The following is a 69,959-nucleotide window of genomic DNA, read 5'->3' on the forward strand; positions in this document are numbered from 1 at the left end:
GAACCGGCCCCTGTGAGCAGGGCTCACGGCTCCTCCGTGACCCCGGCTCCGGTGAGAGCCGAGGGGTGCCTGGGTCTGGTCACCTGGACGGAGGCTCCGTGCCGGGACCCACCTCTGAGGTCTGCGGGCGGGCTCAAGCCGGCACCACGCAGCAAGCGTTCAGAGGGTCTCCCGACACGGAGGGGGTGCCGTGGGATCCCCTGTCATTGTTGTCCCTGATTCGCGACGCTCTCCATCGGGGCCCGAACCCCCGCCATCCCCCTTCTCCCGGCCCGCCCCAACGCTGCCCTGCCCTGATTTATCGCCCAGGTGATGGGTGGGCTCTCCCTTCCTCGTGATCCGTGAAGCCTGATTCTCCCACGTAATTCAAGAGTTAGGAACAATTCTCCCGTGACCTTCCGGGACTGTTAGAATTGCACTTAGATTAGTTTGGGGACACTCTTCTTTCCATTGCCACGTTGCTGTCAGGGGAGGGCTCACGCCAGGGCTGGGGTGTCCCGGGCACCAGCACTTCTGTTCTCCTTGTGGAAACGTCCCTCTCGTGTCCTACCTCGTGGTAGGAGTTCTGCGACTTTTGTGACTTGAGCGACAAGAGCAGTTGTTCTGGGAGCTTTGAGCAGGAGTTCTGCGACCTGGCTCAGCTCTCTTATCCTGATTTTCTCAATACCCATTCTGGCTGCTTTTCTTCGGAGATGGACGTGTCCCGTGCCGATTGTCCGCTTTTCTTTGCCCACAGTCACGACGGACCACATCTTGGTCTCACACGTGAATGTAGAAGGACGTGTCTGAACTTTCTGCAGTGACCGTCAGGGGTGCTGTGGGGATTGGACAGACAGACTTGATCGAGTTTTTAAGGGAGATTCTTCTGTCTCTCCACCTCTGGGCAGAAAAGTCATAAGTTGCTCATGGACCCTTTTCTTCACACCTGCTGAGCTGATCGTGTGAATTCTTTTCTTAGAATTCCTTAGCCTTCTTAGAATAAGCCCTCCTTGACTATGACTGGCTGCTTTCAAGGACCGACCTGATCGTTCCTGTATTTGCTTTAGAAATTGTGCAGTTCCATTCACACTGAAGCGGATTGACGATTTTCCTCTGTCTTACTGTGCTTTGCCGGATTCTGAAATGACAGTGGTAAAAGCGGCATGAGAGGGCGTGCTCAGCTGCCTTCCAGCTCACCCCAGCATTTGCAGGGGGGCTGTGGGACCTCATCGGTAAAGTCATCTGCGTCTGGGGCTTTCCAGGGCTCAGGATTTCTGGTGAAAATTTCACTGACTTTCAGGGTGATTGGTCGGTTCAAGCTTTCAAGGTCTTTTCATGTGGATTTTACTATTTCATTTTATTTTGGAAAGGTGTCCGTTTTTTCTAGATTCCAAATTTCCAGCAGATTTTCTCCCCAGATTCCTTTCTTGTGAGATCTGCTACGTGTCCATGATTTAACTTTGCTCAGGTTGTGTCTTGCTCGTGTGCATCTTGCTTCCTCTCCTGTGGCCCAGTTCTCAGACGGTTGTCTCCTCTGTTTTTCCAAAGATGCAGCATCCCCTGTTGCTTCACCGTTATTTTTCCTCTGCTTCTTTCTTATTATTTTAGTTTCATCCTGTGCTTTTTCTCACACCTTTATTTGAATGCTTGCCTTGTTTCCATTCTTTTCTCTTAAGCTCTAAATTTTCCTGGGTGGTCCTGGCTCAGGATTTCTCCTGAGGTTCTCAGCAAGGCATCGGTGGTGGCTGCGTCATCCGAAGGCTTGAGTGGGGTTGGAAGAGCCATTTCCAAGATGGCGCCCCACGTGGCTATGGGCCTCGGTTCTTCACCACGCGGGCCTCTCTGTAGGCTGTGACATGGCATCTGGCCTCCCCTGGCAGGGGTAGTGAAAGGGACCACACTGCCTTTTATGACCTCTCCTCCGATTCACACACCGTCAGTTCATTCCAAGGGAATCACTACGTTGTTGGTATTCTCATCTAAAGCCCTGTCCTCGGTCTTCAGGTGACCTTTCCTTGGTCACATAAATCACTTAGCCGTTCACCACCTGACACCATATTGCCCTGTCACGTTTGCTTTCCTCTTACTTTGGGAGAGGTGAGAAAACCCACACAACCAATCCTTCAAGCTTCATGGGAAGCCCACAGGAACTATCTAGGTTCACTTAGAGCCTCCTGTTCTAGTGGGTTCCCAACCGGATCTACAGACCACAGGTGGACATCAGGTCCTATAGGAATTCTTACAAATTTTACACACAATTCTATGTTTATGTTCATATGTATCGACTTGTCTAAGGAGACCCTCATTTGAATTTTAAAGAGGAGTATATGAACCACAAGTACTTAAGAATGGGTCTACAAGTGTGGTCCCCAACATGGATCACAGAAAAGCATATTAAAACCTATTTGTGTTTCAGCTTCAAAAATATGAAAAAATTAGCTAACATGCAATATATGACTGGATAGATCATATGCATATTACAGAAATTCACCTATTTCAGGGATGCATGCTATTAAATAAAAGCTGTTTATTGGGGCATCTGGGTGGTTCAGTGGTTAAGCCTCTGCTTTTGCCTCAGGTAGTGATCCCAGGGTCCTGGGATCAAGACCCATGTCAGGCTACCTGCTCAGCAGGAAGCCTGCTTCTCCCTCTCCCACTCCCCCTGCTTGTGTTCCCTCTCTCAATCTCTCTCTCTCTGCCAAATAATTTTTTTAAAAAATTTTAAGTTGTTCATTGAGGAGTTTCCCATCACAAAGGGTAGGATCCACTGTTGTGTTGGTAGTTCAGTGGGACATTTTGGGAACCTCTCCTAATGCATGTGCCCAACTGGGTGCAGACACCCCGGGTCCTAGAAGTCCAGAAGGGGACCCCAGCTCATTATCTGGGTCCCATCCTGATCCTCAGTCCTATTCTGATTCTGGGTCTTGTTCTAATTGCTGAGTCTTAACCTGGTTTAACTTCTGTCCTGATCCTGACTCCTGTCCCCACGGGTCCTGAGTACTGTACTGACCCTGAGTACTGCTCTTTTTTTTTTTTTTTCAAAAAGATTTATTTATTTATCTATTTGAGAGAGAGAGAGAGAGGGAGAGAGAGAATGAGCTGAGGAGGAGCAGAACTAAGCAGGGATCCCAACGTGGGGCTTGATGTCAGGACCCTGAGATCATATCTGAGCTAAAACCAAGAGTTAGACCTTAACCAACTGGGCCACTCAGGCACTGCTGAGTAGTGTTCTGATTCTGAGTCTTATCTTGATTCTGGGTCCCATCCTGAACCTAAGTCCTTTTCTAATTCTCAACCCAATCCTGACCCTGGGTCCTTTCCTGATCCCGAGTTCTATCCTAGTCCTGGGTCCTGTCCTGACCTTCAGTCCTGTTCTTCCCAGAGGCGACAGGCAGGACAGGACTGACCGGTCCAGAGCATTTCCCTGGACTCCATCCCCTGTGCCTTCTGTGGACAGTCCCTGGGCTTTCACGGTCAGGGCGGCACCAGGGGCGACATCAGGAACGTCATGAGACGGTGCAGGGGATTGAACCGTGTCCTTCTGGAACTTCAGAATCCGCCCTCATTGGGACATCAGGTCTTTGCAGGCGGAGCCAAGCTGAGGTTGTCCCGGACAAGGTGACGACCTAACTGAAGGCCGGTGTCCTCGTGAGAGCAAAGAGGAGAGGTGAGGTGCAGACGCACGGGGAGAAAGGCCACGTGAAGAGGGGTCAGGCTCCAGCGCGACGCAGGGCGCGTCAAGGATGCCGGCAGCCCCAGGAGCCGGAAGAGGCAGCACCGATCCTCCCGCAGAGCCTCAGGGAGCCCACGACCCTGCTGACTCCACCGAGGACCTGCAGCCTCCAGGCTGCGGGAGCAGGAACGTCTGCTGTCAAGCCCTCCACCTGTGGCCGCCTGCTCTGGAGCCCCAGGGGACCAATATAGGTCGCTGAGATGAGCCCGGCCTCCAAGCCAAGAGCCCTGCTCCCATCACCTTCCGCGGACACACGGACGGCTTTCCCGTCTGTCAGGGAGCACATGAGGGGAAACGGTGGACTGAAGGAAAAGTGCAAAAACAGCACTGAGGTTATTTTCAGATGAAAAACAAACAAACAAATACGATTTCCCTGGGAGAGTGGCACAACAGGAACCAGGAAGTGACCGTGTGTCCAGCATCTCAGCTGACCCTGGGCAGGTGTATAAAGGGCCCCGGCCCAGGAGGCCCCACACCTGAACACTGTCCTCTGCACCTGCTCCTCTGACCTGCTCCACCCTCAACCCACCAGAACCATGGGCTGCTGTGGCTGTTCCGGGGACTGTGGCTCCAGCTGTGGGGGCTGTGGCTCCAGCTGTGGGAGCTGTGGCTCCGGCTGTGGGGGCTGCTGTGTGCCCGTCTGCTGCTGCAAGCCCGTGTGCTGCTGTGTGCCAGCCTGTTCCTGCTCTAGCTGTGGCTCCTGTGGGGGCTCCAAAGGGGGCTGTGGCTCCTGTGGGGGCTCCAAAGGGGGTTGTGGTTCATGTGGGGGCTGCAAGGGGGGCTGTGGCTCTTGTGGGGGTTGCAAGGGTGGCTGTGGCTCCTGTGGGGGCTCCAAGGGTGGCTGTGGCTCCTGTGGGGGCTGCAAGGGGGGCTGTGGCTCTTGTGGGGGTTGCAAGGGTGGCTGTGGCTCCTGTGGGGGCTCCAAGGGGGGCTGTGGCTCTTGTGGAGGTTGCAAGGGGGGCTGTGGCTCCTGTGGCTGCTGCCAGTCCAGCTGCTGCAAGCCCTGCTGCTCCCAGTCCAGCTGCTGTGTCCCCTGCTGCTGCCAGTCCAGCTGCTGCAAGCCCTGCTGCTCCCAGTGCAGCTGCTGTGTCCCCGTCTGCTGTCAGTGCAAAATCTGAGGTTCTGTTAAGGACCTCAGGTGACTCCTGCTGGTCCAGTTTTCCCAAGCTGTGACCTGTACTTTATTGCTAAGTTCCAAACACACCCCAGGGCCATCGCCCTCTAGAAAGAAGACAAATTTGGTTGACGGTTCCTTGGGAGAAGCCTGTTTAATGTTCATTTTCTGCTGACTTTCCCATCACCTTCCGGAAGCATCTCCGTCCTCCCCAGACCCCATCCTGGTTGGCCCACCGACAGGCCCATGCTCCAGGTGGTGTCCTGTCTCCACTTTAGGAGGCTGTTAGTGTTGGTGTTCCACTGGGAACAAGGTTGTGGTTAAAGAAACACTTGGAGCTGCTCTGCGTGTCAAACACTGCTTTGTCTTAAATCGTATGTTTCCAATCAATAAAAATATGTTCACGGATTGAAACCCATGGCTTGTGCCTTCCTGTCATTGGTCATGACGACCATGAAGGTCGCTGCTGTTCTCATTCTGTTCTATTCCACACTTGGGGGCTGATGGATTTGTTGGTGGCGGCATTAGTGCCCCCCCGGGGTACGGCCAGCAATCACCCTGGCCACCCCTCTCCTCTGCGGTCTCTCTTCTATCCTCAGGACCCTCTCCAGCCATTGATGTGATAGAAAGAGGACAGTCCCCAAGGCCAGGGCGATAGAGGCCTAACAGCTGTGGGACAGTCCCAGAGCTCCAGACTGTCCCCTCCCTTCTTCCAGGGCTCTGCCCCCTTCCTCCTCCTCCTGCAACCACAGGCATAGCTGAATCCCTCAGTCCTGGTCAAGTGGTTGGGGCCTGGGAACCAGATGTTGCCATTCTCACCCACATCGGAGGACTGTGGTAAGACCAGCCTCTTGCCACAGGAAGCTCACACACCGGCTGAAGGAAGGGACTTCAGCTTCTGCATCCGTGTCCCAGCCCTTAACCTATCTGTTCCAATCTGCATAAAACACAAGGGATTGTCAAGAAAAAGAAAAACAGTGGCTGTTTCCCAGACTGAGGACCTTGGGAAATCATACTGTGAGGCCTCCCTTGTTATTCTGAGGCCTCCAACCACATTCTTTCAAAATTCTTAAAAGGCAGTATTAATAGAGATGAGTTATTTCAAGTCATTTGAAAACACAGTAATCTCCCGGTGTGATATGCCCTCACCATAGAAAAACACAAGAACAGAAATCTTAAGCCGTTTCTGGTAAACATTTTGTTGGTGGGTAACACCGATATTCTTACCCTGAGACAGCTCTGACCGTCTCAGTGAAGAGCAAATGTATAATTAGGTCAGGACCAGAAATGTGAGTGTGGGTGTGGGACTAATGAAGTTGAGTAAAAACCCTGTAGTGCTAAATGTGAATTTAAAATGCCAGTGTTGCAGTTATTATGTATATTATCTTTAAAAAACTGGTTTCCTATTCCACTGAAAGACCTAGAAAAATGGCCAGCCTGGTAGCTGTGAGCACTCCTTGTGCCAAACCTGTTGTTGTCAAATACCACTCCTCGTATCTAAGTGGGACCCGGGTTCTCCGCAGAAATGGGACTGGAAATGAGTAAAGTGAATATAGAACACCTCAGTGCTCCAGAAAGCCAAGAGATGACAAAGACTCCTCAGGTCATGTTGGAAGAAGCAGGGCATCAAGTTCAAAGAGGTCTCCAGGAGGTAAGTTTGGGGTAATGTTTACACCAATGTTTAAATGGACTGAAACAGAGGCACCTGGTGACTTAGCCAGTTAGGTGTCCATCTCTCAGCTCAGCTCAGCTCATGATCTCAGCAACACGAGATGGAGTCCTGAGTTGGACCATGTGCTGAGCAAGGAGTCTGTTTGGGAGTCTCCACCCCCTGCCCCTGTGCGCGCGCTCTCTCTCTAAAATAAATAAATAAATAAATATATTTTTTTAATGGACTGATACACATCAAGTATGCTTAAATCTATAAGCACAGAGTGATGCACAGATAATAATACAAACAATATACAAAATGCATAGTATCACAGCTATAAGGCGTTTTATGTAAGCCTCATGGTAACCACACACAAAAAACATTATGGTGGATATACAAAAGACAGACAGGTTCAAAGTATATCATTACAGAATATTACCAAATCCCAAAGGAAGACCGCAAGAAAAAAACAAAGGAACTACAAAACAGTCTGGAAATAATTGACAAGATGACAATAACTATAGTAAGTTCTTATCTATCATAATTCCTTTAAATATAAATGGATTAAACTCTTCAAAAGGTGTAGAGTGGATGGGTTTAAAGGAAAAAAGAAGTCCCAATTCCATGCTGCCTACAAGGGAGTCACTTCAGCTTCAAGGTCACACCGAGGCTGACAGTAAGGGATGGAGAAAGATCTCCTGCAAATGGGAAATAAAAGACAGTGGGGGAGGCTGTACTGCCACCAGGGAAAACAGACTCAAGGCAAAATGGTAACAAGAGACAAGGAAGGGCATTATTAATGACAGAGAGGATGTAACAATTATGAGTATTTACCCACCCAGCATCAGAGCACCTAAACATAGCAAATACCAACAGATCCGAAAGTAGTAATAGACACAATAACAGTAGGGAACTTCAGTGCCCCCTTTCATCAACAAACAGATCGCTCATACAGAAAATCAGTGAGGAGACATTGGGTTTGAACTATATTTTAAAGTTTGGTGTACAGGGCACCAAACACACATTCTTCTCAAGCGACATGGGGCGGTCTTCAGAACAGATCATTTGTTAGGTCACAAAACAAACCCTGAACTTAGGAGGATTGAAGTTGTATCGAGTGTTCTCTCTGACAGTAACGTCAGGAAACCGGAGAACAGTAACAGGAAGAAAATGGAAACCTTCACACAGAAGTGGAAAGTAAGCAACATAGCCCTGAACCACCAATGAGTCCAGGAAGAAATCAAAAGGGGCATCCAAAAACATCTTGAAACAAAAGAAAATGGAAGCACGTCGTACCAAAACATACAGGTTGCAGCGAAGGAGGTAAGTTGCTACCATTTCAATGCTTGTGTCCTCTCAGAATTCATATCAAAACCTTACCTCCTTCTCCCAATGTCCTCCATGTTATTCCTTATGCTCCACAAGTACGTGAGACCCTATGATAATTAACTCTCTCTGCTTGACTTATTTCATTCAGCCTAATCTCCTCCAGTTGGGGGAAATCAGAGGGGAGACAAACCATGTGAGACTATGGACTCTGAGAGACAAACTGAGGGTTTTGGAGGGTGGGGGTGGGTGGGTTGGGTGAGCCTGGTGGTGGGTGTTGGGGGGCACGGATCGCATGACGCACTGGGTGTGGGGCATAAACAATTAATCTCAGAACACTGAAAAATAAAATAAAATTAAAAAAAAAAACTTAACCCCTGAAGATGATGGTGCTAAGAGGTGGGACTTTGGGGAGATGCTCAGGTTATCAGAGAGGAGCCTCCTGAGTGGGATTCGTGTTGTTATAAGAGACCCTGCGGAGCCCCCCAGCCCCTTGTACCCCATGAGGACACAGGGAAAGGCATCACCTATGAACCAAGAGGTGGGCCCTCGGCAGCAACCACATTGAGTCTGCCAGCACCATGACCTTGGGCTCCCCAGCCCCACCATATAAGAAATAAATTCTGTAGCTCATGAGTCTCCCAGTCTGTGATATTTTGCCGTAGGAGCCCAACGGACTAAGGCAGGAGGTTATGTGACAAACACCGAGACGAAGAAACAAGAAAGATGTCAACTAAACAACTGCTCTTACATCTTAGGGAACTGGGGCCAAAAAGACAAACTAAGCTCCAGGTTGGCAGAAGGGAGGAAATGGCGCAGCTCAGGCGAGGAAGGGTGGGAGACTGTAGAAGAGTAGCCGAAAACAGCGGTGCGGTGAAGGAGGTTTTTGAAAAGATAAAAAAGAGAGTTGATAAAACTTGGGCTAGAGTAACTTAGACTCAAAGAAAACCTGAAGCGAAGCAGAGGACATTACAACAGACCCCACAGAAACGCGACGGATGGTAAGAGATTACCGCGGACAATCATTCACCGACAGAACAGGTACTTCCGACGTGTGTTTTTTTAACACCACAAAATCCTTCCTTTCTCAGCGCTCACGGACTGGATGTCCCACAGTGAACGTGACTCTCTTCCGACACGACGCACCTGGCGTCGGCAGGTGAAGGGATCTCATGGGTGAAGGGCACAGTCCCGCAGGAACACCCCCGGCCCCACGACTGCTGGTGTCACCTGTGCTTCTGACTGACCAGTGAGATGTCCAAGATTCCAACAACCCCTCCTTGGGTTTGACAGATTTGCTGGAGCCACCACAGAACTCACAGAAGTGTGTCACCCACTAGACGAATGGTTGCTGATAGAAGCATAAGCTCAGGCGCAGGGGGTAGAAGAGATGCAGGGAGCAAGGTATGGGGAAAGGGCGTGGAGCTTCCGCGCCGGCGAGCACATCACCGTCCCCCAAATCTCCCCATGTTCGCCAGCATGGGACCTCATCAAGTCCTGGTGTTCAAGAGTCTCTATAGAACCTGACCTCTAAGGAACCCCCTCCCCTTCCCAGGGGTAGAGGGGTGAGGCTGAAAGCTCCAAGACCTAGGGCCCCCACCCTGAGTCCCCTCAGCAGCACATACTCAGGTGTGTTCTTTTGGAGACTCCTAAGAAGTGACAGAAGATGTTCTTATCACTTGGGAAATACTAAGGTTTTTAGGAGCTTCTTGCCAGAAACTGGAGACAAAAGATTGTATATATTTCTTACCCTACAACAATAACCTAGAAGAAAGGGATGAATTCCTAGAAGTGTACAACCGACCAAGACTGAATCACCAAGAAATAGGAAATCTGGGGGCTCCTTGGTGGCTCAGTCAGTTGAATGCCTGACTTTCAATTTCAGCTCAAGTCATGATCTCAAGGTTGTGAGATCAAGGCCCGCGTCATGGTCCACGTTGCGCTTAAGGTTTTCTCTCTCGTTCTGCTCTTCTCCCCATGCCTGCTCATGCCCACTCCCGTCTCTCAAGAAAAGTAAGGAAGAGAGAGAGGGAGGAAGGAGAAAATCCGAGCAGACCAAGAAGACTAAATGGAAAACTTCCCAGCAGAGAAACGTCCAGTCCAGATTGGTTTCACAGAAAACAGAAGCAACATGAATAAGCAGGACCACATCCCACTAAGACGTTTCTGCCCAGCAAAATACAGAAACAAAAACACCATCAAAAGAGTCCTCATGCAGCCTACAGGACGGGAGAAACACGTGTAAACCAAGTATCTGATAAGGGGTTAATATCCAAAACATTTAAGGAACTCGTACAACTCAATAGCAGAAAAACAAATAACTCTGTTAAAAAATGGGCAAAGGGCCCAAAGAGACATTTTTCCAAAGAAAACATATAAGAGCCAACAAGTACATGAAAAAGTGCTTCCATCCCTTATCACCAGGGAAACGCAAACCAAAACCACGAGGAAATCCCACCTCACCCATCACAATGGCCGGCATCAGACAGGCAAGAACCGGCAGGTGTCGGGGAGGCTGTGGGGTAAGGGGAGCCCTCCTGCTCTGGGGGCGGGAGTGCGAGCTGGGCAGCCACGCTGCAGAACAGGCCGGAGGGTCCTCAGGAGGTTAAAAACAGAGCTGCCCTAGGACGTGCTGATCCCACTTCTGGGTATTTGTCCAAAGGGAGTGAACTCGCTAGCTTGAAGAGAAGCCTCGGCCCCGGTGCGCCCGCGGCGCCATTCAGGGCGGGGAAGGTACGGAGTCCAAAGTGTCTGCCCGCGGACCGGGGGAAAGAAAGTGTAGCTCGTGCTTACGGTGGGCCACGACACGCTGCCTACAAAGAAGGGAATCCTGCCGTTTGTGACAACGTGGATGGGGCTGGAGGGCATCAGCTCCGTGGAAGGAGGCAGACCCAGAAGGACGACCCCTGCAGAATCCCGCGGCCGGGCTCTGACGACACGGAGCTCACAGCCGTCAGCCACACAGCGGCGGCCGTCCGGGGCCGGGGGAAGGGGTGGGGACGTCGGTCAAGGGGTACCCACTTCCCGCCGCCGGACCGCCCGTTCCCAGGATGGCACACGCGCCACGGGACTGTCGTCGGCAACACCGGGTTGTGCGCCCGAGAGCCCGAGAGAGCAGCCCTACGTGTCCTCGCTGCAGAAGCGGGGGCTGTGGGCGGCGGGCGATGGAGGCCACCGGGACCGCGTGTGCGAACCTCGAAACCGCAGGGGACGGGCTGGTCCCCACTTGCCAGCCACCCCTGCGTCAAGCTGGGAACAACATGCAGGGCCCTCGGCTGCCTGTGGGGGACGTTGGGAGTGTTTCCCTGCGCGAGAGGAGCTACGGGACAGAATCCTGTTTCCTCCCGCTGCTGCCACCCGCGCTCCTCCGGTCGTCGGGCAGATCCCGGGGGGCCAACGCCGCTCGGGATCAGAGCCCCCCCGTCGTGTAACCCAGGGCAGAAGAGGGGTGTGGGCGGCGGTGGTGAATCATTGCCGGGGAGACGGGGCCGGGGCCGGAGCCGGTCAGGCTGAGAAGGCTCGGGCTCTCATCACACCTCGGATAAGACAAGGCTTGAGATCATTAGCCAAAGGCCTGACGGGGCTGCCGCATGGAACACTGAATTCAGGCTATTTACGGGCCCCTTGTTCCTCCTTTCCTGGGGACAGGGTCAGATGGCAGGTGGCAAGCGGCCCCCAAGTCCCCCTCACCACCCCCCGGCCGCCGGACGTGGCCATGTGATTCGCACGAGCCCGTGAGCAGAAACTGTGGCGCCGGTTCCCACGGACGCCTTTCCTTCCTCCCGGCGGCCCCGCTCCCCGCGCCCAGGCCGTCCCAGCCGCGTCCCGGGGGAGGAAGGGCGGTGAGCCGGGAGCGGGGCCGAAGCAGGCACTGAACCGTGGGGGCAGCTCGCTCAGAGGCATAATTGGCTGACCCGTCCTGCTTGACCCAGAAAGGTAATAAAATGAAAGCAGAGCCGTGGCCTTGGTTCAGTGGCCAGGCCGGGAGTGGACAGGAAATGGTTTTCAGAGGCAGGAGCGATGCCGAGAGGGGGTTGGTATCGCCTCCCGGGTCCTGTGTCTCTGGGGGGCTCCGGACGCCCGCTGCTAGCCCCTGCGCCGGGTGGTCCCAGGGGCCACACTCTGTGAGCCCCGTGAGGAGGAGGCGAGCTGGAGGGACCGGCGGGCGCGGCAGCCGGAGGGGCCGGGATGGAGTCGGCCCAGACGCGCGAGGAACCGCAGAATCGTCCCCCGAGCGGCCGCCAGTAGCCCGCAGGAGGCGCTGAGCAGCGAAGGGCACTCAAAGGTCAAATGAACACGAGGCCGCCGGCCGGGAACCCACGGTTATCCCCAAATCACGAGCTGACACGCAGAGTCCCTGTCGGCGGGAGCCCGTTTCCAAAGAGCACGGCTGGGCGCCCGGCCCGCAGGAAGGGCCCCGCACGCCCCGAGCCGGCGGTGACTGTGGTACCAGTCGGATGCCACCCGGGCTTCCAAAGCAGAATGCACGGCCGCCACCCCAGTCCGTCCTGGTGTCGCCCCCTGGTCCCAGCACGGCTCCTCCGCCACTCGGGAACGCCCTCGGCGGCCAGCCCATGGCTCAGCGTCCAACCCACTGCCCAGCCAGACGCCAGGTCGGGGGGAGGCCGGCCTGCGCCCCCGACCTGCGTCCCCAGGAGCCCGCAAGGGCCACCATGCCTTGAAAATAGTCACAAACAAGGGTGCTGGGTGGCTCAGTGGGTGAAGCACCTGCCCTGGGTTCAGTCATGGTCCCAGGGTCCGGGGATCGAGCCCTGCGCCGAGCTCCCTGCTCGCCGGGGAGCCTGCTTCCCCCTCGGCCTCTGCTACGCCCTCCACTCGTGCTCTCTCTGACTCTCCCAGTCTCTCAAATAAACAAAATCTTAAAAAGAAAGAAAGGAAGAAAATAGTCACAGACACACTGACACATCTAACGTGGCCTCCCGTCAGCGCAGCTCGCCCGGCAGAGCATGTTAGTCCCTGCCTGCCACGGCCCGTCCCCAGGCGTCCCGTCCCTGCCGTGACCTGTCCCCACGCGTCTCGTCCCTGCGGGTCCTGTCCCCCGTGCGTTGTGCCCCTGCCACGACCCGTCCCCAAGCCTCCTGTCCCTGTACATCGCCCTCATCTGCCAATTAATCTGTGCTGACCATTCGGGGCGGTGTAATTACAGGCATCCTGTCCTCTCTACGTGGTGCTTTTATTTACAAAAATGAGCAGCAACTGACTTTTAAGGGGGGGTAAAAACACCAGCGCCCAGGCTCAGGGGCATAGAGGGCCCCCTGGGAAAGCCAAGGATAGTGACCCCCCAGCCTAGTGGCCAGACCTCGGGACTCAGCAGCCCAGCCCCTCAGGTCACGAGAGCCCGCAGTGGCCTGTCCCCTCTGCCACTCGAACCTCTCAGGGCCGCGAGTCCCGCCCCTTGGTGCCTCCAGTGAGCTCACTGGGAGCGTCCTGAGTGCGGCGCCTCCGACCAGGGCCCTTGCCGGCCCCCGCCTCACCCCTGCCTGCTCTCGGCCCCCACGACCCTCCTTCTCCAAACCGCTTAGGCTGCCGGAACCCGGATGACCGTTGAGCTCTGGCTAGAGGACACGGACGCATCCGTACCCGGGGGCCTCCCTGAGGGCAGGGGGTCTCGGAGCCCTCCCCTCCTGCCGGGTCATGGCTTAAGTGCCCTGCCGGTTGCCGGGACCCTCCCTTTCATGGATGTTCAGTTTGGATCTTCTAAATAAATAGAGTCTGTACCTCCCCAAAGTTTACTCTGGGATCCCTTATTTCAGCTTCTACAGGGTTAAATAAATGTGTAACTTCCACCTGACTCCGCCGCCACGCTTTTGGGACCAACACCGGCTGCCCCCACTGTGCTCCCAACGATGTGGGTTTGCAGAGCATCACAGGCCGTGGCTCAGAGGCTCCCTGTCCCCAGTCCTGGAGGCCAGAGCCTGAGGGCCAGGCACGGGCACAGCCGGGTCCCCTGGGGCCTCTCTCCTCGTGTGTGGACGGCCGTGCTCTCCCGGTGCCGTGGGTCTTCCCTCCTTACTTGGCCCGTCTCTGCGACGGGGGTCCCCACGCGGGCCGGCGTCCTCCTAGCTAGCTAGCTCTGTCTGCCCCAGCCCCGTTGCCCCAGAAGGCCCGTCTCTGAGGCCTGGGCTCCGGGCGCGGACGTGAGCACCGTCTCCCAGGAGCTCGCACACGCCGGGGGCTCGGGGAGCAAGGCAGGCAGACGCCGGAGGGCGGGCTGCGCGGCCGGAGCCCCCGCCCCAGGAACCCGGCCCCGCTCGGCCCCGCAGCCGCTCCGAGGGCCTCGTGACCCTCACGACAGACATGCAGGCCGCGGGGCCTCACGACCACGACGGGAGCTCATCCACTCAGCAATGTGGAAACGCCTCAACGCTCTCCCGAGTCCCAACCCCAGTCCTCCCGCCAGAAACTTGTAGAAGCACTGGGTCCCCAAATGTCATTTTGAAAGGTCACCGAGAGCCTCCAAAAGTGAAGATTCCTCAGAGCCAAGCACGGAAGAGGTGAACCAGGGCCACCGGCCTCCGCGCAGCCTGGGGACCGGCGACGGCGACGCCAGCAAGCTCGCGGGGACCTGCCTTGGTCAGGGAGGAAGCTGGAGAGCGCCTCCCCAGCACCGCCATCCTCAGCTACGGGATTCCGGGTCAGGGCAGCCCACGCTGGGATGTTCCAGCGCCGAAGACATGGAAGCCCTCAGCCCACAAGGAAAGTCACCCTTAAGCAAATGTCAGTGATCCCCACAGATGACGGTCCCGGGAGCCAAACTCACAAATCAACACACACACACACACACACACACACACACACGTGCGTGCGCGTGGGCCTCGCAGGGTGGGGGAGAGCCAGCAACAGCTACAGACAGAAGAACCCATCAGGCCAAGGCCCCGGGCCCTGGGACTGTCAGACATGGCACAAAACAGTGCTTTAGAAATAACTAAAGAGGGGTTCCTGGGGGCTCCGTGGTTAAAGCCTCTGCCTTCGGCTCAGGTCATGGTCCCAGGGTCCTGGGATCAAGCCCCGCATCAGGCTCTCTGATCAGCGGGGAGCCTGCTTCCCCCTGCCTCTCTGCCTGCCTGTGATCTCTGTCTGTCACATAAATAAATAAATTCTTTAAAAAAAAAAAAAAAAGGAAAAAGAACTAACTAAAGAAAGAAAACTCCTTTGGAAACGGGAGCAGGGGCGCAGAACAACAATGCTGTCGGGCACAGGGGAGCAGCCAACAAGAAATTCTAGGAAGAAAAAGCAAATTAATTGAATTTTAAATTCCAGCTGGGTCTGGCTGGGCCAGATGCAAGGCAGCCCAGGCGCGGAAACGCCGGTGCGCTCGCTCTCTGCCATTCCGCACGGGAACCCAGGCGCGGGGGGGGCGGTGAGGGAGGAAGCCCGACACACAGACCGCCAGGCCTCCGGAGGGGCTGACGTTCAAAGAGATAACGTGGGAGAATTTTCCAGAATTTACGAGAAATGCTAATACCGAGCTTTGTGGGTCGCAAACAGGATCTAGAGAAACACGCACTCAGCACAGTAAAGCCGCAGAGAATCCGCGCTTCCGAGCAGCCCTGACAGGACATCTGCTTTGTGCCTGGCGCTGTCGTGACGCAGGGGTGGATGAAAGCACCAAAAATTCGCGTCCTGGGGGGGCTGACATTCCGGGGGGCGGGGGGGACCGTCGAAAAGCAACGCGGATCATTCAGTTACAGACGTGTGTCCCGAGGGAGGAACCCGGGCAGGAGTGGGAAGAACTCCCCGCGGGAAGGTGGCCCACGGTAAAGGGTGGGTCCCCTTGGGCAGGGGTCCGGCAGCAAAGACTTGGCAAAGCCGCGAGCCACACGGTTACCCGGGGCAGGGGGTGCTTTCTGGGCCAGCCCGCGCAAAGGCCGTGAGGCAGAAGCCTGCCGAGAGCGAGCGTTTGGGGGAATCAGCAGATCCGTTCCCAAGGTGGGCGCCTTCAGCACGTCTCAGATACCGTAGGCTCCACCGCCAGGGAGGTCGGCGAGTTTGCAGAAAGTCCGAAGCGCCCAGTTAACAGGCTACAGACGCTGGGTGTGCACAGACCCCGCGTTCGGCTGTTGAAACGGGCATTTCTGAGCCGGGACAGGCACGATAAGGCTAATCTCAGCACAGCTGGAGGGAATGTTCTCCAACCCCTCACTGACTTTTGAAAATCAACATCAAAAAGATAACTGGAAAAGCCCCACATTTCTGGAAACTTAAAAACATACCTCCCCATAATGCATAGATTAAAGAAATAATTCCAGCAATTAGACAACATTTTGAAAAGATTTTGCATCAAAACCAGGGAGACAGGCCTGAAGCAGCACAGACCCGAAGAGAATTTATGGCCTGCCTGTTTACATGAGAACACAGGCAAGGGGCCTTCTCACAGGATGTAGAAAGTGCAAGAGGAGGTCACCCGGAAAGCAGCGGTGGGAACGAGCGTCCCCCCCCGGGTCCTGCGGAGACCCTGCCGCCACCCCACCCCGGCCGGTGGCGTCCCCTGACCCCCGCTCTCCTGCCCCCCCCTGCAGCCTGGCGGGGTCCTCCTGACCCCGGCACCCCCTCCCCGAGCCACCCACCCTCGGCGGCCGACTCGGAGGCCCGGGAGGTCACTGCGCTCGGGGACCTCCAGAGGGCAGAGGCCCAGCCTCTCCCACGGGCGCCTGAGCCCACGGCGCTCAGCCTGAGGCGGGGAGGGTCCCGGCCGGACTCCAGGGCCCTGTGAGAGAATGTGCTGTCCAGCCGCAGCCCCGTCCCTCACTCCGCAGCTGCAGAGAGGGGCGTCCTGCCCCCACGCCGTGGCCCTTGTCACCTGCCCCTCCTGTGTCCTGACGCGGACGCTTCCCACCCGGGGCTCCCCTGTGATGGGGAGGGGCCCGGCCCCGCAGCTGCTGCCCAGCAGCCCCGGCCCGTTCCTGGGACTCGGCAGAGGCCTTCTTGGGGATGTGGCCTAGAAGTCAGGGTCTTACCAAAACGCGGGACCCAGAGCCCTTCCCAGCTGCTGCTGATGCGGCTTTCTGGGAAGCAGGATGGAGGAAAACGCACCCCAAGAGGAGGGATGTTCAAAGTGCTGCTCCATCAGAACTGTGTCCCCCAAAGCCGTAAGTTGGAGTCCTACAGCCTGGACCTCCGAGTGGGATGGCAGCCCCAGATGAGGCCTTTACAGAGGGGCTCGAGGAAACACGGGGTCCCTGGGCCCTGATCCCGTGTGACTGGGATCCTTACGGGAAGAGGGGATCAGGACACGGACACACAGGAAGGGACAAACCTGTGGGGACCCAAGGGGAGCACAGCCGTCCACACACGAGGAGAGTGGCCTCGGGGGACACCCCCTGCCCACTCCTGCATCCCAGGCGTCAGCCTCCAGGACAGGGGACAGGGAGCGTCTGCTGTGTGAGCCCCATCTGTGGTGTTTGCTGTGGTCACCCCAGTGACTAATACAAGTGACACCGGGTGCCACAGGCAGAGAACCACGAAGGGCTCAGCTTCTCGCGAAGGTGACTGGGTCTCGGGGATGGCAAGTGGGCGTCCCCCGGAATCATCGCGAGAGAACGAATCTGCGTGGCCAAGTGGACGGCGCTGGGCAAGGGGGGACTGAGAGAGAGGACAGACAGAGCCAGAGCCCCAGGGACAGACACAGAGCCAGAGCCAGAGATAGAGAGACAAAGAGACACAGACAGACAGAGAGAGCCAGAGAGACAGAGACACAGAGGGACAAGACAGAGACCCAGAGAGCCAGAGACACAAAGAGACAGACAGAGAGCCAGAGCCAGAGAACCAGAGAGACAAAGACAGAGAGGGAGAAACAGAAAGGTAGCTCCTGCGTGGGGCCTGGGGGCCGCAGGGCCTGTAAGCCTCTGGCATGATTCGACCCTTTAAATACAAGAACTTTCTCCACTTTGTTGCGCTCACACCCGGGAGCTGGTACCTCGCGACCAGCTTCGCCGCGTCTCCCCGGCAGCCAGCAGGCGGCTCGCGGCGGCCGCGGCTTTGTCTCTGCTCTGAGGTTCCGCACGTGAACGCTGCGGTCTCCGGCCTGTGTCGCTCGGCCTAACAGCCCCAAGGGCCGTCCATACGGCTGCCAGCGGCAAGCATTCAGCGATAAAACGCTGGAGATGAACATCCACACGGGCGTCCAGGCCCCGGGGCGACACGGGGACCGTCAGCCTCCCCTCTACAGCGAGCAGCCCAGCCGTCTGGACGCAGCCCATGGTCCCAGCCGGCACCAGGCATGCAGGAGGGCAGGCCCGTGGCCCCCACAAGAAATCCAAGGCACCCAACTCTGCTTCTGGCTCCCGACGACCAAGGCCACGTCCGTAAGGGACAGCTGCCCTCAGTGAGGGCTGGTCCCAGGGGACACTCTGGCCAGGCAGCTGCCTCCAGCCCCTCTGGGCACAGCCGAGCCTGCCCCAACCCCCGGGGTCCCGGCAAGCTGCTGCCATGGGGCAGCCTGTCCAGACCTTTTTGTACAGGGCCGTGCTCACGCAGGTAACAGCCACGCCAAACCCCGGCCCACATCCCTGCCCATCCGAGGCCACTCAGTGAAGGGCTTCCCACTGAGCCCTGTCCTCACGGCGGCTCTGGCCCTGCGGCCCCTGCTGGATCCGGTTACACCGTCCACCCCCAGATGCCAGGACCACGTCCGACGCGCTCACACCTGCCAGAAAATTCATGTTCACCCTGGCCCCCACCTTCCCACACCCCTGCCCAGCCAACCGTCCTGTGAGGGTCCCACGACCTTGTCCAGCCCTGCAGGCCTGGACTGAAGCCCAAAGCCAAGAGGTTGGAGACCCCCTGCTTTTCCCACAACATGTGAGCTTCCTGGCTATCAGGGCAAAGAGGGAAACACTCTGGCTACAAATTGTTCATGGCCTCAGAGAGAGACCAGACCAGACCTACCACTGATGGCAAGAAAATCCTCCTGATCCTGGGGCTGTCACGGGGGCGGGTTTCATTCGTGCACTCACAACACCGTGGCCCCGTGGCTGGTCCCCCCACCCTGGAGGCCACGTGGATACGGGCGGTTACAGGATGGCCCGCAGACCAGACTCTCTGGCCCTGAAGTCCGGCTCCTCCGCTGGCCGGCTCTGGGTCATCTGGGAAGTGGGGTGCGCGCCGCCTCCACCTCCAGGGCTGTGGGGTTGAGCGCAGGTAGCAAGGGCCAGGGCTGGGTCTGCGCTACCCCCCCCCATGACTGCCCGCTGGGTGTCGGGTGGTCTCTGGAGGGCGGCTGCCCCCAGGCCCAGCACAAGCCCACAATGCCCGGGCCTGGCTGCCAGGAGGCCGCACGGACGGTGCAAGGGTGCCACCTCCCGGCCAGCCGGGTCTACAGCAGCGCTTCCGGACCGATCCGGGCGGAGGGCGGAAGGAAGCTCCGCCTCCCAAGTCTCCCGCAGAGGACGCCGATGGCTCCTCTGGGCCCAGAGTTGGTGCCTCCCGAGGGGGCGGGCGTGGGGGGCGGCGGGCAGGTTGGGGGAGGTTGCAGGGGACTGTGGGCTGCGTCCCTGGGTGATGGGAGCCTGTCCACGCTCCAGTGGATGCTTTGGAGCAATTAACTGCAAATTCTTGTCTGTGCCAACATGAACGTCAAAGGCCTGGGCAGGGGCGGTGGGGGTGGGTGGCAGAGCAGCAGAGGGGGAAGGAATGCTCGGGCTTCCGGACCCTGACCCTCCTGGCCCTGCAGCTCTAGCTACAAACCCTTGAGAAGCCCGTCTGCCTGGATCCCATGCCCTAGAGCCAAGGCGGGGAGCAGGTTGGGTGGGGCACACGTCCAGCGCCCGCTCAGCCCGTCTCAGCTGGGTTGTGGAAAGATGCTCCTGCTCTCTCCTCCTGTCCAGCTCTCCTGCTCCCCACGGCCCAAGTCACTCTGCTCAGGATCCCCCAACAGTCCCTGATGGCCTGCGGCCCGCTCAGGACTGTGACTGCGGGAACAGGCGTGGCGGGAGCCACATGGGCCTCCGGCGGAGTCTCCAGAGCCCTGGTCCACCTCCCCCACGACACGCACACCTGGACCAAGTCAGGGCAAGACGCGGTACTCGGGGTACTCGGGAGTAAACGTGCAGAACAACGCGGGGAAACCGTGGGCGTTTTTAGATCCTGGGAAGACAAACGAAATCTCCCTGGGAGAGGAGCACAAAAGGACCAGGACGTGACCGTGTGTCCAGCAGCTCCGCTGACCCTGGCCGGTCTGAAAAGGCCCCACACCTGAGCTCTGTCCTCCGCACCTGCTCCTCTGACCTGCTCCACCTCAACCCACCAGAACCATGGGCTGCTGTGGCTGTTCCGGGGGCTGCGGCTCCGGCTGTGGGGGCTGCGGCTGCTCCCAGTCCACCTGCTGTGCCCCCACCTGCCAGGGCAAGAGCCGATATAACGGCCACAGGCCTCAGGTGGTCCGCGAACGGGCGGCTCCCCAGGCAATGAGCTGCTCAGGCCTGGACCCATGGAGCCCCGCCCTTTGCCTCTGGAGTAGGACAGTCTGCACCTTTTGAACCGGAAACAGAGTCCCCCACTTGTACTCTTGTCCCCCCAGAAATCTGCTCCCCGTGCACCTCTGCTTTTGCCCTCCCCATGGGAACCTGAGGATGGCCTGTTCCCCCTCTGCCTGTCGCCACTGCCACACCACTAGCTGGGACGAGACCACCCTGGCCCTCTGTGCCCCACGGAGGAGGCCGCATCCCGCTTACAGGCCGGGGGGCAGTGGGCGCAGGTGCAGCCCAGACCTGAGCGCCTCTCTCCCGTGAGATCCCGCTTTGCCCAGCACTCAGGAGCCGCCCGCTCTGCTCATCAGCTTTGCTACTGCTGATCTGCTAGAGTCCAGCCGCACTCTGCGTCCCTCTACATCAGCGCCCCGCCCCCTCGGTCCCTCTTCTCTCCGTGGCTCTTCTCTCTTGCCCCTGGGGGGCACAGGGCAGCCTCCCAAGAGGTGCCTCAGCGCCTTCAGCCTCCTGCTGCCTTTACCATGGCCCAAACCCTTCTCCGGGCATCGGCGTGCCCCCAGTATGCGTGACGTCGAGGGACCTCTTACCAAAAGGATCTGGACCCACGTGGGTGTTTCTCTTGGTCTTAAAGGAGGCCTGGGGGGCCCTAAGCAGCAGCGACCCTTGTGAGACGCATCTGGTCTGCCCGGCCAAGGTCAGGGTCCACCTGCCCTATCCTCCTGACCCAACCACCTGAGAGAAAAGGGGGCAGAGGTACTGTGTGGACAAACGCTCAGTCTCAGCAAACCCTGTATCATCTCACGGTCCAGAGAGCCCTGCTGTAGGACAGCACAGCCACGTCACCGGGTGACCCGGCAGTGGGCCACGTGCCCGGGTTTGTTTGGTCAAGCAGGGTCTAGGGATTCTGTTGCGCGACTGGCACTCGAATCACTGGACTTTGAGTAAAACCTTCCATATGCGGGTGGGCCGCAGCCGATCAGGTGAAGGCTCTAAGAGTAAAGACCGAGGTTTCCTGCGAAGGAAGGAATCCCCTTAGGGTGGGACGTGGAGAGCCTGCCTGGGCTGCACGCCTGCTGCCTGCCCTACACACCGTGGACTCTCCAGTCCCCACAAGCACATGAGTTGTTTCCTTAACATAAACCTCTTTACACAGACACCACCCGACCGGTGGTGTTTCTCTGGGTACCGGTGCCGCCTCCACCGCAGAGGCAGACAGTGGCCCTGCTGGTGGCTCCCGGGTTATAAGTGCTGGTGGCCTGCCACCCTGTGGCGGGGGATGGTAAGAGCACCTGGAAGCTAGCCAAAACCCAAGTGACTCACCGGAGACCCTTCCTGTGGCCCCAGAAATTGTCACGGGGGCTGCCCAGCTGGTCGGGAGCTTCCGTTCGCAGAAGGGAAGGTCTCAAGATAGCAAACTTGTGTCTCATAATTTCTCCCAAGGCCAGCAGGACCTGAGCGCCGCGACCACAAGGGGTGAAGGGTGGTCCCCGGGGGGCCCCACGGCACCTCCCCCTTACCGTTCCCGAGGGTCCCGAAGCCTTTTGTTTATGCGGGTCCGTGTGTGACGGGATAGCGGGAGTTCGCGCTGGCCGAGGTTTGGAACACCTGTGGACCAGCTCATTCTCGGTAACGCTGATCCGGGGGTCGGGAGGTGCAGGTTTCCGGTGACGAGCAAAAGGGTCTTGGGCACGCGACGCACCACATGGCAGCCACCGTCGGCCGCGCCGTGTGGGGTGTCACCCCGCCGCTGAGCGCAGATCTGGACCGTTCTGGCCGCAGGGAAGACAGTGCAACCGCCCGTGGAGGCAGGTGGGGACCGAATGCGTCGCAGCCGCTGCTTCACGATGGATCCGGGTCATCTCGCCGGACACCGACACTTGCAGATGTTGTGACTCAGTCACAGCACAAGAGAACTTGGGAGAAATAGGATTAAATTTTACAAGGAGGGAGTTTATTTCCCTGATAATAAAAGGTTAACACTGAAAAAATTTAAAAATCAGTAAAATCACACGAGTAAGCCCTTTCCGTGTAGACACACGGGACCCGTTTCTTTGAAAAGCGGCTGCCTCCCCCTCCCACCGAGACAGTGGTGAGGGGCCGCTTTGTGGACAGGCGGGAGCTCACCGGCCTCTGTCATCACTGTTGCCACGACCACTGTTCGTGTAGCTTCCGGAAACTTCCTCCATTCACTCTCGAAAGACAGAAAGGGAAACCGATGTCGCGTAATAATTGTGAAGAGAGTGTTGACGTCCCGGACACCCTGATGGGGTGCTGGGGACCTCAGTTTGAGAAACATTGGGATAGCGGTGAGGACACTGGGTTCTGGAGCCAGAGGCCTGGAGTCAAGGGGCAGACCCCCCCCCACCAGGTCATTGTGTGACCATGGGAAATGGCATCATGGACTCTCCCCCACAGGGTTTTGAGGTCAAGGAGAAGCCGACCGGGGTCCCAAAGCCGTGACCAGTGCACTAGCTTGGACCCCCCGAACAAGCAGAAAAAGCTGCGGTGGCACCGGCTGAGTGAGGAAAAACCCCACAAGGCAGTGAGCCCCCGACCAGAAGCAGCTCTGAAACACCGCCCCCAGCATGTTTCAGAGGCCGCCGCGTCCGTAAAGAGGGGCCGGCCGGCAGCTATGGGGTTAGGGGTTGGCAAGTGCTGTGGGACACACGCACCCAGACCTGGGGCCTGGACGGGCCTCGGCCGGGAGAGCAGAGGGCCGTGTGCTGGGCAGAGGCCCGGGTTCCCACCAGGTCCCGCCGCTCACTTGCTCCCCGGACAGAGCGTCCCGGGGGCCGAGTCCTCCCCATCCTCCCCCTCATGTCCCTCTGAAGACAAGCCACCTGTCACCTCCCCCTGCGTGGCAGCTCCGCCTGGGCCCTCAGAAAGGGTCTTCTTCCTGTCCGCTGACTGATGTCGCCGTCCTCCGTCGCGACACGGAGAGTCACCGCACCGCGCAGCGAGCGGCCAAAGCCCGGGCATCTTCTGTGGGGCCTGTTGCCGCCACTGCCACGTCACGGGACCACAGGCAGCCATGGCGCAGAGGGCAGCCACGCGTTCAGGAAGAGACAACCGTGCCTTCCTGGGACTGCCGTCACCACCGGCTTGAGAGCCACGGGATCCCTCCCGTCTGGAGGCCAACGTCCGACATCTGGTGCGGGCCAAGCTCCGGAGGCTCTGGGGGAGGGACACTTCTCGCCTCCCCCCGCTCCTGGGGCTCCAGGCGTCCCTGCCTGGGCTTGTGGCCATGTGGCTCCTGTCTCTACTCTGTGGTCATGTGGCCCCCGTATGTCCGTCTCTCCTCTTCCTAAGAGGACACCGGTCCTGTTGGATCAGGGCGCACCCCGTGACCTTGTCTTCATTCACTTACATCCACAAAGACCCTGTTTCCAACTAAGGTCACGCTCCCAGACGTCAGGGGTCAGGACCCGAGCGAACACTCTGGGGGGCGCAGGTCAAGCCTCGCTACGTCCCGTCAGCGTCTCCCGGGCTCCGTTGTAACCACTGAGGACTCCGGCCGGCGCGGCGGCTCACTGTCCTTCCCCGCGGACACTGGAAGCCAGGCCGGGTGGAGGCCCAGAGAGCCGGGAGGTGGGGGTGGGGAAACCCGGGCCTGGGGGATGCACCTTCCTGGGGGCGAGGCGCTGCCTCCCGCCGCTCGGCTGCGCTAGCACAGCCCACGTGGGTACTACATCCCAGGACGGGAAACAAACAGCAGACCGGGTCACTAAGCTGGTCCCGTGTGAGAACCGGGAAAGCAGGTGGGGGCAGGGGCGGGAACCACGCGGAGCTGTTGCCCGAGCTCACGGCCCACGGCTGTGTCTGCCAACGTGCGCGCTCGTGCGTGTTCCCGGGCCCGACGGGGTGGGTCACAGGCGAGAGGCGCAGAGAAACAGCTGTGTGGGGGGCGCGAGCCTAGACCGGGAAGCGCCGGAGGACAAGGGGGACGAGGTCGGGGGCGACGTGGCACCGGCAGAACTCCGGCTGACACCCCCTTTGCACGAAGAGGACGCGCACACCCCGAACGAAGGAACGAAACACAAAGAGCAACGCGGGGTCCCCGCTGAGAGAGACAGCGTCACCAAGGGAGAGAGCGCGACAGGGCGCCGTGGAGCGCGTGCGGGAGGGAGCCGCGGGGGTCCCGGGGGAGGTGGGCTGCCGCAGCACCGCTGCTCCTGCTTCCCAGGAACGTTCTCCCGGACGCCCGGCTGAAGCTGCGTCGCCTGGGAGAGCCCCAAGGGTCGCCTCAGAGTAAGTGAACCAAGGTGCACTCACACGACAGGACGGCAGCGCTTTAAAGATAAAAAAATAAAAATAAAAATAACCGCGCACAACCAGAACCCCGACAGCCAGCTGCCCCTGGTCTGTCCGTGGGGACCCCCTTTGGGGTCTGGACCAGTGGTGCTTCCATGGCCTAGGAGGAGGGTAGGAGCAGCCGGACGTGCAGACGGACTGTCCTCTTCAAACCGCACGAGCCAAGCGGGGATCGCCCTGCGCTGAGGTGAAGACTTGCCCGATGTCCAGTGCCCCGGGCTTGTCCTCGTGCTGGCCACACGTCCGAGAGGCTCCCGCCGCACAGGGACCGCTTCACGTGACATCTCACTCCCCTCCAGGTGAGGTGACGGGAGCAGCCGGATTCAAGAACCCCGTCCACCCGGCGTGTCTACACGGCCTGAGTCGGGACATGCGGGACCCTTCTCTGTCACGCAAACGGGGTCTTGTTTCAGATTTCCTGCGGAAGGACCTCCCAGAGCAAGGCTATCTGGAACGAAATCAGCCCTGTTTTCTCCAAACAAATTTTTTATTTTGCTAAAAAAGATTTATTTATTTGAGGGAGAGCACAAGCTGGGCAGAAGGAGAAGGAGAAGCAGCCTGTCCGCTGAGATCCCAACGCGGGAGCCCATGGCCGGGACCCAGGTCAGGGCCCCTGCGGCCCCTGCGCCGGCACCATCACATCCCGCCTGCAGCGCAGGTCTCCTGCCCGCCCCGCGCCCGCCTTGCCCGCCAGCCCGTGTGGCTGATGACCACAGCCCGGGCATGAACAAGCTGGAAGGGCCCCGGGGGCTGGGGCGGCTTCACCAGGGAGGGGCTGTGTCTTCAGAGGCAGAGGAGGCCCCTTCTCATCGCCACCTCTGCACACTGGCTTCCCGGAACGCCAATCCAGCCCACCCAGAAGCTTCTGTATCTCCGTGGAAAGTGTGGGCACCTCCCACATGGCTCCTGGGCGTCTGGGCCTGTGGACAGAGAGGACCCCCCATTCTTGTCTAGAAGGGGTAAGGCAGCTCCAGGGCTCAAACAGCATGAGATGGAAGAGAAAAGCGGGGGCCACGGAACAGCTCAGTGTCAGAGAAGGAGGGGAGGGGCGACAGTCCCCACAGCAGGCCCCACAGAAGAGCCTTCTCTACAGCCCGGGAGCCCCCACCAGCCCGGCACTCTGTGCTCGTGCTTCTGGGCCCTCGAGGGGCCGCACCGCCGTTTGTGGTGTCGCCAGCATTCGATGACAACACCGAAAACGGTAAACATTAAAAATGCCTGTAAACAAATGCTTGTGTGGTTGGTTTCAACATGGAAAGAAAAAGGCAGAGTTTCCCTAAAGAAAGTATATTAATAGCAACAGGGAAGTGATGACCGTCTAACATCTGGGCAGATGTATAAAGGGCCCCAGCCCAGGAGGCCCCACACCTGAGCACTGTCCTCTGCACCTGCTCCTCTGACCTGCTCCACCCTCAACCCACCAGAACCATGGGCTGCTGTGGTTGTTCCGGGGGCTGTGGCTCCGGCTGTGGGGGCTGTGGCTCCAGCTGTGGGGGCTGTGGCTCCGGCTGTGGGGGCTGTGGCTCCAGCTGTGGGGGCTGCGGCTCCGGCTGTGGGGGCTGCTGTGTGCCCGTGTGCTGCTGCAAGCCCGTGTGCTGCTGTGTGCCAGCCTGTTCCTGCTCCAGCTGTGGCTCCTGTGGGGGCGGCAAGGGGGGCTGTGGCTCCTGTGGCTGCTCCCAGTCCAGCTGCTGCAAGCCCTGCTGCTCCCAGTCCAGCTGCTGTGTCCCCGTCTGCTGCCAGTGCAAGATCTGAGCTGCTGACCACAGACTCAGGTGATTCACTCCATTTCAGGTTTCTCAGGATGCGCCCTAGGCTGTGTGTTGTGGCCCTAAGGCTGGAACGCCATCCTATCCTCAGTCTCCACAGCTGGGCAGGCCGGCTGCAGGTGAAGACCGGTAGAGATGCCATCATCCTCCTGCCCATCGCGTCCTGATAGAAAGCCAGCATCCCCCAACTCCAGCACCACCCGCAGGGGGGTCCCATGTTCCTCCCTCCCTACCCTCACGGCTTCTTGGAGCTTGAGCCCAGAACCTCCCGGGATCCCTCAAACGAGGGGCCTCTCTGAGCACCTGCAAGTCCATGGTCACTTCTGCGGCTCTTCTTGCATTTTGTTTGGTCCCAGCAAGGCTTGGTGAAACCCTGAAGTAAACACACTCCCACCTTCTCATGGTGAAGTTCTCTCTGGGTCCCACTTGATGAGTGAAAGCCCGGTCTACGCCCCCACCGCGATCACTCCTCCCAAGTGTCTCGCTCTGGCCCTCTCACTCCTGCAGAGGAGGGAGCCCAGGAGCCGTGCAGGACACTGAGTGGGACCGAGGGTCTTCTCAGGTACAGAATTCAGTGAAGGGCACATGGGTGGCTCAGTTGATTAAGTGTCCAACTCTTGACTTTGGCTCAGGTCATGATCTCAGGGTCCTGCGATAGAGCCCGGTGTCGGGCTCCGCCGTCAGAGCAGTCTGCCTGTCCCTCACCCCTTCCCAGCTTGGGTCCTTTCTCTCTCTCTCAAATAAATAAATAAATCTTTTTTTTAAAAGGAATTCGGTGATGTCATGCAGGGCTCGGGGGAGCGTGTCTGAGGGCACAGACGAACACCCACGGCACGAGGGACTGTGGGAAGAGCACAGGCTGGGCAGTCAGCACCAGGTGCTGTGTGACCTTTGGTAAGTAACGGGTCCTCCTGGTGCCTCGGTTTCCTCATCTGTAAAACGAAGTCCGTGGGTACCTACCTCACAGCGTCGAGGTGAAGACTGAGTGTTCCATCCATGCCAAGTGCTCCGCCGCGCAGGGAGGGCCACCGACAGGATCGGGGAGAGAGCTGAACCCAACACAGGAGCCCGACCCTCTTGCTGGCCATTAGAGAGCCGGCGGGTGATGGCAGGCGGGCAGTGTCTGGGGTTTCCGGACGTTCGTTCCATGGGGGGGGGTCACTGAAAGCCCAAATGCACAGGCAGAGCGGTGGAGCACACGGGGCTGTGGAGGCCGCATGATCTGGTCCACGTGGGCATGAGGATGAGGCTGCAGCAGACCTGGTGGAGACCAAATGCTAAGAGAAGGTGTGTGTGTTTCCGGCTGCTGTGGGACGCGCTACCGCACACTCCGAGGCTTAACACAACACACACTTATTATCTCGGTTTCCTCGGGTCTGGGGTCCAGGCTCAGCAAGTCTGGGTCCTCTGCTCAGGTTGCCACGAGGCCAGTGTGGACATCAGCGGCACACGGTTCCCTTCTGGAACTCCCAAGCCTGCTCGGTGTTTTCCTTGTGATTATAGGATCGGGGCTCCCGTTTTCTTCGGAGCCGCGTGCCCATGGCCACTCTCAGCCACTAGAGACCACCCACGGCTCCTTCCCCCGGGACCCCAGAGACTTCACAACGTGGCTGTCTGGTTCCCAGACCAGCAGGAGTTGTCTATCGTATAGACAGCACCCGGGCTCCCTTTATAAGAGCTCACTGGCTAGGGCAAGCCCACCCAGCATAGTCTCCCGTTTGATGAACTTGGCTGCTCAGGAGCCTTGATCACGCCTGTGAACATTCCTTTTGCCGTATAGCAGAACAAAACCATGGAGGCCGTATCTCACCCTAACCACAGGTTCCACCCATGCTCGAGAAGAAATTATGTAAGAGCAAAGGTAACTGAGGGTCATTTTATACTCCTGCCTGTCACAGTGTCCACGGGACAGGTCGCATTCACAGTGTCCACAGGATACCAAAACGGAGGCTTCCCAAGTGTGGTCAGATAAAACAGGCCTGGAGTTCAGAGTCTTGCAGATCTAGAAGCGATCAGCACTGACAGTGGCAACAAAACCAGGAATGAACAAGGCTGGATAATTTCAGCCTTAAGGTCAATTATAGGGTGTAGAGAAGAGCAGTTGAGGACAGAGCCCTGGGGAGCATGAGCTCCGCGGATGACGGAAGAGAAGAAGCGTCAGGGGCTGTCATGGAAGTCACAGGGGTGACAGCAGCTCGGAGAAAGCCCAGTGACCTGGGAGTCTGCGGGGAGCTGAGCTGACTGTACTCACAGTAAGATGTGATTGCGCAGAAAATCCTCAGGAATCTACAGACAAAACAAACACAAACAAAACTCTTGGAGTCAATGAACGCTTTCTGCGTCTAGTAAAGTCATAGGATACAAGGGCAACACACAAAAATCACTCATGTCTATACGATAGCAATGAACAGTTGGAAACCAAATTTAAAGCTCATTTAGTTTCTCTAAAAAATAAAATGCATAACCATAAATGTAACAAAAAATATACTCAGTGTGCTGAAAACTAAAAAGTGCTAATGAAGGAAACCAAAAAAGATCTATATAAACAGAGAGATACACTATGTTCATGGATTGGAAAACTCACCATAGCTAAGACGTCAACTTTCCCACAATGATCTACAGTTAGAAATTTCTATCAAAATCCCAGCAGGGTCCTTTGTAGATATAGACAGGCTGGTTCTAAAACTTATATAGAAAGATAAAGAAACTAAAATAGTCACAGCAATTTTGAAAAAGAATATAGTTAAAGGAATAACTCTACTTGATTTTAAGTCTTTGTATATATCTACAAAAACCAAGACAGTGCGTGGCATCAGGAAAGGAAAGGCACGTAGATCAATGAAACAGTACAGAGAACAGAATGTAGCTAAGAGACAAGAGACAGTAACAGGATAGAGATTAGTATGTAAGAAATAGCGGGGCGCCAGGAGGGCTCAGTGGGTTAAGCCTCTGCCTTGGCTCAGATCATGATCCCAGGGTCCTGGGATGGAGTTCTGCATCCGGCTCTCTGCTTAACAAGGACCTTGCTTCCTCCTCTGCCTGCCTCTCCCCCTGCTTGGGGATGCACTCTATCTCTCTCTGTTAAGTGAAATCTTTTTAAAAAAAAAAATTTATTTTATTTTATTTATTTGAGAGACAGAGAGCATGAGAGGGGAGATACCAGAGGGAGAATCGAGTCCCCGCTGAGCAGGGAGCCCTATGTGCGACTTGATCCCGGGACTCCAGGACCATGACCTGAACCAAAGACAGACACTTAACCAACTGAGCCACCAGGTGCCCAAATACAATCTTTAAAAAAAAAAAAAAGAATGTAACAAACAGAATGCAACCGAATAGAGAATACAGAAAGAGGCCCACACAAGTAGGGCCATCTGGCTTTGACAAAGATACAAAAACAATTCAATGGTAGAGGTATAGACTTTTCAACAAATAGCACTGAAATAATTAGATACATGTAGGGGAAAGGAATCTTGATCTAAACCTCATATTTTTTAAAATATTAACTCAACATAGATCATAGTATGCAAACCACAGAGCTATAAAAAGTCTATAAGAAAACAGAAAAATCTTCATGACTTAGGCAGAGAAGGCGTTCTCAGATGTAGCACTAAAGACACGATCCGCCAGAGAACAACCTGCTGAATTGAATTTCATCAAAATTAAGACGGGTTACTCCGTGGAACTCCCATGAAAACAGTGGGAAAACAAGCTCAGATAGGGAGAAAATACTTGAAAAACGACAAATGTGACCGCTGGGCTACAAGACATCTAAGACTTCTCCAAACACAACAGTGAGAAAAACACCCTGATGGAAAAGTGGACAAAAGTCATAAAAAGGCTTTCCAAGGAAGAAGCCGTGTGACGGGCCGGGACTCACTCACCTGAGAAGATGTTCGGCATCGTGACCTTCCGGAAATTCAAATCAGGGACTCCGGGGTGGCTCAGCCGGTGAAGCCTCTGCCTTCGGCTCAGATCATGATCTGGGGGTCCTGGGAGTGGGGAGTCTGCCCCTCCCTCTGCCTGTGCTCACCTATCTCCGTCTTCCAAAAAAATACATAAAATCTTTAAAAGCAAAAAAAGAAAAACAAATTAAAGGCGCAGTGAGACACCCCCACACACTCGCTAGGGTGACTTAAAGTTACTAAAGATGCCAAGCGCCGGTGAGGATAGGGAACGACCGGGTGTGTGACGCACCCCGGGCGGGGACAGCCGCTCCGCTGGAGGACAGCTCGGCGTTGCCTGGGCCGTGAAACGAACACTACCGCATGGCCCGGTGGCCGCATTCTGCATATTCTCCCTGGAGGACATCAAACCCCAAAATCCACACACACAGGCAGGCAGCAACCCGAATGCCCCAGAAATGGAGGCGGCTCCACGCCCTGCAGTGAGTCCCCAGCCAAGGACGCTGTGAGGCTGTCACCCGTCTCTGGCGCGGGACGCGGGGCGCTGACACTTGTAGGCGCAGCCTCCCTCTTCCTCTTCTGCCCCGAACCGGGACAGGCTGGACGGGAAGCCTGGTGCCCCCACCACGGTGCAGGCCAGCATCCCAGGGCGCTCCCAGCCAGCCCGCCCTTTGCCCCCTGAACACCCCACACCATCTCCTCGCCCTGCTCGCTCTCCCGTGCTTGGGGGCCACGCTGCTCTCGCCAGAAAGCCTGATGTGAGCAGAACGTGCCGTGTCATGTCAGCACGCCCGTGCACCGCACCAGCCACACGCGGACCTCGGCACGTGTGGCTTCGTCGGTCTTGACATCTAGACAGAAGTCTGGGCGGAGGACCGTCCTGTCTCGGCGGGGCTGAGAGGCCAAACAAGCAACCCAACAAGCCCCGCCCTCGCGAAGGCGGCCGGCCGCAGGAAGCTCAGCCGTCCAAGGGCCGATCTCCTGATCCACGCTGCCACCTGGACCGACCTCGGTGCGGCGGTCGCCGGGAGCAAGACGTCACCCAGGCAGGGTCACACGCTGTGCGGCTACGCTTACCTCACGCTCCCCAGCAGAGTCACTCCCAGGGTGGCCAGGGCTCAGGACTGTGGGGACAGTGGAGTTATCCAGGGACGGATGAGGGCGTGTTTTTAGGGTGACGGGACACGGTCATGCTTCTCTGAAGGCTCAGAGCCTCACAGACGATGAATGACAAGGTAGAGACTGTGGGATCTGAGCAAGTCTGTGCCCGAGTTCACGGTGCTGCCCCGACGTCAACTTCTCGTGTTTGACAATGTCCTGGGGTTACGAGAAAGATGATAATTGAGCAGAGAGAGTGGGGGTGTCCGTGTCTCGCGGGGACAGAGTTTCTACCTGGGAAGATGGAAAGTTCTGGACACGGACAGTGCGGACGGACGTGGTGCCCTGAGCTGTGGACTTAGACACGCGAACACGGCACATTTTATGTTCTCTGTACTTTACCACAATAATAAAACACAAGTCCTACCACGGGAGGGAGCACGGTGCGGGGTGCCGAGGGAACCGGAGAGGCCTTCGTGTTTCTTGTGAGTCTGAACATTTCCATATGAAAGCAGGACTTTGTAGGCGCTCCCCTGCTTGTAGGATGAGTGATGGGATCACCCTCTCACCGGCAGACCCCGCAGAAGCTGCCCCCCTGGGTCTCAAGCCTTCGGGGACTGGCGACCTGCTGCCTCCTCTGCTTTCTTCCTCCCGCCGCGGGGATGCCCGCACCTGCGATGTCGCCTCGCCTAGGCACTGTGGTTTGGAAGCAGATAATTTATGCTCTAGTTTCCCTGCCCTCAGATGGAGGGGAAATTTGCCCCAGGACGGGTCATATCCGGAGTATCACCCGTCCTGGACTCAGATGGTTCCGTGATGGGATCTGGGACTCTCGACCTAATGGTGTTTGACACGACCTGAGTCTGTAACGGGCTGGGAATTTAGGGGCTCTCGGGATACGGTGTGTGCGTCCTGCACATGGGACAAAGGTGGACGTTTGGGGTCCACGAGGCAGACTGTCGTGGGCTGAATGGTGGTCCCCCAAAATTCACGTCCTGTCCTAATTCCTAGAACCTGTGAGCATTCCCTTATGTAAGAAAAAAGTAAATGTGAATCGTATTTTGAAAAAGGGTCTTCGCAGATGCAACAAGATAAGGATCTTGAGGAGGGGACATTGCCCAGATTATAGGCGGGGTATAGATGCCAACAGGTGTCCTTACCAGAGAGACGCAGAGACAGACAGACGGACAGAACAGGAGGCAGCGGTGTGGCCCAGGACTGTGTTCGGCATGAAATGGGCGTGAGCCCAAGATGCCACGGTAGCTGGAAGAGGACGAAGAACAGCCCCTCCCCGCAACCCCCGGGAGTGTGGTCCTCACACCTGGATTTAGGGTCTGGCCTCCAGAAGTGTGAGAGAAGAAACTCTCTTGCTTTAAGTCAGCCGGTGTGACGTAACTTTTACAGCAACCGCACCCGCCGACCAGTACTTGCTTCGAGAAATGCATCTGGACCCCAGCTCTCGGTTCCAGGTGACGCATCCAGTACGGGGCTTGGTCCTGTTCCTACCAGAGCTACCCCAGAGCTTTCTGCCTTTTTTTTTTTTTTTTTGGTTTTTATTTTATCATGTTACCTCAGTCACCAGACGGCACAGCATTAGTGTTTGACGTCGTGTTCCAGGTTCATTGTTTCCTAGCACACCCAGTGCGCCGTGCGGTCCGTGCCTCCTTAGTACACATCACCGGGCGGACCCTAAGCCCCGCTCCCTGCGCTCTAAAACCCTCAGTTTGTCTCCCGGAGCCCACAGTCTCCCAGGGTTCGTCCCCCATTTCAGTTCCCCCTTCCTTCTCCGAATGTCCTACCTGCTATTCCTTATTTTCCACGAATAAGTGAAACCATATGATAAGTGACTTTCTCTGCTTGACTTACTTCACTCAGCAGAACCCCCTCCAGTCCCGTCCACGTCGATGCAAATGCTGGGTGTGCATCCTTCCTGCTGGCTGCGGGATACTCCATCGTGGATATGGACCACATCTTTTTTATCCATCCGTCCGTTGAAGGGCATCTTGGCTCTTTCCACAGTTTGGTGATTGTGGCCATTGCTGCCATGAACACTGGGGTACAGATGGCCCTTCTGTTCACGACATCGGTATCTTCGGGGTAAATCCTCAGTAGTGCAATTGCTCTAAAGGCAAAGGAAACAAAAGTGAAAATGAACTTCTGGGACTTCGTCACGATCAACAGCTTCTGCACAGCCAAGGTAACAGTCAACAAAACAAAGAGGCAACCCACGGGATGGGAGAAGATGTTCACAAATGACACTAGAGATAAAGGGCTGGCATCCAGGATCTATAAAGAACTCCTCAGGGATGCCTGGGAGGCTCAGTTGGTTAAGCGGCTGCCTTCGGCTCAGGTCATGATCCCAGCGTCCTGGGATCGAGTCCCGCATTGGGCTCCTTGCTTGGCAGGGAGGCTGCTTCTCCCTCTGCCTCTGCCTGCCTCTCTGCCTGCTTGTGCTCGCTCCCGCTTCTCTCTCTATAACAAATAAATAAATAAAATCTTTAAAAAAAAAAAAAAGAACTCCTCAAACTCAACACACACAAAACAGATAATCATAGCAAAAAAATGGGCAGAAGACATGAACAGACACTTTTCCAATGAAGACATGTGAAAAAACGTTCATCGTCACTAGCCATCAGGGAGACTGAAATCAAAACCACGCAGAGATACCATCTTACACTGGTTAGAATGGCCCGAATTAATAGGACAGGAAGCAACACGTGCTGGAGGGAAGTGGAGAAAAGGGACCGCCCCGCACTGCCGGCGGGAAAGCAAGCTGGCGCGGCCACTCTGGAAAACAATGTGGAGGTTTTTTAAGAAGTTAAAAATAGAGCTTCCCTACGAGTGTTCTGCTTTTTGATGGACACGTGGGGTGTGAGCTGTCCTGTGAGCCCAGCACTGACCACAAGAGGCCACTGCGGGCTTGGAACAGGCGGGCGCCTGAGGACCTGAAGCATTTACTTCACTGGATGTTTTGCCACTTTGAATACAAACAGCACCCTGGTTGGCGGCAACCTTAGTGACAGCTCAGAGGGGCCCTCTGGTGCTGGCCCGTCCCCCTCCCCAGCTGTGGATCTCCTCTCCTGCACAGCTTGCTTCAGGGAACGCGGGGCGGAGGGCCCCACCTTCGGACTCTGTAGAAGCATCCGGGGCCACACAGGCTGCAGAGCCTCTGCTAGTCGGACACCAGAATGAAGGACCACAGCGAGAACAACATTGGGGGTGGGGGAGTGTTTATTTGGGGATTTCACGGTGCAGGTCCTGACTCAGTACACACACCAGAGGGATCGGGGAACAGGAGCCAGCCACGCAGAGATGCTCAGGAGTGGGGCCAACTCTTGGCGGCAAAGGGTCCCTCAGATTAGGGGAACCCACCATCTGCTGCTCCCCTGGGACTCGGCTCCCACTGGAGTCCGAGGTGAGACGGGCAGGAGGATGAGGATTGGGGGTAGAGTATCTTCAGGAGGAGGGATGGGCCCAGAGGCTATCATATCTGCAGGAGTCCTGGTCAAGCCCAAGACGGGGCTGGTGTCGGGACCCCGCAGGGGCCACAGAGTGACCTCGGCAAAAATGTATGGTTCCCCAAGAACAGGTAAGAGGGACCCGATTCTACCACATGAATGACGTCTGTCTTCTATCGCAGCAGAACAGGGTCCTCCTGGGTCTGTAGACCAAGTTCCCACACATGGAGAGATAAAGGCTCCAGAGTGAGCTCAGGATAGGACATGTGAAAGGAGCTGATTCAGGAAAATCACAATATAGGTTTCACCAAACACTGAGAAAGAAACCCAAGGTCTGGGTTCAGAGCTTTAGATGTTCACTGGCAGCAAATGGGGACACAGCAGCTGGACTGGGAGCAGCAGGGTTTGCAGCAGCTGGACTGGGAGCAGCAGGGCTTGCAGCAGCTGGACTGGGAGCAGCAGGGGACACAGCAGCTGGACTGGGAACAGCAGGGGACACAGCAGCTGGACTGGGAGCAGCAGGGCTTGCAACAGCTGGACTGGGAGCAGCAGGGGACACAGCAGCTGGACTGGGAGCAGCAGGGCTTGCAGCAGCTGGACTGGGAGCAGCAGGGCTTGCAGCAGCTGGACTGGGAGCAACAGGGGACACAGCAGCTGGACTGGGAGCAGCAGGGTTTGCAGCAGCTGGACTGGGAGCAGCAGGGGACACAGCAGCTGGACTGGGAGCAGCAGGGTTTGCAGCAGCTGGACTGGGAGCAGCAGGGCTTGCAGCAGCTGGACTGGGAGCAGCAGGGGACACAGCAGCTGGACTGGGAACAGCAGGGGACACAGCAGCTGGACTGGGAGCAGCAGGGCTTGCAACAGCTGGACTGGGAGCAGCAGGGGACACAGCAGCTGGACTGGGAGCAGCAGGGCTTGCAGCAGCTGGACTGGGAGCAGCAGGGCTTGCAGCAGCTGGACTGGGAGCAACAGGGGACACAGCAGCTGGACTGGGAGCAGCAGGGTTTGCAGCAGCTGGACTGGGAGCAGCAGGGGACACAGCAGCTGGACTGGGAGCAGCAGGGTTTGCAGCAGCTGGACTGGGAGCAGCAGGGGACACAGCAGCTGGACTGGGAACAGCAGGGGACACAGCAGCTGGACTGGGAGCAGCAGGGCTTGCAACAGCTGGACTGGGAGCAGCAGGGGACACAGCAGCTGGACTGGGAGCAGCAGGGCTTGCAACAGCTGGACTGGGAGGAACCACATGAGCCACAGCTGGAGCAGGAACAGGCTGGCACACAGCAGCACACGGGCTTGCAGCAGCACACGGGCACACAGCAGCCGGAGCCGCAGCCCCCACAGCTGGAGCCACAGCCCCCGGAACAGCCACAGCAGCCCATGGTTCTGGTGGGTTGAGGGTGGAGCAGGTCAGAGGAGCAGGTGCAGAGGACAGTGCTCAGGTGTGGGGCCTCCTGGGCCAGGAGCCCTTTATACACCTGCCCAGGGTCAGGTGAGGTGCTGGACACACGGTCACTTCCTTGTTTCTATTCATGTTCTCTTCCCAGGGAAAATGTGTGTCCTTTTAAAATAACATAAATATTGCTTTATGCCTGTGACACACTTCCTCCTTACACAATGTTTCCCCCTAAACCTTCAAGGTCAGAGTCCTCTCTTCTCTAGTGAGCCTTTGGAAACGACGCAAGGTTGGTCGGCTCCCGCGCACCGCCCTTTGTGTCCTGGATAGGCTTCTCTCGCTCTTCCAGAAAGACTCGTTACAGAATTTTTAGTGGTTTCTTTGTTTTGTGGGAACATTTATAAACCTTGGGCTCTCCCGATTCCTGACCCAAACCGAGCATGATCAGAAGCTATGTTCTACACTACGTCTGGGAGCAGAAGCACCTGGGAGGTCTCTGCCCGTGTCCGTCATTTGGGAATCTGGGATTTTCTCAGGTTCCTGGGTCACCAGGTTTCCCTGGAGCGTGTCTTTGTCTGTGACCCCATGACAAGTCCTGTTTCTGTTCTTCTTGGAGTTCATTGTTCTCCAGTGTCCATGGCCTCCCAGCCCTGCCCGTCCCCGCTGCCGGGTTGTGGGTTCCTGGAGGAGTTCCCCTGCCTGCCCGTCACTGTCCCTGCTCCCTGCGCACCGGATGGCATCTCTCTGTCAGTCCTGAGTCTGAAAGGCTCGGGGGCTTCTCTTAGTTCTTCCTTATCCTAGTTTTCCCTTCTTTTTTCCAATTTTTTATAGTAAAATACATATAACATAGAATTTACCACCTTAAGCATTTGTAAAAGATTTTATTTGTTTTTTTGAGAGAAAGCGTGAGTGGGAGAGAAGCAGGGGGAGCAGCAGAGGGAGAGAGAGAAGCAGGTCCCCACTGAGCAGGGACCCCGACGCTGGCTCGATCCCAGGACCCCGGGATCATGACCTGAGCTGAAGGCAGACGCTTCACCCCCTGAGCCGCCCAGGCGCCCCCCATCGTAACCAGTTTTAAGTGCACGTTCAGTGACATTCACGCTGCACTCACCCGTCTCTACTGTCCATCTCCTCAACTCTTCATTTTGCAAAACTGAGACTCTGTCCCCCTGAGACACCGAGCCCATCCCTCCCCCGGCCCCGGCGCCCTCCGGCCACGGTCCGTCCCCGTGAATGTGTCTGCTCAATAGATCTCGTAGGAGTCACACAGCCAGGTTGTGTCCTCTGTGTCTGGCCCACTTTCACTCAGCGTCATGTACTCACATTTCCTCCACGTTGTAGCAGGCGTCAGGATTCCCTTCCTTGGCGCGGCTGAGTGACGGTCCCGTGAGGGCTGGACCACACTCGGCTCACCCTGTCTCCCGAGGACGGACCACGGGGTTGTGTCCGACCCTTTGTGGCTGGGAACGTGGCTCTTCGAGACCCGGCTTTCAGTCCTCCCAGGGACATGGCCGGAAGCGGGGCCGCCGGGGCCTACGGTGATTCCGTCTGTAACTTTCTGAGCAGCCACCACGCTGTTCCATGGAGGCTGCCCCGGTGGACATCCCCGCCGACCCCGCACGGCGTCCCCGTGTCCCCACCGCCTCGCTCACACGTGCCACTTTGTGTTTCTTGAAGAGCAGGTGTCCCACGGCGTGTGAGGTGCCCAGGTTTTCCCCCTTAAGGAACCAGAGAGGCTCCGGGGCCTCCTGCTCGGCTCCCAGCATTTTCTGGCCGCCCTGGACACAGTGAAACCCCAGTCCCCTCGTAAGGGATGCCTCTTGGGTGTTGTTCCTGCCCCTCCTTCCAAGCACTCGAAGATCCAGGAGAAGAGTGGGCAGGTGGTCGAAGCTCTGAATCGGGGGCTGCAGGGGACCCTTGTCTGTCCCCCGGCCCACAGAAACTTCTTAAGAATTTCTTAGCGGCTCTGCTCGTCCCTCTGGCCTCTGTCTGGGGCACTTTGGCCACTGAACCCCCGACAGGCACAAGAGCTGCCCTGGGGCTCTTTTCCCCTGGAGTTTAGTGAGTTTTTATTTTCTTGTGTCCCCGCCTCTTTGGCGGGTTCCCCACAACATCTCTGCTCTTGTAGTTTGAGTCATTTTAGTTGATGAGAGTGACGGTCTTTCATGCTGTCCTCCATGAGAATGAGTGTCACCTCCAGCCTCTCTCGGGGGAAATGATATCACAGAGAAAGAATACGGACATCCGAAAAAAGACAACTATTGAAAACACAGCATTTGCTACCAAAGAAGAGAAAAAAGCAACTGACCCCCACCCCCACCCCGGAGACGTGTAGTGCAGATGAGGCACGGTCCCTGCTGGTTGCCGTCGGGCTGGAGTCGTTGGCGACCGTGCCTGACTGACCGCCTGACCGGCCCAGGACTGATTTCTTTAAAGAGGAATTGATTCTTAAAGGGTCAGGGTATGGATGGAGCCCCGAGGCGAGACACGGAACGGGAAGGAGTATCCAGACAAAGCAGTCTTCACCTCATTCATAAGAACACAAGCGACCCAGCGGAGAACGGACGAAATATTGACACAGACACGGCCCCGGAGAGGACGTGTGCATGGATAACGCCCCGGGAAGGAGGCCGGACCGCGCTGGCCTTTTTGGAATTGAAAACGGAAGCAAGACACCGTCTCGCACCCAGCAGCGCGGCCGCGGTCCGGGAGACGGGCAGGAGCAGGTGCGGGCAGCTCACGGAGACAGGCCGGGCTGCACGCCGCTGGCCGGAGTGTCCGTGGGGCAGCCGACGTGGACGACGAGTTTTATGAATTCTCGAAGAGTCAAACATGCATTTACCGTGAGACTCACGCGTTGCAGAGCGAGGAACCTTCCCAGAAGGAAACACACAACCACACCAGGGTCTGCGCACGAGCGTTCACTAACCAAAGAGCCCAAGAGCAGGAGCGACGCAACCGTCGCCTGTCGCCCGCGGGGGAACAGGTTGTCCTGTCCCCACACAGCAGCAAGCCCCGCGGGCCGTGGGGAGCGCGGCAGCAGGCCGGCACCGCAGACCCCCGGTTCGGCAAAGGAAGCTGGACGCAGTGAGCACCTAACGTCCTGCTTCCGGAAATCGCCCCCGGGGGGCGGCTGCCCAGACCCGGGGGGTCTCTCACTGTCCTGGGCCGGTGGCGGGAAGAGGAGCCAAGCACAGGAGCGTCCGGGATCTCACGGCGGGGAGGAGACGGTCCCCAGACTGAACCGTGGGGACACTTCGCCACCTTCGCCCATATAATCAATGTCACTGATTTGTGCACGACGTTGTTCCGGAATGCCGGCACTGAGTGTGCCGCGACGTGGGCAGCTGGAAGCAGAGGGAGCCGGTGCCGTCGCCGCTGTCTGCCTGGAGGCGCGTCCGGCCGCAGCTGCGGAAAGGGGTCCGCGGGGCCCGGGGTCGGAGCTGAGCTGTGGAGGCAGAACCGGTGCTGCGAGAGGTTAGGACAGCTGGGAGGCGTGGGGACGCAGCCCGCGGGAAGCTCGGAGACCTTCCGAGACGAAGAAGACGCTCGCGGGAGAGAAGTGCCTGGGATTCCGCGGACGCAAGACGCTGCAGAAGCGACATCTCCCCGCGCGCTCCTGGGACAGCAGGGGTGGCGGGCACTGCCCGGAGGGGACACAAGGGAGCTTGTCCCCTACAGAGAGAGCGACCCCTCCCTGCCTCACAGACTAACCTTTAAGGGCAAAGGCCATGTGGTTGGGCCTGGTCACTCACAGGCGGCCAATGAGACTGTAACACAGAGAAAGCTGCACAGTCATGCTAGGTCACACACGGGGGCCAATTGAACTACAATTTACCCTAGTAGACATTTGCACTGGCCTATCACCTTGGTCCGAACTGGCACCCAAAAGGAGGGACCCACACTCCTTGGTAGCTAGGGAGACAGTATGCGCCCCCATGACTGGATACCTCTCCACCTGGCCTGACACACCCTTGTGTTTGGGCTTTGTTACCTGGGACTGGTTTCCCGGGCTTGCTTTTAAGTAAGTAAGTCCCTGATAGGGGGCAGGGTCAGTTTTCGTTCTACTGCGTAAACTACAAAATCACTGTTTAACCCAAGATGGAATCCCTCTGGCTAAATAGGCCCTTATAGGAAGAGTGAATGGAAAAAGTCCTCTCGTCGGCGTAGAGGGAGATCCCGCCGAGCCGAGGTGGGATTCAGCGTCTGTGTTTGTCGGAGTGGTGGACACGGCTCCTTCCGCAGGAGACGACCGTCCTCAGAAGGGATCCAGCGTGTGATCTCTGTGCCCACCCAAGCCCCAGCGCACGAGTCAAGTCCACAGAGAGGCAAGTGAGGCGAAAGCAACCTGTGCTCCCGACGTGTTCCGTAGGACGAAAGGCGAAGCAGAACGCATCTGGGGCCGGAGACAGTGTGGCTCAGCGCAGGGGCACGAGCTCTCTGTCTCTGGGCTCCGGGTCCCGGATGCCACAGCTTTGGTTTAGCCCAGGGACGAACACAAGGGGAGCTCCTCAACCTGATACAGGGCAGCGACCGGACCCACCGCTGACACCACACTTCATGGACTTGCATACTGAAAACTGCGAAACACCATTGAGAGACATCGAAGACCAAGGTAAGCAGAAAGGCACCCGCATCCACATACCGGGAGATGTAACATTGTTGAAACGACAATCTTCCTCAACCGGATTGGCGGACCGAACGCAACCCCTACCAAAATCCCAGTTGCTTTTTGCAGAAACTGACAATCTGATCCTACAACTGATGAAAATTCAAGGAATTTCAGATAATCAAAACAGTCCTGGAAAAAAAAAAGGTGGGGAGGTCATCGCTCCCAGTTTCGAAGTGTGCTTCAGGGTGGCGCTAGCTGGGGTGCTGCGTTGCTGCCCTGAGGACAAACGCACGGACCAGTGCAATGGAACTGAGAGTGCAGAGATGGTGAGTTACGTCCCACGGATCGTCCACAAACGTCCCAGAACACTCCGTGGAGCCTCTTGTTCACAGATGGCACTGACACAACGAGATACCCACCGTCACGGGGAGGAAGTTGGATCTTCACCTCCCATCCTATATAAAAGCAGCAACAACCACAACAAACCCTCTACCTGGATCAAGTACTTAATCATAAAAGTTGAAACTATACACCACAGGGGCCCCTGGGGGCTCCGTCACTTAAGCCTCTGCCTTTAGCTCAGGTCATGATCTCTGGGTCCTGGAATCGAGCCCCGAGTCAGGCTCCCTGCTCAGTGGGGAGCTTGCTTCTCTCTCTCCCTCCCTCTGCTCATGCTTTCTCTCTCTCTCTCTCTCAAATAAATAAATAAATAAAATTTTTAAAAACTATAAACCACAAGACTCTCAGAAGAAAACATAAGCTAGGTCCTTGCGACCTTAGATCAGGCAATGGCTCTGAGATGTGACATCAAAAGCACAAGAAAAAAAAAATCAGATAAATTTGACTCCATCAAAATTTAAAATCTTGTGATTCAAAGAACACTGTCAAAAAAATGAAAAGACAGCCTACAGAGGGGAGAAAATATTTGCAAATCACACATTTCTCAACTGGCTTATATTTAGAATACACAAAACTCTTACTACTCTAAAAACCTGTTTTTAAGACAAATAATCCAATTAAAAATTTAGTAAAGGTTTTGAATAGGCATTTTTCCAGGAAGACACACAAATAGATAATAAGCCAATAAAAAATGCTGAACATTATTAGGAAGCAGGATGTGCCGGTCAGAACCCAGGGAGGTCCCACTCACACTGCCTTGGACGGCAATGATCAAAAAGTCAGAAATAACGAATGTTGGTGAGGGTGCGGAGAAACTGGAACTCTTGCGGCAGCTCCGCAAATGTTACACAGAGTTACCATAGGACTCAGAAGTTCCACTGCTAGACATCCCCAAGAGATCTGAAAACCGAAGTCACGCAAAAACTCGCGCAGTAATGTTCATAGCGGCACGGCTCCCAGCTGCCACAAAGCGGAAATGCCCACATGCCTACCAACGGAGGCGTGGATCAACAGAATGGGGTATAGCCCACGACGGAATATTACTTAGCCCTAAAGAGCTACAAAGTTCTGATCCATGCTATAACATAAACTCAAAGAAACTATGCCGAGGGAAAGAAGACAGACACAAAAGGCCACATATAACCCCATTTATGTGAAATGTCCAAAGTAGGTGAATCCACAAAGCCAGGAGGAAGGTTAGCATTCTGGGGGGACTGGGTGGGAATGGAGGAGTGGAGGCTACCTGCTAACATTCGGGGTTTCTTTGGGGGTGATGAAAATGTCTGGAAGGAGATGGGAGTAGTAGCTGTATTACTTTGTGAATCTACTAAAAACCACTGAATCGTATACACTAAACGGTTACTTTGTCATATATGAATTATATCTCAATTTTAAAATCCATGTCCTATGACTTTGTTTTGGAATAACCCGTATAGTAAACATACCAAATCACCCCGCGGTTTCCACGGAAGGTGTGTAGTTAAGTCACTGACTTCAGACTTTGAAGGTAAAAATTGTAAGTAACCGTAAGTAAATTTAAAGGCAGTACTGACATATTTAGAATAAGTTGGTGTTTACTATATTCAAAGGCTATATTTATCTGGCCCATATACATTACACAGTAAAAGAGTCTTCAATTTTTAGGGGATTTTAAAGTGTCTTACAGAGGGAAACCCCTTCAGTCGGACATGTAGGGAGTTTGGAAGTGGTCACTTTCAACCTCACAAGAAAACGTTGACCTGAAAACCAACACCCTGCGACAGACCCACCGGAGAACAGAGGTCCCTGGGCACACGGCTGCCACTAGTACCTGGAGAGACAGGGAATCACGACTTATGGAAGCAGAGACTCTGTGGGAACCAGTGCCACAGTGCTGACGTGTCCGAGAGCTATGAACTCCACGTGGACACAACCAAGATTCCCTCGTGCTTTTGGCCAGAGAGGATTGGAGTAGACACTTTGAAACATGCCAGAGAACTCTGTTCTCCATGCGGTCTGCCCTCAGGATAAATCATTTTACCAAGCCTAACCTTGCTGGGGTTTTCTCAGAGCCCAAGGGATCTGGAGGGAGGGAAGGGCCCAGCTCCAGCCCCAGTCCTCACAACCAGCTGGCTGGGAGGAGGAGCAACTCAGACACATGTGTAAAGGTCACGGGCCTGCTCACTGAGAGACTCAGGACACTTCCCCCACACACACCTTATTAACACACCCCTATGGGCCTGTTTACCACAATTCCATCCACCTGGTACGTCACGTCTGGCTCTCAACACATAGTTACAAGGCAGACTAGAAGGCAAACAGCGTAGCGGGAAGACACAGAGCAAGCGCCCGAGTTGGACGCAGACATGACCGGGATTTTGAAATGAACAGAAAAGGAGGCTGGTCGTGCTGCAAGGAGACAGGCAAGAGCAAGCGGGCAGACGTGAGCTCCAGGAGGAAATCCTGAGAAAGAATCAGAGAAAAGCTGAGATCAAGTACCCCGAGACAGAAATGAAAATCCTTGATGGGCTCCTCAGTAGACCAGACACAATGCGGAAAGAATCCATGAACCCAGAGGCAGGTCAGTAGAAACCTCCCAAACTGGGGGCCCCTGGAGGGCTCGGTCTGTGAAGCGTCTGCCTTCGGCTCAGGTCATGATCCGGGTCCTGGGCGCGAGCCTCCTGTCGGGCTCCCTGCTCAGCGGGGCGCCTGCGTCCCCCTCGCTCTCCCTCTGCCCTTCCCACCGTGCTCAACGGCTCGCTCGCTCGCACTCTGCTCTCCCTTCCAAATAAATAAATAAAAATCTTTAAGAAAGAAAGAGAGAAAGAAAGAAAAGGAGAGAGAGAGAAAGTTCCCAAACTGAAAGAGAAGAAAAACGTCTGGGGACACGGAACAGAACATCCAAGAGCTGTGGAATTTCAAGACCTCGAGCAATCGAAACGCGCTCGCACGTGTTCCACCTGGAGCGGGACGGCGGGGAGGCCGGACGGAGCCGCCAGACGCCACCCCTGCGAAGAGAGTCGCCCTAGACACACAGGTCGCTTTTGCCACCACAGGCTTCCCCACTATTTTCACTACGAACCCACTAGCAAAATGTTTGTTTCCAAACCCCATGACCTTGTGCTCTGCTGGTGGAAAGGTCTTAGATCCAGAGGGAGAAATGCTCCCCCCTGGGACACACAGCCCTTCCCCTGGACTGAAGCTTCAGGTGGCCAGTCTGCCACTTTGGGCCCCTCATGCCTCGGAGTCAACAGGCAGCCGGGAGGCTTTGTACTGACTGCAGTGACCGATCCTGATTCCCAGGAAAACTCCGGCCGCTGCCCACACTGGGAGTACGGGAGAGGAGACCGCGCCCAGCAACGGAACTCAGAGGACAACTATGTTAGCGCAGCTCCAGAAGGGCTGCAAATGGCCCAGGCTCTGCACCAGGTCCCAGCCAGAACCCCGGGTGCCACCTGCTCCGAATCCCCACAGGCCCCTGCTGCCCCCAGGTGAGCAGGAGGGACACAGCCCTGCTCCCCACCGCCACGGTGGTTTCTGGCTTCCCCCGCTGCCCACACCCTGAGCCCACCCCTCCCACCTCTCACGTGCTGTTTAGGATTCTGTCAAGACTGTTTAGGCTCCACACAGAGTCAAGAGCTGTGTCGGGGTGACAACCAATAGGGCCCTGAGGCTCTGCTTCTGTCTCCCGACAAAACCCGAGACAGGAGCCTTGTCAGGGGATGGAAGCCATGTGCTGGGGATGTGCGGAACACAACAGGGGTGCTCGGGAATACCAGAACGTGTGCATTATTAAATTCTAAAAAATACTTGGAATTTTTCTGCTGGAAAGTGGCACAAACAGGAACCAGGAAGTGACTGTGTGTCCAGCACCTCACCTGACCCTGAGCAGGTGTATAAAGGGCCGCAGCCCAGAAGTCTCCACACCTGAGCACCTGTCCTCTGCACCTGCTCCTCTGACCTGATCCACCCTCAACCCACCAGAACCATGAGCTGCTGTGGCTGTTCCGGGGGCTGTGGCTCCGGCTGTGGGGGCTGTGGCTCCGGCTGTGGGGGCTGCGGCTCCAGCTGTGGGGGCTGCGGCTCCAGCTGTGGGGGCTGTGGCTCCGGCTGTGGGGGCTGCTGTGTGCCCGTGTGCTGCTGCAAGCCCGTGTGCTGCTGTGTGCCAGCCTGTTCCTGCTCCAGCTGTGGCTCCTGTGGGGGTTCCAAGGGGGGCTGTGGCTCGTGTGGGAGCTCCAAGGGGGGCTGTGGCTCCTGTGGCTGCTCCAAGGGGGGCTGTGGCTCCTGTGGGGGCTGCAAGGGGGGCTGTGGCTCCTGTGGCTGCTCCAAGGGGGGCTGTGGCTCCTGTGGGGGCTCCAAGGGTGGCTGTGGCTCCTGTGGGGGCTCCAAGGGGGGCTGTGGCTCCTGTGGCTGCTCCAAGGGGGGCTGTGGCTCCTGTGGGGGCTCCAAGGGTGGCTGTGGCTCTTGTGGGGGTTGCAAGGGGGGCTGTGGCTCTTGTGGGGGTTGCAAGGGGGGTTGTGGCTCTTGTGGAGGCTCCAAGGGTGGCTGTGGCTCCTGTGGCTGCTCCCAGTCCAGCTGTTGCAAACCCTGTTGCTGCTCTTCAGGCTGTGGGTCATCCTGCTGCCAGTCCAGCTGCTGTGTCCCCTGCTGCTCCCAGTCCAGCTGCTGCAAGCCCTGCTGCTCCCAGTCCAGCTGCTGTGTCCCCATTTGCTGTCAGCGCAAGATCTGATTGGTCAGCACACACCCCCGCTGGCTATAGATCCAGTGCCCTGGGCAGAACTCAGTACTCCATCTCAAACCCCTGAGTCACAGCCCTGGCCTGCTGTTTCCTGGAATCAGAAGCAGATGTGTTTGGGGCACGAACAGCCCACAACACCTGAGAGGGGCCTGTCTCCCTTGCCACCTGTCATCTTATCTGGGAAGGCTCTCAACAACTCCATCTCCCGGTCACCACAACCTACCAGGACATTCTGATGACTTCTCCTACCCCGGCCCCAGCCCCTGGGCGTCTCCCTGAGGAAAGCGCCTGGTGCTCTCATTCCCCGCATGTTGCGGTATGAAAATTCTGAGATTCTTGACCTTGTTGGACCTTTAAATAAACGTATCCGTTCCCCACAAGTCTTAGCGATAGTGTGATTCTTTCCTTCCTGCTTCTGTCAGTCTCCCACTTCCAACCTCTCCCTGGAGTGTTCCCCCCCTTTGGACTTTCTGGGTCCCAGCAGGGTACCCAATAACCCCCTCTTCCAGGGAACACGGTGTGCTCAGCACCCCTGCACGCACCACACAAGCGTCTGGGGCCCAGGAAAGAACATGCCTGACACCTGCTCAGAGCCGCTCCGGACTGTGGTGCTGGAGGACAGCAAAGGCCCGACAGCCACGAGGGCAACCAGACAGCACAGGGAGATAGGGACCAGCCAAGGCAGGAGTTGGGACAAGCCAACACTCTGGCGAGGTTTGGGGGTAGAATTTTGGACTGGGGAGTTGAGGGGAAGACAAGGCTGCCTCTTTGTTCCTGAGACAGGGAACCCAAAGTGACCTTCTGCATTGGTCTTAGACATCATTTTGCATAAATATCACAAGATAATATCAGTTGGTTTAATGGTTTGCTGTTTGTTCTAAAGGGATTTATATTTTCAAATCTTAATAAAACAAAATGGGAAATGCCACATTATCCATCTATCATGCCCTGAAATTGCTTGTGTCTTGGAGGCAAACAGACCATCTCCAGAAAAGCCATTCTCTAATCAGGGGAAGAGTGAGCTCTCCGCACAGAAACCCATTTCTCCCGAGATCTGAAAGTCTGAAGCCCTCAGACACCAGATGTGTGTGTGGATGTGTGCGTGTGCGTGCGTGTGCAAGTATGTGTAAGTGTGTATGTGACAGTGTGTGCAGGCTTGTGCGTGCGTGCAGGGGTGTGTGTGCGAGTGCGTGCATGTGTGCAACCATGTGCAAGTGTGTGTGGGTGTGCCTATGTGGCAAGCGTGTGCATGTCCACGTGTGCAAGTGTGTAAGGTTGCAAGCATGCCCTTTTTTCAAGAGCAGGAGCCGCCACTTCTACCATCAAAGTCTTGAGTGAACCTCTGCCCCACTCTGACCTTTATTTTCGGTACCGCGGTCTACTCTGGGGAAAGTAAAACCTTCCTGTCCCCCGGGGGACGTGGGGCTGGATGAAGAGCAGAGGAAGGCAGGGAAGGAAACCGGCAGTGGTGCTTGTCAGTCCGCCTTTGTGGGCACCAACAGAGAAACATGTCCCTGCTCTGACCCGCCCTGGATTCAGACTGGGGCCGGGGCACCTTCAAGTGGCAGGGGCGGCGAGGGTCACCAGAAGCACCATGGGTGAGGGTGGCCACTTCTGACCCGGGAGAGGCCAGGACAAGATAAACCTAAGTCATGACGCTCACGTGGCTTGTGAGCGGGAAAGCGAAGCACCTCGCTGTACTTCTCTCTATTTTCCTGCGACTCTAAAACTGTTCTAAAAAGTCTGTTAAAACTAGGGGCGCCTGGGGGGCTCAGTCAGTTAAGCCTCTGCTTCCAGCTCAGGTCGTGATCTCGGGGACCTGGGTTCAAGCCCCACCTCGGGCTCCCTGCTCAGCGGGGAGTGTGCTTCTGCCTCTCCTCCCCACTCATACTCTCTCTCACTTGCTTTGCTCGCTCACGTAAATAAATAAATAAATAGTTTTAAAAAATAATATATGGACTGATAAATCCAGGGTGAGAGGATCATTTGCCCCTTGGCTAGGCCTGTGTGGCTGTTAATGCAACATAAAATCACATGTAGCACGTGTGGCAGCCGCACCACACAGAGCCCCACCTTGAGTGTGCACAGAGCTCAACCACCCCAGGCATTTTTTCTACTAGCCAGGTCACCCCCTCTGTGATCTTGCAATGGTTTGGAATGAGAGAGCAGGGTTGGTTGCATACAGTCCTGTCACATCTTTTCCTACAATTCTATTTTTAACAAGTGGATTTGCACAGGAACATTGGAATGCAGTAGTTGGGGGATTTGGAGCAATGGGTGATTTTTGTTTCCAGAATGATCCCGTGTGTGATTGCTGCGATGTTACGGTGCAAGAGTCAAGAGCAGCAACCACAGTGGAAACAGACCCTGAGATGCAGAGTTGGTGGCGTGCCCGCACGGCGCCCCAACCCGTGGGCAATGCTGGCAAAGGCCGTACTCAGGCCTGAACGTGAGGGTGCAGAGCAGTGACAGTAATGAGAGAAGCTCCAGGACTGTGCAGGTGGAGTGAGCAAGAGTCCTGGGAGGGTCCGTCTGCAAACCAGGAAGGGGCCAGATGCTGCCTGTCGTGTTACCGGGAGTCTGGGAAGCTGGAGTGAGCAAGGGTAGCCAGTCAAATAGGGTCAGGCCAAGGGGGTGCCCCTGGCATCACAGTTGTAATACACGCGCTCAAGCACAAGGGTTAGGGTCAGGGTTAGGGCGTCCGCCATCTCCTGGACTGGGTGGCAGAGGACCAAACTGCACAAAGTGCCCACAGTTGGAAGGCTGGCTTGCCAGGACTTCCTGGGCACACGGTAGAGCCTGCACTGGCAAGCCTCTTTTGTGACGAGCCAGGTGGGACATGCCACAGGCTTCACAAGTCAGCAGGCCACTGAGGTGAGAACCAGCCACAGACTATGTAAATGAACAGGCAAGGCTGTTCTCCAGTAAACTTGACAGATGAAAATGGAAGGCTGTACTGCCAGCCCCCGCCCTAAGGGAAGGGGTCCAGGGGTCCAGGGAGAGGAGGACATTTCTCGGGGTCGATTAGGGATGACTTGTCTGCTCCTCTCCCCCACAAAACACTATCTGGTGAGGTCAGGAGGCCGAGTCCCTGTTGAGGGATGAAGAAATGTGTTAGTGAGGAGAGTCTCGGCATCCTTGCAAAGTTCTTTGTGGCTGTCCTCTTCTGGCCAGAGATATTTACCGTGGGGGTCGCCAAAGGCATCCCAGGCCCCCTCACGCCCTTGCGACTCCAGCTAGCCCTTAGCTGTCAGAGGCAAGTGCTCCACTCACCCCAGGAATCTGCAGGCAGGGACCGATGAGACCGAGTGTGCTTTGACCACAGGCATTTATAGCAGGAGCAGCTGATTGGGGCTGGACAGCCCACTGAGCTGCTACTTGATCTATATTAGCAGGAAAACTCTAGGTCCAGTGGCAAAAACACCACCCAAAGCACCATGATGGAGATTTTCAGCCTCTGGCCGCGTTCCTAAACCTGAGTCACATCACAGGTCTGGAGCCCACTGATCAGCAGCAAGGCCAGATCCCCCTGCAGGAGGGCCCTGCAGACAGCGACATGCATGGCTGTTCTCCTCGGCCCCTCTGGAGGGGTCCACAGCCTGGCCAGAGAAAGGGCAAGAGGGTCACCAGATACCAGCCTTAAATCAGTGCTGGTCCTCGGGGCCCCAAATACTATAGTGGTGCACTACTCAGAGTAAAGGCCCACGGAAGTCAGCAGAAGCATGTGTCGTGGCCTTGGGAAGCCTTAGAGTGGGTCTCGTGGGTCTGCGAACCATCCTGAGTCTGCGTGCCCACGGGGAATAGATAACAGGAAAACACTACTGACGGAATCTCCATACTGCTTTCCAGAACAAGAGTGTGGCAGCAAGATGAAAGCCAGCAGAACTACCCCAATACGTGCACGCACACACACACATACATGCACACACGCACACACACACACACATGCACATGCACATGTGCACAAACACAAAACCAAAGTCAGCATGGCTTCCCCAGGGGAATCCAGAGCTCAGAGCCTCCAGGACAGATCTGGAAGATGCAGGACCAATGATCCCAGCCCTCCCTCGTGGGCCTCTCCTGTCTGACCCATACAAAATCCGGATGGGTCTCAGACAAAGGCTGTGGGTTATTTGAACAAGTGTGTGGTGATGTCACTCACAGCTGCTTTTCTGGGCAGTACTGACCTGGTAGAGGTCTTCTCCTCCAGTCCCCACAGCGGAGATCATCAGGGCAGTAACACACTCCTGCTGTTTCCCTCAACACGAGACCACGCCTCCACCCTGATGTTCTCCATGACTGCTTCGATGGTCCACATGTCCAGGAACATGGCACTGCACTGCTCCATGATGGAACCATGTCAGCTGACTCAGCAGAAACACTTCACCCCCCAGGAGAAGCCCCACAGCCCCACAGTGGGACACAGGCATACTCGAGGACAGGCGCAGACCCTGTAACACGGGTGTGGCTCCTATGGATCCCATGGTTGAGGAAGCCTCAAAACATTCCTTCTGAAGCGGGGCAAGGTTGCCGTACCTTCTAAAACACACCATTTGCTGAGCCTTGTAGGATTTTCACATACATTTGGGCATGTCGAGTTCAACCATTAAGTAAACAACTTCCAGGTGTGAGCAGGCTCCCACCGACAGATTTTGCAGGAGAGCCAGGCTGTAACCCAACTGGCCGTTAGAGCCACGTGAGCACGTGCACCCACTGGCGCATGAAGGGTCCGTGGTGGGCAAACACTTTCTGGAGCCTGGCAGACCCCACGTAGCCGGTCCCCGATGCCAGAAGCAAGCCCAAGTTTTTACCCCCACCTCCAGCCACAGAGTGAAGGCACAGGGCTCAGCACAAGGGTGGGTGGGGCACTCCATGGTGTGACAGGTCAACCCCCATGGGAGGAAGCCCCATGTGGCTTCCATCTCTGTGTCAACGGCAGTCCTGCAGAAAGAATCAGGAATGACTGTTCAAAGAGGAAGACATCCCACAGAATGGGCCGCCTTGTCTACCTGCCTATGGGGAGGTCCTCTGAGGTGGGCGCCCTCCCCAGGGCACGTAGACGGGACGTGAGTGACTGCACACTCTGTGCCCATTTCTCACCACCGAGCTTCCAGTCGTGCAAACCTTCAGTGGCTTGTGATGGTGCAGCCATCCACCTCTGGTGCAGAGAGAGGCACAGGCCAGGCCCTGGGGTGTCTTCATCCATGGGGGCCATTGGGAAATCTGCTCGAGGCCCCACATGGAGGGCAGAAGCTAACCTGGAAGTCCTCCCGTGCGAGCCACAGTCCAAAGGGACAGCAGAGGGGGCCCAGGAGATGTCTGCAGTGTGGGTCAGAGGGAGTGAGGGGAGCCACCAGCCAGCGTGCAGGACAGAAAGCACACCTTGGGATTCACAGGCACACGTTATTGAACAGGGACAGCTCACATTCACCAGGACAAGGGCTCGGATAATTCTTATCTGGTTGGTGAAGAACCTGTACTTCAGGAGCTCAACAGCGCACCGGACGTGAGATGACAGACCATGAGATCTGTCTGTTTTTAAAGAATTCCATGGGATCAACCAAGATCTTAGTGGTCTTGGGCCTGGGGTTATGGGTGATTTGTTTCCTTCTTGAATTCTCTACTTGTATTTAACTAAGACCACATTGTTCTTTCAGTACAATACGTAACACAGTCTTGGTTTCAAGTGTGCGGCACAACGGGTCTGTGTTTGTACCTGTTGTGATGTGATCGTAGCGTGACCAACACCCATCACCACTCACGGTCACAGGGCTGTTTCTCATGGTGGGAGCGTTCAAGAAGTCCTCTCAGCAGTGTTCAAATAGGCAGCACAGTCTTGCTGGGGCACCTGGGCGGCTCCATGGGGTGGACATCCCATTCTTGGTTTGGCTCAGGTCATGATCTCAGGATGGTGGGACTGAACCCCATGTCGGGCTCCATGCTCAGCTGGGAGTCTTCTGGAGATTCCCCCACTCTCACTCTCTCTCTTTCTCCAAAACAAACCAAAAAGCCAAACATGTGACACAGTTGGCTGTTGGCTGTTGACTCCGGCGGCCATGCTGTCCGCCACATGCACAGGACTTACCTATTTCACAACTGAAGTTGGTACCTTTTGCCCCTTCACCCATCTTGCCCACTCCCAAGCCCCACCTGGGCAACCACCAGTCTCTTCGCTGTGTCTGTGGACTTGTTCTTGGAATGTTGTTGTTTTTAAGTCCCACATGTATGTGAGATCACATGGTGTTTTACTCCCACTATCTCATTTCACTGAGCATGATGGTCACAGGGTCCATCCCTGATGCTGAAAATGGCAAGATATCCTTCTTTTCATGGCTGAGTAATATTCCATTGTTGATGTACACCACATCCTCTCTACCCGTTCATCTTCAGCAGACACGGGCTGCTTCCATATCTTCGCTGTTGTCAATAGTGCTCCAATGGACATGGGGGTGCAGGGATCTTTTCAAGTTAGTGTTTTCATTTCATTTGGATAAAGACCCAGAAGTGGAATTACTGGATCATATGGTAATTCTATTCTTAATTTTTTGAGGAACCTCCATACTCTTTTCCACAGAGGCTGCACCAACTTCCATTGCCACCAATAGGACACGAGGGTTCCCTTTCTCTGCATCCTTACCAACACCTGCTGTTTTTTGTCTTTTTGATTCTAGGTATTCTGATAGGTGTGGGGTGATACCTGACTGTGGTTTTGATTTGTATTTCCCTGATGGTCAGCGATGTTGAACATCTTTTCATGTGTCTCTTGATAATTGTAGGTCTTCTTTGGAAAATTGCACATTTCTGAATCAGATTGTTCTTTACTGAGTTGTATAAGTTCTTTATATATTTCAATATTAATCCCTTATCGGATAAGCAATTTGCAAATATTTTCTCCCATTCAGTATGTTTCATTTTCATTTTGTGGATGGTTTCCTTGGCTGTATAAAAGCTTTTCAGTTTGATACAATCCCACTTGTTTATTTTTGCTTCCGTTGCCTTTGCAAAGACCTCATTTTTATTTATTTACTTATTTTTAAAATAATGTCTACACCCAACATGGGGTTCCAACTCATGATCCCAAGATCAAGAGTTACTCTACTAACTGAGCCAGGCATGTGTCTCTGCAAAGATCTCATTTTTAAAAATGAAATATTAAAATTAAATATGGGAACAGTTTGGGTACCAAAAACTACAGCAAAGGTGAGAAAGAGCCTGGAATCCATCAGTTACATGTTGCTACAAGATAACTAGAAGCATCATAAATCCTGGAATTGTTTCTTTTTACAGGAAATAAACAAGATGAGGTCAAAGACAAATTTAGACACTTAGGAAGGCATCTGTTGGTTGAAAGCCAACAGAGGGCCATGGATTCCTGAAGTACAAAAAAAGACATCACTCCAGAAAAATAGCACAAGCAGAAACGAGGAAGTGGCCGTGTGCCCAGCATCTCAGCTGACCCTGAGCAGGTGTATAAAGGGCTCCCAGCCCAGAAGGCTCCACACCTGAACACCTGTCCTCTGCACCTGCTCCTTTGACCTGATCCACCCTCAACCCACAAGAACCATGAGCTGCTGTGGCTGTTCTGGGGGCTGCGGCTCCGGCTGTGGGGGCTGTGGCTCCAGCTGTGGGGGCTGTGGCTCCAGCTGCTGTGTGCCCGTCTGCTGCTGCAAGCCCGTGTGCTGCTGTGTGCCAGCCTGTTCCTGCTCCAGCTGTGGCTCCTGTGGGGGTTCCAAGGGGGGCTGTGGCTCGTGTGGGAGCTCCAAGGGGGGCTGTGGCTCCTGTGGCTGCTCCAAGGGGGGCTGTGGCTCCTGTGGGGGCTGCAAGGGGGGCTGTGGCTCCTGTGGGGGCTGCAAGGGGGGCTGTGGCTCCTGTGGGGGCTCCAAGGGTGGCTGTGGCTCCTGTGGCTGCTCCCAGTCCAGCTGCTGCAAGCCTTGCTGCTCCCAGTCCAGCTGCTGCAAGCCCTGCTGCTCCCAGTCCAGCTGCTGCAAACCCTGCTGCTCCCAGTCCAGCTGCTGCAAACCCTGCTGCTCCCAGTCCAGCTGTTGCAAGCCCTGCTGCTCCCAGTCCAGCTGCTGCAAGCCCTGCTGCTCCCAGTCCAGCTGTTGCAAACCCTGCTGCTCCCAGTCCAGCTGCTGCAAACCCTGCTGCTCCCAGTCCAGCTGCTGTGTCCCCTGCTGCTCCCAGTCCAGCTGCTGCAAGCCCTGCTGCTCCCAGTCCAGCTGCTGCAAGCCCTGCTGCTCCCAGTCCAGCTGCTGTGTCCCCTGCTGCTCCCAGTCCAGCTGCTGCAAACCCTGCTGCTCCCAGTCCAGCTGCTGCGTCCCCATTTGCTGCCAGTGCAAGATCTGAGGCTATGTCCATGGACCTCAAGTGGCCCCCACAGATCTGGGATCTCTAGGAAATGACCAGCTCTCCATACCAAAGCCACTAATTGCAGATCTAAATCCATCTTTTCCAGAATTGGCAGCCCAAATCTCCAGTCCCAGTGGGGTTGCTCCCCAGATAATGAAAGAGAAGTGCATCTAGTCTTACCTTTTGTCCTACTCTAAATCCCCTGCCTCATTTGCCTTGGAGAAAAGTACTTTCCTCCCCCCTCAACAATTACAGTCCCCTCAAGACAGATCCACAGAGTCATTACCCTCTGCGCCACACGTGGGACTTGGCTGAGCCTGGAAATACCACCAGGTCAGTGGCTGGAGTCCAGGCTTGGGAGGTACGCCCTGTTCTCCCCTGCCCCACACGTCACCAGGCTCAGCTGTGCACCTCCTTCTGACTCCCCTGTGCTTCTTTCACCTAGGAAGGTCCAGAGTGGACCTTGTGACCTCACTAAATAAACACATTTCTAGCTCAAGCACTCTCTGTCTCCATGATGCCTCTTTAATAGATATTCCAGTGACAAATTAAACACCTGCGCATCGCCGATGAGAGTAGAAACAGGTGCAATTATTTTTTCTGAAGACGACTTGGCAATATTTACACCAATTTCACTATTGCTAGTATTATTTTACTTGCTTTGGGAACATTATTCAATGTAATTATCAAAGAGAATGAAATGCAAAATGTAACAATTGAAAAGAAAAAGCAAAATGATCATTATTTACAGATGGTTCCATTGTACAACTGGAAAAAAATATAAACAAGTCAAATGAATAATACTCAAAATGGAAGTATTTGGATAGAGGGCCAGGCGTGTAATTAACATGTGATATTAATGTCTCTCTATTCGCATATAACAGACAGAAATATGATAAAAGGAAGCCCACCCTCTACATAGGAGGCTTGTAAGAAACACTTTTAAAAGAAAAGCTGCACTTCTGGTGCTAAAAACTGAAACTGTCCAGATGGCCACTAATAGCAGGAAAGAATGTTTATTTGTGACATAGTCACTCAGTGAGCCACTTCGTGTCAATGAGAACCCTACAGACACAGTGTTGAGAAAAGGAAGCCAGACAGGGGCACCTGGGGCTCAATTGGTTAAATGTCTGCCTTCGGCTCAGGTCATGATCCCAGGGTCCTGGGGTTGAGCTCTGGATCAAGCTCCCTGCTCTGCGGGGAGTCTGCTTCTCCCTCTGCCCCACCACTCACACTCACTCACTCTCTCCCTCATATATAAAATGTTAAAAACAAGAAGAAGCCAGACAAAGGGATATATATTTTATGACTACTTCTATATGAAGCACACATGCTAAAACAACAACAAAAAACGCTTATCTATTTCACCAAAGGTCAGGATAGGGGTCCCTTTAGTGGGAAAGTGGCTGGGAGAGCAACACAGAGCGTTTCTATGGTCTGGTGATGAGCTATTTCTAAATCTGAGTACTGGTCACATGTGTATCCCATTGGTGGAAATTCAGCATGCTGCCTTACGTTCATTTTTCTCCATGAATTTGTATTTCAGTAAAATTTTTCATGAAAGTCTTTAAAAATCTATGTGAAGAAAGCTGGAATATACTGAGACACAAACAAAAGAATAGATAATTCTTATTTTAATAGGAAGTTTTAATATTTTAATCAAGTCAATTCTCCCTAAATTAATCTAGACATTTGATCTGAATAAATATACCAAGAAAGTATTTTAAGTAGCTTTGCTGGTTGTAACATTTATACAGAAAACAATAGCCATGAAAATGCTAAAAAGGAAGTGGGCCAGATATCAAAACTTACTACAGAGTATGATAATTCAAACAACCTAACATAAACACATGAAAATCCAGTAGATAAATATAAAAGAAAAGAGATACCAGAAACAGAACCAAACATGCATGAAATACCTACATGAAAAAGATAGCATTTTAAATTCATAAGAAAAAATATTGTTCCATATATGGTGTTAAAACAATTATGTAGGATCTAAGAAAATTAAAATTGGGTGATTACCTCACCTCTTAATCCAAAAATAAATTCCATACAGAGTATGGGATAAAGACATAAACAGAAGTAGAAATAAAAATAAAAATAATTAAAAGTAAATAGGAATTTTTTAAGTAACATTATAAGAGAATAGTTCTTTCTAAGCATGACACAAAATTCAGCTGTCCACTAAAGAAATGAGTGATAAAATTTGGTATAAAAGAAAAATAAACGAAAATACCTGCATGGCAAAAGGAAAAATTTCTAACAATGTCAACAGATAATTAACAAAGAACAATCTGATGTCTGAGGTGCTGGCATCTGTCTTGTCTGACACACAGAACTGACTAGAATAGTGGCTTTGTTTAGAAGCCACTCAAAAAAAAAAAAAAAAGCCACTGCAAGCATACACGATCACATGACACATTAAAGCCACAGTTCCAGAGCAGATGCCAGGGGGGTTCCAAAGATTACAGGCTTCTGAGAAACAGGGACAAAATGTTTAGAGATTTTGGGATGACTGAGAGCACACACACACAAACTCCAAGAAGACACACATCCTCAGAAAAGGTTTGAGAGGTTCCAGAACCTCTAGCTAGGCTAATCAGTGAACGTCACCACCCACTGTACAAAGCCAGTCAGTAAGACTGGGAGGGGCCATTGGTTATTTAAATAACGAAGTCTCAATGACAACAATAAAAATGCAAATCATACAAAGAAACAGGGATACATGGGACAACCAAATGAATAAAATAAAACTCTAGAAACCAACCAACCCTAAAGAAATAAAGATCTATGAGCTGTCTGACAAAGAGTTTAAAATAAATGTCATACTTGACTTATTTCGCTAAGCATGATACGCTCTAGTTCCATCCATGTTGTCGCAAATGGCAAGATTTCATTTCTTTTGATGGCTGCATAGTATTCCATTGTGTATATATACCACATCTTGATCCATTCATCTGTTGATGGACATCTAGGTTCTTTCCATAGTTTGGCTATTGTGGACATTGCTGCTATAAACATTCGGGTGCACGTGCCATATGATCTCCCTGATATGAGGAAGTGGAGATGCAACATGGGGGCTTAAGTGGGTAGAAGAAGAATCAATGAAACAAGATGGGATCGGGAGGGAGACAAACCATAAGTGACTCTTAATCTCACAAAACAAACTGAGGGCTGCTGGGGGGAGGGGGGTTGGAGAAGGGAGTGGGATTATGGACATTGGGGAGGGTGTGTGCTTTGGTGAGTGCTGTGAAGTGTGTAAACCTGGTGATTCACAGACCTGTACCCCTGGGGATAAAAATATATGTTTATAAAAAAAATAAAAAATTTTAAAAAATGTCATAAAGAGGCTCAGTGAGCTAAAAGAATGACAACTAAATGAAATCAGGAAAATAATGCAAGCACAAAATGAGAATATCAACAAAGAGAAAAAACATTTTTCAAAAAAAAAAGAACAGAAATACTAGAGCTGAAAAATACAATAATGGAACTGAAAACATTTACTAGAGGGATTAAATGTAAAACTTGTGAGTTTGAAGACAGGTTGTTGAAATCAAATCCGAAAAGCATGAAGAAAAGTGAAGAGAGCCTATGGATGTGTGGGTCGTCATGAAGGAGACCGATATATGCATTGTGGGAGTCCCAACAGACGCTGCAGAAGACAAAGAGGCAGAGAGTTTATTTGAAGAAATAATGGACAAAAACTTCTAATCTGAGGAAATAAATGGATGTATAAATTCAAGAAGCTCAAAGAACTCCAGTCATATTAAATCCAAAAAGATCCACATTGAGATACATTACAAACTGTCATGTGCAATTTTTCCCTTAGAACATATTTCTTGAAGGCTATTTGCTAGGCAAATGGGTATATTCATTAAGTGCAGATAAATATATATTTTGAGTTGCTGATTTGTTTTTGATAAGCAGTAACCCCACATAGTAAATATAAAACACTCTATTGCAGCTGTGCAACTTATCACAAATTTAACGTCTTAAAATGACACCAATTTATTATCTTACAGTTCTGGGGATTGGAAGACTCACCAGGTCTAAATAAAGGAGTCAGCAAGTCTGAGTCTCCCCTGGAGGCTCAAGGGAAGAATCCATTTCCTTGCCTTTTCTAGTTCCTAGGAATCGCCTATGTTCCTTGGCTCATCCCCAACCCCTTCCATCTTTAAAGCACATCACTCCAGTCTCCAGTTTTGTGGTTATGTCTCCTTCTCTGGCTCTCAAAGGACCTTCATATAAAGATTCCCTCTCACAAAGACCTTGGTGATTCCACTGGGTACACCAGGATTATCCAGCATAATCTCCCATCTCAAGACTGTTAATCACATCTGCACAGTCTCCTTTACCATGTGAGGTAACATATTCATAAGTCCCAGGGATTAGGACATCCTTGGGGGACTGGACTCCAAACCACCCAGGACATAGGATTTGCCCTGGGAATGGATTAGGAGTGAAGGGAAAGGAACAGAAGAATAAGCACTGCTAAAGATGAGTTTATAATACATAAAAATTAAAAAATAAACTTTCATGAGCTATCATGAGCTATCAATATTTTCATAAGCTATCAGTATTTACAATAAACAGAAGGATCAAGAACCTAAACTTATAAATTAGAAGAAAAAGAATATGAAAAAATGCTATAAGCACATATATCTAAAACTATTAAAAATGTAAATAACTGCATTTGTATAGGAAGAATAAACTTTAAAAATAGATTTATAGGAGTGTTCATAGAGAATTACCAATATGAAATGCAATGTCACTAAAATTAAAAATCCAACATCCCAGTTAAACAGAAAAGTACATACAGATACAGGAGGGTCATAGGAAAGGAAATCAATTGGGATGCAGTATGGAAAAATATTTGAATATGAAAAGACCCTTAAGACACATGAAGACTAGAATGAAAATGTTCAATATATATCTTATGTGAATTTTGGAAGAAGTGTACAGAGACAGTAGATGAAATTCAATATTTGGACCCAATAATCATCCAAAATTAATAAAAGGATGAAGTTCATATTGGATCATCGCAAATCTAAAGCATGACAAATAAAAATATAAGTAAATCCAAACCTAGTCCCATCATAGCAAAACCTCAGAACACAACAGTAAGTAAAAAAAATCTTAAAAGGTATCAGAGAAAAAAATTAACTTATAATTCAACTGACAACAAACTTCTCAATGAAAGGGCAAGGAAGTAAAAAAAAAGTCGGGAGGGTTCAAATACTAAGCAGGAAATTTTCAACCTAGAATTCTATACCCAGCTAAATTACCGGTCAATAATTAAGTATAAAATAAAGATACTTCCAGCAAAATTCAGACTGATGGAACTTACCCACCAGCAGACCTTTGCAGTAGTAACTTACTATGAATGTAATTCAGGAAGAAGGAAATTAAACTGAGAGGCGAGGAACAGGTTACTAAAGGAAACCATCACGTGAGAAGATATAAACCATGTTGGCTAACAAAAACAAACAGAATCTCTTACACGTTGGTGGGAATGCAAGCTGGTGCAGCCCCTGTGGAAAACAGTGTGGAGGTTCCTCAAAACGTTGAAAATAGAGCCACCCTATGATCCAGCAGTCACACTACTCGCTATTTAGTCAAAGGATACAAACATAGTGATTGGGGTCACATGCACCCCAATGTTTATGGCAGCAATGTCCACAATAGCCAAACCATGGGAAGATCCCAGACGTCCCCTGACAGATGAATGGATAAGTAAGATGCGAGATATATGTTACTCAGCCATCAAAAGAACGAGATCTTTCCATTTGTTTTGACACAGATGGAACTAGAGGGTATTACGCTAAGTGAAATAAGTCAGTCAGAGAAAAACAAATACTATATGATTTCACTCGTGTGTGGCATTTAAGAAACAAAACAAATGAACACAGGGAAAGGGAAGGAAAAATAAGATGAAAATTGAGAGGGAGGCAAACCATAAGAGACTCTTAACTCTAGGAAATAAACTCGGGGTTGCTGGAGGGGAGGGGGCGGGGGGAAGGGTAGCTGCGGGACAGGCATGAAGGAGGCACTAGAAGGAATGAGTGCTGCGCGTTATATGCAACAGATAAATCACTACATTCTACCTCTGAAACTAGTTTTTAAGAAGTGAAAAATAAGGGGTGCCTGGGTGGCTCAGTGGGTTAAAGCCTCTGCCTTCGGCTCAGGTCATGATCCCAGGGTCCTGGGATCAAGCCCCACATCGGGCTCTCTGCTCCAAGGGGAGTCTGCTTCCTCCTCTCTCTGTCTGCCTCTCTTCCTACTACTTGTGATCTCTGTCTGTCAAATAAATAAATAAAATCTTTAAAAAAATATAAAATAAAAATAAAAATAAAAAAATTTAAAAAAAAGAAGTGAAAAATAAACATCTTGCAAAATCAAAAAAGTGTACAAAAAGATTCTTCAGTGGGTAAGTGGGATCAATAAGCTTTAGACTCTACTTCAGACCTAGAATTGCTTTGCCTTTAGTAATGCTTTAACCTTCATTTATTCTCACTCAGATAAGTTGGTCCATAGTGGAGAAAGATCTGAAGTCATACAGTCTCTGATTTTAGAATCCTGATTTCCTGTGGTTTTTAGAAAACTGGTACCCATGTACTGAGTCATCCGTGCATATGCCACACAGATTCTTCTGTGTTTGTGTAGAGTAGGGATTGAGTGTCATGACTTCTCCCCGATCTTTGCTCTCAACTGACTACCTTCCATCCTATTTCACAGAGAAAACGGAACCCTCAGAAAGGACCGTCGTAGCTTCGTGACCCACATCTACTTCCCATAGCTCCTGTGCCGGTCACCTGGCCCACCTCCTGGGATAGGTCATGAACAGTCCCTGCTCCAGCCTAAGGCCAGCCCCAGCCAAACTTGTCCCTTATAGTCCATTCAAGGCGTCTCTCCAAGACTCTTCCCCACGCACCTGCATCACCTAGGGAAGCACTCCGTCATTATCATCCATAAAATAACTTGACCTGGGAAAGTTCTGGAGGCGGGTGGTGGTGGTAATGGTACAGCACAAATGCACTTAATACTACTGACTGTTGGCTTGAAAACGGAGAAGATGGCAAATTCTAAGTTTTGTGTTTCATTGTTTTCAGACCATTGCGAACACCTACAAATCCAAGAGCAGCACCAGAAAATCCACCACTTTCTGAAAGGTAGCACCTGCGGAGAAGCCACTCCAAAGCGATGGGAAGACAGACCGAGGGGGGAGGGGCTGCTCCCGGCAAGTGGCGGAGCAACGGAGCACAAAATCAGGACTTTTAAAAGTCTGCTCCACAGAGGGACATTGCTCCAGAGGCTAAGCCAGGGTGAAGCCCACACGGGGTCAGCGCGGCCCCAGGTTCCATGGGGTCACAGAAGGATCAGGGGTGTCTGAGTGTCACAGAGCTCAGAGGTATTAGAGCAGGGAAGCCAGCTACAGAGACGGAGCCAAGGAGTGAGCTCTCAGCTCGGGGTTACCTTGAACTATAATCCATGGCACAGGCCACTGCTCTGTGAGCGGAGACCCCACAAGATCCGGCGAGACCCCTGGAAGAGTGCAGGGGTCTGCGGGGTTTGGAAACTCCAGGCAGATCTGTGTGCCAGACACAGAGACACTTGGTCACAGGCTGGGTGAGCTCGGAGCGTGGCCGGAGGCCAGGGAGATGGGAGTGAGTGAGCCCTCTCCGAGGGCACACTGAGTAGTGGGGCCCAGGCTCTTGGCTCCTCCGGGCTGGGGATTGGGCGGTTGCCATCTTCATTCCTGTCATCTGGAGCTCTATGGAACGCGTTCAGGGAACAAAAGCTCCCGAAAGCAAACCCGAGATTACTTAGCCCAACCCCTGGCAAGGGCCGTGCATTTCCGCTGCGGGCAAAGACACTCGAGAATCACTACCACAGCCCCCCACCCCAGAAGATCAACAAGAAATCCCCCCAAGACCAAGTTCACTGACCAAGGAGAACAGCAGAATTCCAGAGGAGGAGAAACCAAAGCATGGAATTCATGGCTTTCTCCCCATGATTCTTTAGTCTTACAATTAATTAATTTTTTTATTTTATTTTTTTTCTTCTGCTACATTTTTTAAGCTTTTACCGTTTTCTCTCTTAACATTTTTTAACTGGTTTATCTTAACAATACCTTTCATTTAAAAAATAATAATAATAATCTTTTTTGAACCTTCATTCTTATATTTTATCTTTCATTGTATCTAACTTTATTTTTTGTATAAACATAGGGTTTTTTCTTCTAAAAAATTTGGGGTACAACTTCTTCTAATAGATCAAAATATGCCCTAAATCTAGCTCCAGGCTTGTTCTATCTCCAGCCCCAGAAAATTCTCACCACTTTCTTTTCCTTTATTCTCCCAACCAACTCCTTATCAACTCCTTTTTTAGAAAGTTAAAAAAAAATTTTTTTTCATCTTTATGGGCATGTTCCATCCCTTCATTGTGTTTACCCTTATTTTTGCTTTTCATTCTTTAAAATTTGGGGAGTAGTTTCTTCTAAGAGACCAAAATACTCCCAAAATTAAGTGGGTGACCCTGTTCTAGTCACCAATCTAATATATATATATATATATTTTTCTTTTTTATATTTTTTCTTTATTTGTTTTTTTTTTTCCTCTGAACTTCTTTTTATCCCCTTTCTCCCCTCCACAATTTGCGGTCTCTTCTGATTTGGTTAAAGCACATTTTCCTGGGGTCTTTGCCACCCTTTTAGTATTTTATTTGCTCCTTCATATATTCTTATCTGGACAAAATGACAAGACAGAAAAACTCTCCACAAAAAAAATAAAAGGCAGTACCAAAGGTTAAGGACCTAATCAATACAGGCATTGGTAATATGTCAGATCTAGAGTTCAGAATGATGATTCTCAAGGTTCCTTATGGGCTTGAAAAAGGCACGGAAGATATTAGAGAAATCCTCTCCAGAGAGATAAAAGCCCTTTCTGGAGAAATAAAAGAACTAAAACCTAACCAAGTTGAAATCAAAAAAGCTATTAATGAGGTGCAATCAAAAATGGAGGCTCTCACTGCTAGGATAAATGAAGCAGGAGAAAGGATTAGTGATATAGAAGATAAAAATGACAGAGAATAAAGAAGCTGAGCAAAAGAGGGACAAACAGCTACTGGACCACGAGGGGAGAATTTGAGAGATAAGTGCCACCGTAAGACAAAGCAACATTAGAATAATTGGGATTCCAGAAGAAGAAGAAAGAGAGAGGGGATCAGAAGGTATACTGGAGAGAATTATTTTAGAGAATTTCCCTAATATGGCAAAGGGAACAAGCATCAAAATCCAGGAGATGCAGAGAACCACCCTCAAAATCAATAAGAATAGACACCGTGTCACCTAGTAGTAAAATTTGCAAGTCTTAACAACAAAGAGAAAATCCTGAAAGCAGCCTGGGAAAAGAAGTCTGTAACATACAATGGTAAAAAATATTATATTGGCAGCATACTTATCCACAGAGACTTGGCAGGCCAGAAAGAACTGGCATGATATATTCAGAGCACTAAATGAGAAAAACATGCAGCCAAGAATACTATATCCAGCTAAGCTATCACTGAAAATAGGAGAGATTTTTTTTAAAAAGTTTCCATAACAAACAAAAACTGAAAGAATTTGCAAATTTGCTCTACAGGAAATACTGAAAGGGGTCCTCTAAGCAAAGAGAGACCCTAAAAGTAGTAGATCAGAAAGGAAAGACAGGAGACAATATACAGTAACATTCACCTTACAGGCAATACAATGGCACTAAATTCATATCTCTCAATAGTTACCCTGAACGTAAATGGGCTAAATGCCCCCAATCAAAAGACACAGGGTATCAGAAGGGATAAAAAAACAAAACCCATTAATATGCTTCCTACAAGAAACTCATTTTAGACCTAAAGACACCTCCAGATTTGAAGTGAGGGGGTGGAAAATTATTTACCATGCTAATGGACAACAGAAGAAAGCTGGGGTGGCAATCCTTATATCAGATCAATTAGATTTTAAGCCAAACACCATAATAAGAGATGAGGAAGGACACTATATCATACTCAAATGGTCTGTCCAATAAGAAGATCTAAAATTTTAAAAATCTATACCCCTAACATGGGAGCAGGCAACTATATAGACCAATTAATAACAAAATCAAAGAAACACATTGACAATGATACAATAATAGTAGGGGACTTTAACACTCCCCTCACTGAAATGAACAGATAATCCAAGCAAAAGATCAACAAGGAAATAAAGGCTTAAATGACACACTGGACCAGATGGATGTCACAGATATATTCAGAACATTCCATCCCAAAGCAACAGAATACGCATTCTTCTCTAGTGCACATGGAGCATTCTCCAGAATAAATCACATCCTAGGTCATAAATCAGGTATCAACCAGTATCAAAAGATTGGGATCATTCCCTGCATATTTTCAGATCACAATGCTCTGAAGCTAGAACTCAATCACAGGAGGAAATTTGGAAAGAGCCCAGATACATGGAGATTAAGCAGCATCCTTCTAAAGAATGAATGGGTCAACCAGGAAATTAAAGAAGAATTTTTAAAAATTTATGGAAACAAATGAAAATGAAAACAAAACTGTTCAAAATCTTTGGGACACAGCAAAAGCAGTCCTGCAAGGAAGGTATATAGCAATACAAGTCTTTCTCAAGAAACAAGAAAGGTCTCAAATACACAACCTAACCCTACACCTAAAGGAGCTGCAGAAAGAACAACAAAGAAAGCCTAAACCCAGCAGGAGAAGAGAAATAATAAAGATGAGACCAGAAACCAATGAAATTAAAACCAAAAGAACAGTAGAACAAATCAACAAAACTAGAAGCTGGTTCTTTGAAAGAATTAATAAGATTGATAAACCCCTGGCCAGACTTACCAAAAAGAAGAGAGAAAGGACCCAAATAAGTAAAATCATGAATGAAAGAGGAGAGATCACAACCAACACCAAAGAAATACAAACAATTGTAAGAACATACTATGAACAACTCTACGCCAACAAATTTGACAATCTGGAAGAAATGGATGCATTCCTAGAAACATATAAACTACCACAACTGAACCAAGAAGAAATAGGAAACCTGAACAGATCTATAACCTGTAAGGAGATTGAAACAGTCACCAAAAATCTCCAAACAAACAAAAGCCCAGGGCAGATGGCTTCCCAGAGGAATTCTACCAAACATTTAAAGAAGAACTAATTCCTATTCTCCTGAAACGGTTCCAAAATATAGAAATGAAGGAAAACTTCCAAACTCATTTCATGAGGCCAGCATCACCTTGATCCCCAAACCAGACAAGGATCCCATCAAAAAAGAGAATTACAGACCAATATCCTTGATGAACACAGATGCAAAAATTCTCACCAAAATACTAGCCAATAGGATCCAACAGTACATTAAAAGGATTAGTCACCACAGCCAAGTGGGATTTATTCCAGGGATGCAAGTTTGGTTCAACATCTGCAAATCAATGTGATACAACACATCAATAAAAGAAAGGACAAGAACCATATGATACTCTCAATAGATGCTGAAAAAGCATTTGACAAAGTATAGCATCCTTTCTTGATCAAAACTCTTCACAGTGTAGGGATGAAGGGTACCTACTTCAATATCATCAAAGCCATCTATGAAAAACCCACAGTGACTATCATTCTCAATGGGGAAAAACTGAAAGCTTTTCCCCTAAGGTCAGGAACACAGTGGGACTGTCCACTATCATCACTGCTATTCATCACAGTACTAGAAGTCCTAGCCTCAGCAATCAGACAACAAAAAGAAATTAAAGGCATCCAAATCAGCAAAGAAGAAGTCAAACTATCACTCTTTGCAGATAATATGATAGTATATGTTGAAAACCCAAAAGACTACACTCCAAAACTTCTAGAACTTGTATCTGAATTCAGTAAAGTGTCAGGATATAAAATCAATGCACAGAAATCAGTTGCATTTCTTTACATCAACAGCAAGACAGAAGAAAGAGAAATTAAGGAGTCAATCCCATTTTCAATTGCACCCAAAACCATAAGATACATAGGGATAAAACTGATCAAAGAGGTAAAGAATCTATACTCAGAAAACTATAAAGTACTCATGAAAGAAATTGAGGAAGACCCAAAGAAATGGAAAAATGTTCCATGCTCCTGGATTGGAAGAACAACTATTGTGAAAATGTCTATGCTACCTAAATGCTATCTACACATTTAATGCAATCCCTATCAAAATCCCATCCATATTTTTCAAAGAAATGGAACAAATAATCCTAAAATGTATATGGAACCAGAAAAGACCTCGAATAGCCAAAGGAGTATTGAAAAAGAAAGCCAAAGTTGGTGGCATCACAATTCCGGACTTCAAGCTCTATTACAAAGCTGTCATCATCAAGGCAATATGGTACTGGCACAAAAACAGACACATAGATCATTGGAACAGAATAGACAGCCCAGGAATAGACTCTCAACTCTATGGTCAACTAATCTTCAACAAAGCAGGAAAGAGCGTCCAATGGAAAAAAGACAGTCTCTTCAACAAATGGTGTAGGGAAAATTGGACAGCCAAATGCAGAAGAATGAAACTGGACCATTTCCTTACACCACACATGAAAATAGACTCAAAATGGATGAAGGACCTCAATGTGCGAAAGGAATCCATCAAAATCCTTGAGGAGAACACAGGCAGAAACCTCTTTGACCTCAGCCACAACAACTTCTTCCTAGGAACATCACCAAAGGCAAGGAAGCAAGGGGAAAAGTGAACTATTGGGACTTTATCAAGATCAAAAGCTTTTGCACAGCAAAGGAAATGGTTAACAAAACCAAATGACAACTGACAGAATGGGAGAAGATATTTGCAAACGACATATCAGATAAAGGACTAGTGTCCAAAATCTATAAAGCGCTTATCAAACTCAACACCCAAAGAACAAATAACCCAATCAAGAAATGGGCAGAGGACATGAACAGACATTTCTGCAAAGAAGACATCCAGATGGCCAACAGACACATGAAAAAGTGCTCCATATCACTTATGCATCAGGGAAATACAAATCAAAACCACAATGAGATACCACCTCACACCAGTCAGAATGGCTAAAATCAACAAGTCAGGAAATGACAGATGCTGGCGAGGATGCGGAGAAAGGGGAACCCTCCTACACTGTTGGTGGGAATGCAAGCTGGTGCAACCACTGTGGAAAACAGCATGGAGCTTCCTCAAAATGTTGAAAATAGAACTGCCCTATGACCCAGCAATTGCACTACTGGGTATTTACCCTAAAGATACAAATGTAGTGATCTGAAGGGGCACATGCACCTGAATGTTTATAGCAGCAATGTCCACAATAGCCAAACTATGGAAAGAACCTAGATGCCCATCAACAGATGAATGGATAAAGAAGATGTGATATATATATATATATATATATATATATATAGTATATATATATACTATATATATAATATAGTATTACATTATATATATATATAATGTATATATACTATATATATATATATATATATATATATCACATCTTCTTTATCCATCATATATATATATATATATATATATATATAATGTATATACATTATATATATATATATAATGTAATACTATATTATATATATAGTATATATATATATATATATATATATATATATATATATAATGTAATACTATGCAGCCATCAAAAGAAATGAAATCTTGCCATTTGCAATGACATGGATGGAACTAGAGGGTATTATGCTTAACAAAATAAGTCAACCAGAGAAAGACAACTATCATATGATCTCCCTGATATGAGGAAGTGGAGATGCAACATTGGGGGTTTGAGGGGTAGGAAAAGAATAAATGAAACAAGATGGGATCAGAAGGGAGACAAGCCATAAGAGACTCTTAATCTCACAAAAAAAAAAAAAAAAAAACTGAGGGTTGCCAGGGGGAGGGATGTAAGGAGAGGGTCATGGGGTTATGGACACTGGGGAAGGTGTGTGCTATGGTGTGTGCTGTGAAATGTGTAAACCTGGTGATTTACAGACCTGTACCCCTGGGGCTAATAATACATCATATGTTTATTTTTTTTTAAATCTTCAAAAAAAGAAAAAGAAAACCAAAGCTGGTGGCATCACAATTCTGGACTTCAAGCTGTATTACAAAATTGTGATCACCAAGACAGTAGTACTGGCTCAAGAACAGACACATAGATTAATGGAACAGAACAGAGAGCCCAGGAATGGACCCTCAAGTCTATGCTCAACTAACCTTTGACAAAGCAGGAAAAATGTCCAGTGAAAAAAAAGGCAGTATCTTTAACAAATGGTACTGGGAAAATTGGACAGCCACATGCAGAAGAATGAAACTGGACCACTTTCTTAGACCACACACAAAGATGAACTCAAAATGGATGAAAGACCTAAATGTGAGACAGGAATCCATCAAAACCCTAGAGGAGAACTCAGGCAGTAAACTCTTTGATATTGGCTGTAGCAACTTCTTGCTAGACACATATCTAAAGGCAAGAGAAACAAAAGCAAAAATGAACTATTGGAACTTCAAGATAAAAAACTTCTGTACAGGGTCATCTGGGTGGCTCAGTGGGTTAAGCCTCTGCCTTCAGCTCAGGTCATGATCCCAGGGTCCTGGGATCAAGCCCCACATCGGGGTCTCTGCTTGGTGGGGAGCCTGCTTGCACTCTCTCTCTGCCTGCCTTTCTGCCTACTTGTGATGTCTCGCTCTCTGTGTGTGTCAAATAAATAAATAAAATCTTTTTTTAAAAAGCTTTTGCACAACAAAGGAAACAGTCAACAAAACCAAAAGCTGTCTACAGAATGGGAGAAGATATTTGCAAATGACTTATCAGATAAAGGATTAGTATCAAAAATCTATAAAGAACTGATACAACTCAACACCCAAAGAACAAATAATCCAGTTAAGAAATGGGCAGAAGACATGAACAGTCATTTCTCCAAAGAAGACATCCACATGGATATAGACACATGAAAAAATGCTCAATGTCACTTGGCCTCAGGAAAGTACAAATCAAACCACAGTGAGTTACCACCTCACACCAGTCAGAAGGCTAAAATTAACCAGGAAAAAAACAAGTGTTGGTGAAGATGCAGAGAAAGGGGAACCCCTTACACTGGGGTGGGAATGTGAACTGGGGTAGCCACTCTGGAAGACGGTATGGAGGTCACTCAAAAAGGACTGCATGGAGCACTAGGCATTATATGCAAACAATGAATCATGGAACGTGACATTGAAAACTAATGATGGACTATATGGTGACTAACAGAATTTTTTTGTAAGTCAAAAATAGAACAACCCTATGGCCCAGCAATTGCACTACTAGGTATTTACACAAAGGATACAAAAATATAGATTCAAAGGGGCAGCTGCACCCCAAGGTTTACAGCAGCAATGTCTATAATAGCAAAAGTACAATAAGAGTGGAAAGAGCCCAGATGTCCATTGACAGACAAATGGGTAAAGAAGATGCAGTATAGATACACAATGGAATATTATGCAGCTGTGAAAAGGAATGTTCTCTTTTCATTTGCAATGACATGGGTGGAACTAGAGGGTATTCTTTTAAACAATATAAGTCAGAAAAGACAAATACCATATGGTCCCATTCATATGTGCAATATAAGAAACACATAGGGGAAGGAAAAAAGGAGAGAGAGACAGAGAAGGAAGAC

General features: G+C 52.2%; 3 protein-coding genes and 1 pseudogene across 11 annotated transcripts; all 4 read right to left on the minus strand.

The window, feature by feature from the left end:
- LOC123394869 overlaps nucleotides 1–5,048 on the minus strand; it is an 8,229-nt pseudogene extending 3,181 nt beyond the window's left edge.
- An 18,066-nt stretch (nucleotides 5,049–23,114) lies between these two features.
- Nucleotides 23,115–33,405, minus strand: LOC123387975. Of its 9 annotated transcripts, XR_006602484.1 has the most exons (6): nucleotides 31,754–33,405; nucleotides 30,521–31,545; nucleotides 30,208–30,388; nucleotides 27,287–28,612; nucleotides 26,630–26,699; nucleotides 24,558–26,439 (listed from the first exon to the last, which is right to left on the minus strand). XR_006602484.1 is itself a non-coding variant. In XM_045066681.1 (3 exons), exons 1-3 carry the CDS (start codon nucleotides 27,412–27,414, stop codon nucleotides 25,165–25,167), a joined length of 657 nt encoding a protein of 218 aa, XP_044922616.1. In that variant the 5' UTR covers nucleotides 27,415–27,603; the 3' UTR covers nucleotides 23,115–25,164. The 9 variants fall into 9 exon arrangements, 1 of the variants encoding a protein (XP_044922616.1); XR_006602481.1 differs by adding an exon at nucleotides 28,911–29,011 and having other exon boundaries at nucleotides 24,558–28,612; XR_006602489.1 differs by having other exon boundaries at nucleotides 24,559–27,586; nucleotides 27,680–28,612.
- Nucleotides 33,406–39,461: 6,056 nt separating this feature from the next.
- LOC123394870 (arginine/serine-rich protein 1-like) lies at nucleotides 39,462–50,253 on the minus strand. Its single transcript, XM_045089704.1, has 5 exons — nucleotides 50,188–50,253; nucleotides 49,410–49,504; nucleotides 45,728–45,877; nucleotides 45,129–45,457; nucleotides 39,462–39,625 (listed from the first exon to the last, which is right to left on the minus strand). Exons 1-5 carry the CDS (start codon nucleotides 50,251–50,253, stop codon nucleotides 39,462–39,464), a joined length of 804 nt encoding a protein of 267 aa, XP_044945639.1.
- Nucleotides 50,254–50,591: 338 nt separating this feature from the next.
- On the minus strand, nucleotides 50,592–54,818 carry LOC123394871 (foot protein 1 variant 1-like). The gene is made up of 4 exons (XM_045089711.1): nucleotides 54,811–54,818; nucleotides 54,050–54,247; nucleotides 53,442–53,719; nucleotides 50,592–50,722 (listed from the first exon to the last, which is right to left on the minus strand). The coding sequence occupies exons 1-4, from the start codon at nucleotides 54,816–54,818 to the stop codon at nucleotides 50,592–50,594; spliced, it is 615 nt and encodes a 204-aa protein (XP_044945646.1).
- Nucleotides 54,819–69,959: the final 15,141 nt, after the last annotated feature.

This window comes from Mustela putorius, unplaced genomic scaffold (genome assembly GCF_011764305.1).
Source record: "Mustela putorius furo isolate JIRA1106 unplaced genomic scaffold, ASM1176430v1.1 tig00000127_pilon_pilon_pilon, whole genome shotgun sequence".
Lineage (NCBI taxonomy): Eukaryota > Metazoa > Chordata > Mammalia > Carnivora > Mustelidae > Mustela > Mustela putorius.

Coding starts and splice junctions, on each gene's coding strand:
- LOC123387975 (XM_045066681.1), bottom strand. CDS start 27,414: ATGGCCAGCAAGAGGGTCGGGCTCCTGTGTTGGGTTCAGCTCTCTCCC. Junction 26,195..27,286: donor CTTCACCTCGACGCTGTGAG/GTAGGTACCCAC, acceptor CCGCCCCCACAG/GAGCCACAGCTGGAGCAGGA. Junction 25,481..25,981: donor CACAGCAGCCCATGGTTCTG/GTGGGTTGAGGG, acceptor CTCTGTCCACAG/GCCCAGACGCCCAGGAGCCA.
- LOC123394870 (XM_045089704.1), bottom strand. CDS start 50,253: ATGGAGCAGTGCAGTGCCATGTTCCTGGACATGTGGACCATCGAAGCA. Junction 45,878..49,409: donor TCTGGCCTTGCTGCTGATCA/GTGGGCTCCAGA, acceptor TTGCGCTGACAG/CAAATGGGGACACAGCAGCT. Junction 45,458..45,727: donor AACAGCTGGACTGGGAGCAG/CCACAGGAGCCA, acceptor CCCTTGCAGCCC/CCACAGGAGCCACAGCCCCC.
- LOC123394871 (XM_045089711.1), bottom strand. Junction 53,720..54,049: donor AGCAGCTGGACTGGGAGCAG/CAGGGTTTGCAG, acceptor CCCTTGCAGCCC/CCACAGGAGCCACAGCCCCC. Junction 50,723..53,441: donor GTGGGTTGAGGGTGGATCAG/GTCAAAGGAGCA, acceptor CTGTGGCTGGAG/GTGGGGGTAAAAACTTGGGC.